The sequence below is a fragment of the Mauremys mutica genome, chromosome 7, assembly GCF_020497125.1.
Source record: "Mauremys mutica isolate MM-2020 ecotype Southern chromosome 7, ASM2049712v1, whole genome shotgun sequence".
Lineage (NCBI taxonomy): Eukaryota > Metazoa > Chordata > Testudines > Geoemydidae > Mauremys > Mauremys mutica.
In genome coordinates this window covers 104,403,942-104,464,889 of record NC_059078.1, presented here as the reverse complement: position 1 = coordinate 104,464,889, position 60,948 = coordinate 104,403,942, and the positions used below count along the sequence as shown (strand labels likewise).

Genomic DNA, 60,948 nt, shown 5'->3' with positions numbered 1-60,948 from the left:
CTAAGGAAATACACCTATTTTTTCTTCTGCTGCATTTTACCATCATCCGATTATCTAATACAAAACCTTTTATCTTTCTTGTATTTTCAGATAGTCCACTGGTTGGCAGGGCGGGGACGGAGGGGCGAGCATTTACCTTACTGAGTCACAGATATAAAGCCATTAGCAGTCATTCAGCAGGAAAGCACTTTGGAGACTGTAAATTTTCTTTTTCTAGGCAATTAACTCCCTATTGTTTCTGTTACCTAGGTAAATCAAAGACCAGAAGAGGCAGTCTGGGATCCTAAGCATACCATGAAAAGGTGGTGCTTAGGACAGCAGAATGACTGTCTACCCCAAAAGTGGCAGCAGTGACCGCTGCCTCCTCTCAAGAGCAGAAGGAATCTCATCTCCCTCCTCTCACAAAGGCAGGGGTGGCAGCAGAGGGTATGTATGCAGTATATCCTCAGTACTAACTCCAGCAGGGTGTTTGGGTGGGTGGGCTACCCCCCTTATTCCTTTCACAAAGGCCTTTGTTGGGGTAATGTTGGCAGCTTTAACTTCAGATGAATGGGGCTGTTCACACCTTTCAGGCAGTCTCTCCAGACTCAGACGGAGATCACTGTACTGATCATATTCAAGGCAGGTTTTCAAGCTTTTCCTTACAGCCATGATAGCTAGAAATTTAGGGATATTCCCCCCTCTTCTTTTCAAAAGCAATCAAGTGACACCAGTAGCCAGGGCCCTTGGGTGCCTATGCTTTAATCCAGCCTTGGAAAATGAGGAAAAGCTCTTGTGAAACTGAAGGACACTAGATTTCTCCTTAAACTGCTCAAATCAGCCTACATGAAAGGATCCCCAGTTCCCTCTCCCTTTCTTAATATTGTGGTGATCAGTGAACAACTATTTGTGTTTGAAATTAATTTCCACAGCTGTCTTTGTTCTTATTTCAGCCTTGCATATGAGAGCCGCAAGTCAGAAACTTTGATAGAATAGTTCTGCAGGGAAGAAGGTTGGAAGGATAAATAATGAAATGCATAGGAACAATCAGGTTATTTAAATATAATTTGAGGATGTTTCCTGTTTATGAGGTAATAACTGTAGACTGTGCCAAAGTCAGAGGAATTAACTATTCCAGGAGATGGTTAGTAGGTAAATAGGGAGCAGCTTCAAATTTATTATTATATGAAACAATAGTGAAATGAAAGCTCTTGTGAAACTGAAGGACACTAGATTTCTCCTTAAACTGCTCAAACCAGCCTACATCAAAGGGATCCCCAGTTCTCACATTATAAGAAAAAAAGTTGTTTGTTAGACTGTTTGAAAGGTAGTTTAAAAAATAAAGTTAAAGGCCAATAATTTAAAAAAATTGATGCCTTCATGATCTTAAATTCATAGTTAGGCACTCTATGTAAGTAGCCTAGCTTTCAACAGCTGGTAGTTGTTGTTGAGGTCATTGGGAACTGCTGGTTGCTCAGCACTTTTGAAAAGGAGAGGATTAAAAGAGCAGAGGCTGCTGGGTGATAAACATGGTTTGGGATGGTGTTCCAAGGGATTGAGAGAGAGAAAAACAGAGGTGGGAGTGAGGGAAGAAAATTAATTTGACATGTGAATGTCAAATTACCAAGACCATTGGCTTGTCAGAACATAGCTTTGGACATCAGGCCAAGATTTTCAAAAATAAGAGCCTTAAATTAGGTTTGTAAATCTATCCTGGCTTAGGTTCCTAAATCAGTGGGCTGACTTTTCAGAAGTGCTAAGCATTTGAAATCTCTCAGGGAAGTCAATTGGGACCTTCCAGCTGCTCAGCACTTTTAAAAATCAGCCCACTGAGCTAGCCTGTCTTTTGGCACCTGTTTTTGAAAATCTTGGTGTCAGAGTTCAAAAGTATGCTCTAACAGAACTTGTTCTTATAACATTTTCCATACTCAAAATGCTTTAAGTTGCCTTAGTGTTCAATCAAACCTAATCCTGTAACCCTAAGTATTCATGCAAGTACTCCCACCTAAATTAATGGCACTCCATGTGAGAATGGATTGCAAGATCAGGCACATAATTAATTTAGAAACCACAATGCTTGTGTTTCAGTTACTGTCTATGTAAGTGTGATGTGTAGTCTGAGTGGCAGGTGTAGCCTTTTTTGTTTGTTTGTTTGTTTCAAGGAAGAAAATATTGTCTGTGGTACTACCTCACCCTCGTCACAAAAGGTATTGTGATCTTCAACCTCGATGTAGCCAGACATAAGAGACAGGTCAATGTGAACCTGTTACATGTGATCTAAAAGTATTGCATCCTAACCACCCACTAGGGTTTCAGGATTTGGTATGAGCTGAAACTCTGCTGAAGTATCCTCTGAGACTACTTTTTCCTATCCCGTTTCAGGAAGTCATAGGAGTTGGTGGTTTTTGCATTATAGAATATGATAGCTCTCATTTCGGGGAAAAAATCCATAGTAGTAGCTTTTTTAATTTAAAAAAAGGCCCAGTGCTTTTTTTTTTTTTTGGCCTGGTTTCATTGATTTTGATTTTGGACACTGTGCCACAAGGGGGTTGATTGATACCTGTCATATGAGAAATCGTGGGTAGAAAATATGATTATTGTACCAGAATTACTTTAAAATATAACTGACATTTTTAGCAATTATTCTTAACTTGTTTATTTGACTATATTGTTTTTTCCTAGATAAGTATATGAGTAACACCAGATAGAGCTTTCTGTGCCATGGAAAGATATGAGATTGTTGCTTTGAACTGCTGGAGTGAATATTTCTTTCATTAGATAGGAGAACTGTAGACTTTTTTTTCATAATGTTGTTGTCCTTGACATAAGGGATGACTTTAGTGAGAGAAGGATAATGATATAACTGCTTCTTCCACAAACCGTTATATAAAGGAAGAAGTACATTGTTGGACTTCCTATGCATAAGAACGATCTATAATTCTAAATACAAAGATTAAAATGATTATTACTTTACAGTCACAGATTTTATTTTCAAATACAGCAAAATCTTTCTTTTTAAATTTTCTTATGATGCACATCTGCATGTACTATCTTCTCTTTTTTGGTAACAGAAATCCAATTTTAGAAAAAGATTGAGTTTAGTGGTCTTCATACTAGACAATTTGATAGCTGTATTTTAGATCATTGTATAAAATACACACTTATTCCGAATATGGCCCCAAAGTGGAAATACTTTTAAGAACACAGCATGTTTTTAGTCTTTTTGGAATGTGTGTACATGCATCTGGCGGTGGGTGGAATTGTCTCTGCCCCACCAGTGTTTGTGGTTTGGCCCGAAACCCAGAAACAATGAAAAGGTAGTTTAATGTAGCAGTCGTAGCATTTGTAAATATTCTTCTTCGCAAATCTATTCAACATCTTTTTTTTGCCTGGTGCTTCTTTTAATAGGCTGACTATTATTCTGTGTTATCTGAAGTGTATAAACTATGTATCTTCCAAATAGTACATTATCGTATTTAGGGAATTGAGAACTTCTCTTTAAAAATCAGTGGGGTAGCCGTGTTAGTCTGTATCCACAAAAACAGCGAGGAGTCCGGTGGCATCTTAAAGACTAACTAATTTATTTGGGCATAAGCTTTTGTGGGTAAAAAACCCACTTCTTCAGATGCATGGAGTGAAAATTACAGATGCAGGCATTATTATATTGACACATGAAGAGAAGGGAGTTACCTTACAAGGTAAACCAGTTGACAAAGCCAATTCAATCAGATTGGATATGGTCCACTCCCAATAATTGATGAGGAGGTGTCAATACCAAGAGAGGGAAAGTTGCTTTTGTAGTGAGCCAGCCACTCCTAGTCCCTATTCAAGCCCCAAAAGAATAGGACCTGCTTCAACATTACTTTCACATACATACCTTCTGCAAGGAACCACATTCAAAAGCACTAGATTATAACTTCAGTATGAAATCAACCATTTTTATCTTTAATTATTTTTAATGAATTTTAGATTGCACGTGAACAATGGACACCCAGTGCTGACTGAATGAATACAGGATACTGACAAAATGCAAAAATAAAAAATATTTCAAGCAAATTACATAAATTACATGAAAGCTTTCTCTCTTGATTAGCATTCTGGACACAAACTGCCTCGCAGATACATGAGGAAAACTACACAACATATAAAGCCTCTGGAGTAAGTGATTGTAAACAACTGACAAATCTCACTAAGGCTGTACCGATATAGCTGTGCTGCTGCAGCCCATGTGGCGAAGATAGTCTATGCCGACGGGAGACAGCTGTCCTGTTGGCATGAAAAAACCCACCCCTGCGAACGGCATAAGCTATGCCGGCGGGAGAAGCTCTTCCACCAACATAGTGCTGTGCACACTAGTGCTTATGTCGGTGTAACTTATGTCGCTCAGGGGTGGAATATTCACACCCATAGGCGCCAACTTCCCCTCCGCCCGGCCCTGCCCCTGCCCCGCCTCTTCCTGCCTCTTCACCGCCCTCTCCCCATCCCGATTCCACCCCTTCCCCAAAGTCCACGCCCCACCCTGCCTTTTCCCACCCCAGCTCCACCCCTTCCCCCCCATTCCATTCCCTTCCCCTAAGTTCCCGTCTCTGCCCTGCCTCTTCTCCTCCTCCTCCCCTGAGCACGCTGCATCCCCGCTCCTCCCTCTCCCTCCCGGAAAGTCCTAAGCACTGCCAAACAGCTGTTAGCCCCGGAGCACCCATGGAGTCGGTGCCTATGTTCACACTCCATGAGTGACATAAGTTACATCAACATTGGCGGTAGTGTAGACCTAGCTCAAGAAACAGTTTCTGACAGACTAAGGCCCCAAACCTGCAAAGACTTATTATGCACGTGTTTAACTTTATGCCCTGTGAACAGTCCCAATGACTTCAGTGGAATCACTCTCGTTACATAAAGGTTTTGCAGGATTGCAGCCTAAATGATTAATCCCTGTTTCTTCTGCTCACATTATAAACAAAAAATGCAGCAGCATATATACTAGTATGTGCAGACACACACACAAACAAACCACATTAGAAGAAAGTTAGCATTGAAAAGTCAAGCACTGAAAATGTAGGAAATGCCAAAATTAAGGTTTTCCGTCCATATATCCATTTTTAAAACCAACTATTGCTCATCACCAGGTTCTCATAATATAGTATATCGGATCAGAGGTGCACGGCAGTATTACTAAGTACTTTCAATAAATGTAAAGGTCAGCATGACTTCAATATGCTGGTCCGAGCTTGTCAATGAATGTAATAACATTCTAACTGGGTCAATCAATCAAAAATTGTTAAGAAGGGAGTAAAGCTAAGTTGTTGACACAACTCCTACAGAGTGCTATTGCAGCACCGTACTTCTATTTGCTTTTTTGGAATTGGGGTGGTAAATCCTGAGTAGTGTCATTTCATAACATTTACTTTACCTTCCCATTAAAACCACAATTACTCATGATTCTGTTATCAGTGATCTGAAATTTATTTTCTTTTACTAGTAACGAAAAATATTGCCCTGTACATTGCAACATTAGAAACAGCTACAGGGGAGCTTGTAGTTTTATAAATAAAATAAGCACAAAGCTAATATCTGACAATTCTTACTTCTGATCAAATTAAAGATGACTGTAAGCCATATACAAACTATATATTGTAAGTACCTTAATGCATCTTGATTTGTTATTTCTAGAATCTTGGCTGAAACCCCTCTTTACTGGAGAGTTTGGGTTATGCTTTAGAGGCTACCTTTTAGTCTGATAGTTAGAGGGTTAGCCTGGGACTTGGGAGATCTAGGTTCAAGTGTCTCCACCATAGATTTCCTGATTGGGCAAGTCACTTAATTTCTTTGTGCCTCAGTTCTCCATCTGTCAAATGGGATAATAGCACTTCCTGACCTCACAGGAGTGTTGTGACAATAAATATATTAAAGATTGTGAAGTGCTCAGATATTACAGTTATGGGGAGCATATAAATACCTTATAGACAGATTAGACACATGGTACAATGATTATTTATTATTTTGATGGTATTTAGTGTGTATGCATGTTGCCAGCCCATTCTTAGAATATGCTCTTCATGACTAGAACTTAATTTATGGAGGGCTAGCTGAACTCTCTTTAGCATTAAACAGGTTCTTGCTATAAATTATCCCAGTGAGTGTGTACCCATTCAATTGTACTAACTGCTCTTGTACTCTGTGGAGCTGTTTTCTTTGAATGTTTCAGTCTAACTGTGTGTCAGCTTATCAACTCAATAGGACTCAGTAGGAATAGTGAAAAATCTCTTGTTGAACCACAGTCGTCCTTTCATCATCAGACATTCCTTGAACTTTCTTCATCTCTGCAGAATGTGATGCCTTTATATAGCTTTAGTGATATAGCTAAATAGAGGCAAGTGATAAAGGAGAAAATGCCATGAGTGGAAGCTGTCAGAAGCAAACGAGGCAGGGTGTGCTCCAGAAGATATCACTTGGACGTACTGTATGATTTTGAAGCCTGTGGCACAGAAGAGCATTATGTTAAGTAGACAAAGAGGGTCAACTTTTCATGTGCAACAGATGAACTGCTCTAAACATATATCACTGTCCTCTGTAACATTTTTGTTTCTGGTGTCTGTTTTGGAATGAGGTGACAAAAAACTAAATGGAAGTATTAAAGATGAGGATGTAAAATTGATTTATATTATAGTATTTGTATTTTCCATATTACTCTCTCTCTCCCTTCAGGCAGTCTATTTTGACCATTGCTGTACCTTGAGGAGCTGCACAGTATTAATTGAACTGCCCACAATCATTCTTAAATATTTTTTTCTTATATGGTTACAAGAAAATTCAGAATCCATCAGTGTTTACAGGTAGTTTTAAATTGTTCTTTCTCAGATGTGCTAGCTTGAATTTCTCTATGATGAATTTCTCTGCTAGCATTAGTTCCTTCTGAGTTTCCACACAGCTTTCCCTAGTCTTGACTGACCTAAATAATTTTGTCAGGAAGTGTTGCCACCTCACTATTCACCACTTCTTTCAGGTTGTTAATGAATGTATTGAAAAACACCAGACCTAAGACTTATCCCTGGGGCACTCCTCTATTAACCTTTTTTTCACACTGAGAATTGGCCATTTATTTCTACTATGTTTTCTATCTCTTAACTTGTTTTTAATCCAAGACAGGACTTTACCTTTCACCCTGTGGTTACCTAGTTTCCTTAACAGCTTCTAGTGAGGAGCTTTATCAAAAGTCTTTTGAGAGTCTGAATGGATCATAGTCACTCGTTCTTCTTGAGCTACTGTTTTGTTAACTCTTTGGAAGAACTCTAACAGATGAGAGAAGGCCAGTTTGCCATCACTATGGTTCATGAGTATTATTTGAAGCTTTTGCATTGTGGAAATGCTGGGAAGTTACTACATAGAGGATGCTTTCAAAGGGGAGGAACTCTCTGTGCCCAGGTGGGCAGAACCAGACCTGCCTCGCCCCTCTCACCAGAAGTGGATAGGTGGGACAAGAAGTATAAAAGGTGGGGCCTCTAACTCAGTTGGGGCAGAGACAGCAAAGGAGACAGATGCATCCTGCTTACTCCAGGCTGCTGACCCTGCTGCCAAGTCCAGAGATGCCCAGCTCACTGGGGAATGTGTGTCTGCAGGGGAGCTGCCCAGACTGCCACCTGCCCCAGGGAGATGGAGGACACCCCATGGACCCAAGGGGAAGGTAGGAAGTGGCCCAGGGATATCTGACTCCAGTCTGGCTGTAGTGCTGCCTGAAGCATGGCCAGTGTACTGTGGGCAGATTCCCCGTTGACCTAGTGGCAGAATGCTCTGCCACTGTTAGGGTCTTGGGCTGGGATGCGATGGAGTTGGGTGGGTCAGCATCCCCCTGCCACCTCACCCTAGGGTGGCAGCCTCCTCAGCTGAGGTCCAAGAGATCTGCATTTGTTTGCCATCCACCCAAGTGAGGACAATAGACCTCATAGCTGATAGACTGCTGGGTTTGCTCTGCCCCTGCCGAAGGGCCAGGCCTACAGACTCCTTGGTGTCCCTGCTCCTGCCAAAGGGCCAGAGCCTGTAGACTATTTGGGGCTCAGCTCTGTTAGACTGGTTAGGACGCTAGCAACTGGTCTGCCAAGTCTCCCTGATATTAGGCAGCAGTCTCAACGACATAGTAAGGCAGAGTGGCCTCCCTCCAACCCCGAAGGGGAGGGATGACCATGACACCACTATGGCTTCTTTGAGGTATTTTGCCTGAATGAGTGCTGTATACTCCTGAAAAGTTTAGCTCCTTGTTCATTCTGAATTTCTATATTCTGGAAATCCTTAAATATAATCAAAATTATCTTATATTTTAATTCTTATTTGTATTGTGGTAACACCTACGAGCCCCACTCATAGACCAGGACTCCACTGTGCTAGGTACAGACATAAAACAGAGTCCCCACCCCAAAGAGTGGTGTCCATTTTGCTATTTCACTAGACTCACAAATAAGAGTCTAGTATTAGGGCATGTGGGTTAAAAATAACACTTAAAATTCCATCCAGCAGCCAGTTGGTAACTAGTGTATATCCCAGGGGCCCATTGTTGAGTGCTCATGGTACAAAACCCCACTTAATGAGAAATCAGCTGGATTCTGTACTCACTTAGGTTCCAAATGGTTTCCATATGTAGCTTCATTGTAGAGTGCACTGTAGTAATATAATCATAAGATGACAAAGGCATTGCAAGAAAATTTTTGCATCTGAGCCTTTAGCTGACACCTCTTCAATAGTTTCCATTGGATAATTGTTTTATGGATTAAATGAAATCAAATGGATCGGTGCATATCCATATTTTATTTTATTGGACTTTTTCAATTATAACCATAGAATTTCAATTAACCCAGTCTATAGGTTCCTCCGCACTTTCCTTTTATTTTCAGCTTTTCTCTATTAAAAAGTTTGTTTTCTTTCATTTGGTCTGTTAGGACAGGTTAAGGTTTGTACCTCATTAAGGTTTGTGGGTCATACACTTTCTTTTAAAAAGGAGACGTGTCGTTCCCCAATTTCACAAATCTGAGCTTTATGTCAATCACATGCATCAACCGGTTCACATTTCCCTTGATTACAAATAAAACCCAAGTCTCTCATTGTAAAGGCGTTACTGTATGGTGATAGGGGTGGCAAGAGCAGATGAGGATGATCCTGGCAGCATAGTAGGGTAAGCCCAAGAAGGGTGAGTAGGGGAGAAAAGCAGAAGCAAGGAGTATCTATACAAATGACCCTTGCTAGTAGACTTCCATAGGGTATGGAGAATCAATGCCTGGCAGCTCCATAAGGACTGGAGGAGAACGGAGGGCAGACCACACATGGGAATTTAAATATGGGAAACAAAATTATATACAAGGGTATAATGAACAGGGGCGGCTCCAGGCACTAGCACGCCAAGCGCGTGCCTGGGGCGGCAAGCCAAGGGGGGTGCTCTGCCGGTCGCCGCGAGGGCGGCAGGCAGGCTGCCTTGGCTGGCATGCCTGCGGAGGGTCCGCTGGTCCCGCGGCTTCGGCGGACCTCCCGCAGGCATGCTGCCAAATCCGCGGGACTGGGGACCTCCTGCAGGCTTGCCGCCCAAGGCAACCGTGCTTGGGACGGCAAAATACCTAGAGCCACCCCGATAATGAAACTCCTGAAGTTACTTTAATTACAGTGCGGTTGACCAAACACCTGCTAAAATCATTACAGATTACAAACCAATGTGTCAATGCTTCCAATTGCACATTTCAAATACAGTATCTTCATTTGTAGTATTATTTTATTATTACAATTTCTTTGAGATCTTTGTCACTTAGAAACTCAAAACAATTGTCACATGTCTGAAAAGGTTTATGCCTTTCATTTTTGCCTAATGAAAGATACCCAAAAAGTCTTTTGATTCTATAAATAAAGGGGTCATTAGCACAGACTAATGTTTTAAGGGTCCAGTTGTCTTGGAAGCTTCTATGCTATTCAGCAGGGAATGTAGTTTAGAAAATGACAACACTTCTAGAATGTTTCCCTAGAGACTTCTGGCAGATAGAAAAAATGGCATTGGGGGTAAGGTGGTGGAGGCAGCGCACGGTGGTCTGTGATGCATACAAAGCACACTTGTTATCTCTGGAAAAGTAATCTTAAAGAACTGTAGAGGCTTACTGTGCATTCAGTGACAACAGAGTGGAAATATCTGCATTCTGAAGTACTCATCTAAAAATAAAAGCCTGAATATCAATGCCTCAGTTCAGCAGTGCTGTTTTCCAAGTCAGACCTTTCTAGACAGATTATGGTGTGAGAATGAACTACATAATGTATTTTCATCGGTCCCCATTTAGCATAGTGTTTCCAAGGTAGCAGTACCAAGGAAACCTTTAACATTCATGCACAGAGGATGTATTTTTTTATTATTATTATTATTTTCAGCTTGAAAGGGAAAAAGGACTAAGAGGCTATTCTAGGCCTGTAATGGTTAATAAGTCTAAGATGTGGCACCTCAAGCATTTCATATCTGCTTTATTTTCAGCTGCTTACAATTATTATGAACTATTGAAGGGAGGTTTGCAAAGAATGTGTGAAATTTTAAAATAGCCCTTAATCAGTAAACTCCAGTCTCTTCTTGGCTGTGAATACATTATTATGAGCTGTGCAGCGTGCACAGTTGGAAAAACATATGGGGGAAAGAAAATAACCAAACAGAGGCAGTGCGGAGAAATACCTTTGCATTTCTCATTATTAAGCCACTTTATCTTGTAACACAGAAATAAAACACAATAGATCTTAAAATGTGAGGAAAGAAAACCAAAGAAGAGTAATGTACAGTGTAAGCATAAGAAAATGACTGCTGCTTGCTGCCTTTATTCCCTTTCTATTTCTTCTGAAGCACTCATGTTATTCTGTCTGCCCAATGTGTATTTAACGAGACAATTTGGTTAGCATAGAGCCCAGGGACTATGGTGAGCTTATTTTTGTTTTCAGCATAACAATAGTCTTGGTGCCATATACTTCCCTCTTTTCACACAGTGCAAAGGGGAATTGAGCCCCCCCCAAACTCAGGGATGAGATTCGAGAGGGCAGCTCTGAGCAGAGCGATGCAGTGTTTTACTATGTAACCAACTTTTTCCTCATGGGCGGTGGGTGGGGGTGTTGTGTCCCAGTGCTCACAGTGAGAAAGCAGAAAGGAGAGTTTTTGTCCAGGGAGGATAGGCAGCAGAGGAAGTGAAGAGACTGTGGGAGCAATTGGGTTCTATGCTGTTTCTATCCCACCCAGTGATTCACTAAGCACAGGGGGAATTGACAGGTAGCCAGTTATGCCAGCTGTTTGGCTGCCAGAGAGGCTGGCAGAGTCTGGTCCCAGGTGTTTTTCCTGAACAGCTACAGTTAAATTAGTAAAAATTAATGGAGGAGTATTGCTTAGTAGGAGGCTGACCAGGGTGACATAAATCATGGGTTTTATTCAAAATCCATAAAGCTCATTATTTATGCTATGGAAGTCATATCCATGACACACAAACAGCCTTGATAGTTACACATGACATACTCAGTTATGCTTCCATTACTAAATTCCTTGCATTAACAAAAATATGACATTATTAGCAGCAAATAGAGCAAAAACTCACCTACTGACAATAGGAATACTAGACAGACCTTTGCTATATTGCTTGTGTTAATCTTGTGTACATTTTCATTTGGGATTTCAATATATTGGATTGATGCATCAAAGGTGGCAGTTAAGTTCCTTCACTCAATGTTGCCCAATAACATCTGCTTGCACTGAAAAGTATAGATCCTGATATTGCATATGAACCCCTGTGGGTGGAATCCTGTGCCCATGTGGGGCCCTGCTTAAGTTTGGTGCAGGCATGAAGGTTTATCTTTGTGGATCCAACAACAGGATCAGGGCCATATGGAGGCATTTCCAAGATAAAGCACAGAAACAGATGTGTATCTTAAAATATTTTTAACTTCCTTTTAATTGTACAGCAAATCAAAAAATCTATGTACAGCATTGTATCTATTCATCCAGTAAGTACATATATGGTCAAATCTCAATCCACTAACCTCTCCTTGCAAAGAACTTCCACTGAAGACAACAGGAGTTCTGTGCATGAAGAGTTTACAAGACTAGGGCCATAATAGCTGAGATTGTGTCTATTTGGATAGAGGCTGTAATTGCTTTGGTAATGTGCACACATGCTCAGACAAGCAAAAATAACCTCCAGTGCATTGCATTATAAGAGTTCCCTCCACTTCCATTTAGGCATTATCGTAATTAATGAAATATGATTTTGGTCTGAAGTTGTCTCTTCTGGCAGTATTCAACAGGAAATCATTCTTGCTTGTGGCAGAAGTTTTGTCCTCCCACTACCCCCATCCCCGCTCCCCCCCCCCGACCCTGTTGGGGGAAAGCTTATGAAAATCTGAAGTTGAACAATTGATGCTCCTAGGGACAAATTATGTTACATATAATGGAGCTTTCCACTTCTGAGGAAAGCACAGTACTTCAGAAAATAGGGTACACAGTAAATACTGCACTGACAGAAAGTTAAGTGACATCCATTTCAGGTCTCAGTATTTTCTACAGTGTCAGAATCTTTATGCTTATCTACCATCTGGCTGCTGATGAATGATCTCAGGAAACAGGATTCCTCAACATAAGTTACTCTGAGTTTTGATGGATGAGGAGTGGAGGCTTTGGCTCCTTTATCCACATAACATTTTTTAAAAAAATGTTATTTAGAATTTTGAGATTTTGGAAACCCAAGGATTCCAATATTTGCTTTGGAAAGAATTTGTGAAACCTCAATCTTTCCATGACTCAGTTTGTTATTCTTGAGAACCTCTGCCCAATAACTTTTTATACTCCATACTCTATTTTCGTCTGCTGGTTTTAAAGGATATGCTACTATTTTTAACTGTTCCCCCTAGATTAGCGACTTGTGACTCTATTCTATACACTGTGCAGCAGACACCACTTTTCTAGCCCTCCTTGTGATACTGCGGATGTAAGCTGGAATAGCTTCAGGGCTGCTCTGATTTGTGGCGACTTTAATGGACCCCTTGGGAGGGTTAACATTTGCAAGGATCACCAGAGCCATTTCAGTCCAACGTACCCTCTGTGCTAGAGAGGACCAAGAGTGAGTCTCATAGATCTGGCTACATCTGTTTTTTTGCCAGCTTGGGATTCCTTTATGGAAAAGGAATTCCGACCTATCCCTTTAGGACAATGTTATGTTCTCTTTGCAGTGCCAGAGTAATGTAAAGGGAACTTGGGGAGGGTAGGCTTTGGCCCTTAATTTATAACCAAACTTCAATAGTGGATGAAGCCAATTATATATTTTACTGAAAGAGTGAATTGTTGATTAAAAAACATCAGTGGAATGTAATGCTAGAAGGGACCATTATGATCATCTCGTCTGACTTCCTGTGTGACACAGGCAATGGTATTTCACTCAGCATCAAGCATGTAACCTTCTGGTTGGGCTACAGCACATCATATAGAAAGACATCCAATCTCGACTTAAAGATTTCAAGTGATGGCAAATCAGTCTCATCTGTAGGCAAGCTGTTCCAATGGTTAATTACTCTGTGTTAAGCATTTGCACTTTTTTTCTAGTCTGAATTTCTTTAGCTTCAGATTCCAGTCATTTTAACATTAGATTGGGAAAGAGAGGGTGACCAGACAGCAAGTGTGAAAAATCGGGACGAGGGTAGGGAGTAATAGGAACCTATATAAGAAAAAGACCCCAAAATCGGGACTGTCCCTATAAAATCGGGACATCTGGTCACCCTAAAGAAGAGGTTGTTTTGTTGAACACACTGCCTGTCATGTTGTTGTGCAGGCCAATGGTGACTGTGAAGTGGGAAGGAAAGAGAAGAAATCCTCTTCTTCTCACTGCTTCCTCTTTAGGTGTGGCTGGGAGAGGTTATTGCTACATTTCCCTCCCCCCCCCCCCGCCATTGTCTCTTTGTTCTTTTAGCTTTTCCCTTTGAGATCCTATGAAGGGAGTGAGGGGAAAAGCACTTGAGAGGATGACACATTCCCTCAAAAATAGTATTGCGTTAAAAGGAAAAACATCAGTTACATTTAGGGTGACCAGACAGCAAATGTGCAAAATCAGGACGGGTGTGTGTGTGTGAGGGTAATAGGAGCCTATATAAGAAAAAGACCCAAAAATTGAGACTGTCCTTATAAAAACAGACAAAATGCTAAAAGTACAGCTAAATCACTGACATGGCTACCTAGCAGCCAAGGGAGCAGAGGAGAGTTTAAAATTCTCTCTCCCTGTATCCTTTAAGGTGGGGAAGCTGAATGACAAAAATCTTGCATTGTAGCAGGGTTAGCAACTTGTCTATATGAGCACAGAAAAATCTGCTTGTCCTGCCTGCATGGGGAGGCTGAGATCCAGAAAGCAAATCAATTTTTAACACTTTTGAAATCTCTGACTTTAATAAGTGCAGCTGTGTACAATATCCTGTCCTCATGCCTCTCATCAGTAGAGCTACAATGATGCTGTTCACCACCTGAGTGTTGTTGCTGATTTTCCTATGGTCATATCCATGTTTTCATATTGAATGTTAAGGCAGCCGGCAGAGGCTTTTCCACAAAAGCATGCATCTGTATCCCCTGTTCTTCCTGGGACACTAAGGGCCTTATTATCCTCCAAGTGTGAATAGCCTAGACAGCCTCTTACTCATATCTCAACAGTAAGGGTATGATTCTGTCACAGAGATCACAGATTGCGAGACTTTCCAGGATCTCTGTGACTTCTGCAGTGACAGGGATGGAGCAGCCCCAGTGCTGAAGCAGTGTGTGTGGGGGAGGCGTCTAGGTCAGCCCCTGCTTCAGGAACAGTGGCAGGGCTGGAGCAGCAGCCAGTGCCAGAACAGCGGTCCTTGGGACTGCTGGAGCAGTGTCCCATGGCCAACCCTGAGGCCAAAGCAGTGGCCCACAATGACCCCTCCAGTAGCGCTCCCACCGTTAGTCCTTCCCCCTGCAGGGTATTTTTAGTAAAAGTCAGGGACAGGTCACAAACAAATTTTTGTTTATTGCCCTCAACCTGTCCCTGACTTTTACTAAAAATACCCATGACAGAATGTTAACCTTACTCATCAGGAATGGGGTAGGGTAGCATGGCTCACCTCCTTGCAGATCTTAGTGTTTCTGTCTCCTAAGCACTGGGTCTACATAGAAGGCAACAGGTATCTGAGTAGATATCTTTTGTCTCCATTCTGTTGCCTGGTTGCAGTGAGACATAAAGGAAGACAAATCCCTGGCTAGACATATGGTCTAAGCAGACAGACTAGGCAAGAATTTACTAGGGGCCTGATCCAATTCCCATTAAAGGCAAAAATGTGCATAAGTGTTTGCAGTATCAGAGCTGTTATTTTCTTACTGCTAACAAATGAACATTTATGGCTCAATTGTTCAATTCCTGCTCCTGCTCCACCATGAATAAAGCTTTCACAATTAGCCTGTTAAAAATATATACAAAAGCATATGTACAGAAAGCCTACCCAGTCAGATCAATGGCAGTATTTATATTGAATAATATTTTACCTATCTTGCTTTGAGTAGTTTCTGTTTATAAAAGAGAAAACTGATTGAAAGGGAATTTGTTACTGATGCCTGCTCTGATAAGGCTAACTTTTCTGAACATGCAATAATTTTATAAGCTTTTTAAAATACATGACATGGCAAATTTTAGACAGCAATAGGCAAGTCACTGTCTATATAAAAAAAGTATGCACAACAGAGTTTTCCAAAATAAGACTAATGAAAAGTCCTAAATCAGCAAAGTGAAGAGCAACTATCCAATTACTTTTTATTTTTGATATGTGTTTCTACTCACTGGGTAAGACAACCAAACCAAACCAAAAGGAAAATTATTTATGATTGATACAAAGATAAAAATCATATGGGTCTTACTTCCATGATCATTTATACAAGAAATAACCAGCAGGAATCATGACCTGACTTGTTGCTTAATATATTTTGATCTTCAGCTCTTCCTTTGAATGTAGAGAGATCACTGAAACAGCTTCTATATAATCTTGTATGAGTTTGTCAGAAGATCATGCTACAGAACTCTAAGGAGCTTACTAAATTAGATTTTAGCAGCCAGCTTAACACACCACGTTTTGGTGTTAAAGACCAAAACATTGCCCAGACTTAAAAAAACAACAAAAACAAAAAATTGTAAAATTGTCAAAATGTCGCGCTAAACAAAATGAAGAACCAAAGAATATAAATTACCAGAGACCTAAGTAAATATCAGATTTAATGTTCATAGTGCATGAACTTACAATTTACAATTTTATACATTTAAACAATTGTACTATCCAGCAACTCAGTCATTTTTTTTTAATATTTTGAACTTTAAATATATTCAAGAAAACACTGAACAAAAATGATTCTGGTTAGAAAATATGCTTCCTAGATCTTACCCTTTGAGTTTCTATATCTCTCAAGTGCATTAGTAAGGAATGGATAGTATTCATAGAATCAAAGAATATCAGGGTTGGAAGGGACCTCAGGAGGTCATCCAGTCCAACCCCCTGCTCAAAGCAGGACCAATCCCCAACTAAATCATCCCAGCCAGGGCTTTGTCAAGCCTGACCTTAAAAACCTCTAAGGAAGGAGATTCCACCACCTCTCTAGGTAACCCATTCCAGTGCCTCACCACTCTCCTAGTGAAAAAGTTTTTCCTAATATCCAACCTAAACCTCCCCCACTGCAACTTGAGAACATTACTCTTGTTCTGTCATCTGCTACCACTGAGAACAGTCTAGATCCATCCTCTTTGGAACCTCCTTTCAGGTAGTTGAAAGCAGCTATCAAATCCCCCCTCATTCTTCTCTTCTGCAGACTAAACAATCCCAGTTCCCTCAGCCTCTCCTCATAAGTCATGTGCTCCAGCCCCCTAATCATATTTGTTGCCCTCCGCTGGACTCTTTCCAGTTTCTCACATCCTTCTTGTAGTGTGGGGCCCAAAACTAGACACACTACTCCAGATGAGGCCTCACCAATGTTGAATAGAGGGGAATGATCACGTCCCTCGATCTGCTGGCAGTGCCCATACTTATACAGCCCAAAATGCCATTAGCCTTCTTGGCAACAAGGGCTCACTGTTGACTCATATCTGTAGCAGTGCATGGGATTCTTCCGTCCTAAGTGCAGGACTCTGCACTTGTCTTTGTTGAACCTCATTAGATTTCTTTTGGCCCAATCCTCTAATTTGTCTAGGTTCCTCTGTATGCTATCCCTACCGTCCAGTATATCTACCACTCCTCCCAGTTTAGTGTCATCTGCAAACTTGCTGAGCATGGAGTCCACGCCATCCTCCAGATCATTAATGAAGATATTGACCCCGGACCTCCTCTTAATACCAGCTGCCAACTTGACATGGAGCCATTGATTACTACCCGTTGAGCCCGACGATCTAACCAGCTTTCTATCCACCTTATAGTCCATTCATCCAGCCCATACTTCTTTTTCTTTATTGTATGCCTGAAAACCAGCCCTTTATTTCTTAAGCTCCTATTGATTGTTCCTCATTTGAAGTCATAATATTGTTGTGACATCATAATTTCCATAGCAGCAATCTATGTTATGACTTTGCAGGGAGACTAAATCATGGTCAGCAAGGATTCTATTGCCGTACAAAGATTCATTATTTCTCTAAATAGAATATATCTCAAAATTTATACTATTATTTAAATTACAATTGTGTCTACAGCCCTAGTCATGGACCAGGACCCGGCTGTGTACAAACACAGAACAAAAAGACAGTCCCTGCCCCAAAGGGTTTACAATTTAACAATGAGACATCAATGAGTTTTAAAGGTTATCAGATCTCCTACTCTCTTCATTACTTCCATTGAAATGAAAACAGATTACATTTGATTTTAGTAATTCAAGTAATTATGTTTATTTGAGCAGAATGATGACACGCTATTTTCTATTATTGGGTATCTCATCACTTTAAACCATAACAATAAGTGAGGGCTCTAAGACCTGCCTACCACAAAAATGTCACACCCTCTTTAATATACGTAGCACTTATTTCCTATGGGATCTCTTGACTGAGGTGCTTCTGTGGTGAGCAGACTTCCCTGAGTGGGAGGATAGGAAAGCCCTATTGGCTGAAGACCAGTGGGTTCTCATGATGTTTATTTGAGGTTAACACACAGTGCCATCTGAGATACTATAATATTTATGTAGACCTAGGATAGGAGAGAACTGGTGTGGTAAGTATTACTAAGTGATGACTTAATGACAATCACTGCAAGCCAGAAGTCCACTGCAGTTGTCAGCCTAGGTTCTCCACCTGGAGGTGGTGTGCATGAATCTGCGACATTTTAAGGAGTCGCTGCATTTAGCCAGGAAGAAATTAGAAGGAATGGTGAGTAGCAGAGTGGCTGCTACTTAGACATATAAAATGCCTGTAAAATATGCAGGCAAATTAATTCAGAGAAAATAAGAACTAACCTGAACCATTACCAAGTACTGGAATTAAATACAACTGCACTTTTTTTGGTGAGGTTTCCTAGTCTGGGCCAAAAATTATATATCGACTTCTGTATTTCATACAGGCTCATTTGATTTAGGGGGTCCCAGGGGAAAAAACAAAGTGCTGGACTCCTCTGATGGGGAATTTGTAACCGGATAGAATCTCCTTCTGCACTAATTGCTGCTTTTTTGTTCTCTGTTTTTGCTCCTGCACATTTTTGTTTGGTAGCCAAAGTCTTGTACCTCCTGTATGTTGGGAACTTTCAGTGCATCCAAAGAAATTCTATTCCTAGTTCATGTCCCTTTATTGGGTAAGATTTCTGCAGAAATATTTATCTTAAATAATGAACTCTAAAATGATAGCATTCTCAAAGTCCTGTTGAAGAGACATGACAAAATGAGAAGTTTAAAAAAGCATTGCATAAAATGGTCAGTAACATTATATCAGGCTAACATGTATTTTATCATTGTTTCTGAAAATGTTTATACTATTTTTTTTACAGAATATTTGCCTTGAAAAAGCTAGATAGCCTCAGACTAGAATTCCAATTTGAATGTGCATGATTTTCACAGAGTGAATTATATTAGTTCAGCACATCTGACTCAGTTTTTCACAGATGATGTGCTTGCAGAGATCTTCTGTGGCCTGAAGGAACAGCAGAATTAGTTTTAAGGACTTTTCCCTCCATCAGAACACTTACTCCAGATAGCAGCAAAGCTACAGATTCATTAGAACTGTTTTTCTTTTTATTTCTTTTTCTATGAATGTACCCTCTCCCTGCCCCCCTGTACTCGCTGGTCATCCTGTGAGGACTGTGGGACCACAATGATTGCTGCAGGTAATGAGACCACCAGGCTGGAGGGTTCCCTTCTCATTGCCAAGAGGTTACTTGGCTAAAATGGGACTCTAGTAAGAAATTGCACCTGTAGTTTGCAGTTGTATGAGCCCTAGTGAGAATTCTAATCAATTCTAATTTCTGGTAGGCCATCCAAAATGTCACCCACAGGGGGAGAGGGATAGCTCAGTGGTTTGAGCATTGGCCTGCTAAACCTAGGGTTCTGAGTTCAATCCTTGAGGGGGCCATTTAGGGAACTGGGGTCAGAATCTGTCTGGGGATTGGTCTTGCTTTGAGCAGGGGGTTGGACTAGATGACCTCCTGAGGTCCCTTCCAACCCTGATATTCTATGATTCTACATACTGCTATATCATTCTGCATCTCTGGAGAATATGGGTGATCAAAAGTCTCCTCAGTAAGGTGCCAGACACCACAAAAGACTTCCTTGATGTACATTTTGCAATAGGTGTAAACTTCTAGTATCTGTGGGGTACCTTGTCTTTACTCATCATTAGTATGAATGATTTATATTCTGTCATTAACTTGATATTATCCAGAGCCAGAAAACATCTTGTGAAAATCTTAAATGTACTCATCAAACTTTCTCTATTTGGGTATACCTAGCTTTGGAGCCTGATGCAGAGCGACACTTTTAGTGAAATATTTTGGACAAAACATTTTTTTTTCCAGAAAAATTCAGATTAGACTTGACTGAAACATTTTACAAATTTGTGTCAGATTCTCTGAATTATTTTATTTGAGCCCCAATCCCCCCAAGAAAGAACCCTAAGCTTTAAAAACATGTTCAAAATTAAATGTTTTGATTTGAAATCACTTTTATTTCAATTTCTCTTCAGTTGTATTGATAAAAGGTTAAATCCTCCCCAAATGAAATGAAATGTTTTTCAAATTTTTCTATTGAGCCACTGAAATATCAGTTATTTGCATAGCTCTGGTCTGAAGGCCATCTGAAGGAACAATGCTATGTGCTTTCAGACATCTCTGTGGAACTAAGGCCATAGCTCAGGGGTGTGCAAATGTTTTGGCCTGAGGGCCACATTTGGGCATGAAAACTGTATGGCGGGCCATGAATGCTCACAAAATTAGGGGTTGGGGTGCAGGAGGGGTGAGGTCTCCAGCTGGGGGTGAGGGCTCTGGGATGGGGCTGAGGATGAGGGTTTGGGGATGCAGGAGGATGCTCTGGGCTGGGATCAAGGGTTTGGAGGGCAGGAGGGGGATCAGGGCTGGGGGTTGGGGCATGGGAGGGGGTCAGGGGTGCAGGTTCCATGTGGTGCATACCTCAATCAGCTCCTGAAAGCAGCAGCATGTCCCCTGTCCAGCTCCTACATAAAGGGGTAGTCGGGTGGTGCTGTGCACTGCCCCATCCGCAAGCACCACCCCTGCAGCTCCCATTGGCCATGGTTCCAGGCCAATGGAAGCTGTAGGGGTAGTGTGCAGAACCCCCTGGCTGCCCCTATGCGTAGGAGCCGGAGAAAAACATGCTGCTGCTTCCGGGACCTGCGCAGAGCCACGGCATGTGCAGAGTGGGGCAAGCCCCTGACCCTGCTTCCCTGTTGAAGTGCCAGAGCAGGTCAGGCCCCGGACCCTGCTCCCCGGTGGGAGCTCGAGGGCCAGATTAAAATGTCTGAGGGGCCGGATGTGGCGCCCAGGCTGTAGTTTGCCCACCCTTGCCATAGCTGCTGCTAGCATGTGCTAAAAGAGCCATAGGCTTGGAAGCATCACAAAATGCCACTACTGGAGAGGCAGTCAATAGATTCTTTAGATCCTCAAAAGCATACTCTCATGTATTTTTAAAACAGTCTCTCTTAAGAACTTCAAAAAGCAGTTTGTTATAATTACAGGTAAGATATTAATTTGCTCCAAGATTTTATAGTACTCAATACATGCAATAGTTCTGATATAGGAATGTAAGAATATATGATTTGCAAGATTGGATCATATCCCTGGTCTATGTAGTTCAGTATCCTGGCCATAGGATCTGTATGAACACTTCCTCTGGTGTTCTATGCATTTCTCTGGTCGTCTATGCATAGTCTTTTTTAAAAGAACATCAATTCATATATTATATTTCTTTTTAGAAAGAAATGCTCATCAAACTTTTAAAGAAAGATATGGTAATTATTTTCAACGTTTTCTCGGTAAAGCCGTATGATTTATGAGTATTTTCAGCTTTCCTTCCCAATGCGTGAATTGATGACTTTGGGCTGCACTTGAATGCTCTTTGTGTTAAGATTCTTTAGAATGTGGTAAGGTGCTCCTTCCACTTAGGAAATCCCATAGACTTAGCAAACAATGCTTTTCAGATGATTGACCTTCGCCATTTTCTTTTCCTCTTATTTATGTTGTCTCAAAATGGGTCAGCTTCTGACATGTCATGTGACAATAGCAAAGAGCTTCAGAAATGGTTGTTTCCTTCTAACACCGAGCAAGGAACTTCTAGTAAAACAGTATTCTCCCTAAAGGGGGCCTACTTTCTGCTGCTGCACGGTACCTTCTCCATATAAGCAAAAAGAACAGGAGTACTTGTGGCACCTTAAATTTATTTGAGCATAAGCTTTTGTGGGCTACAGCCCACTTCATCGGATGCATAGACTGGAACCAGTAGACTGTTCTTTTTGCGGATACAGACTAACACGGCAGCTACTCTGAAATCCATATAAGCAGTTCTGCTTGTGCCTGGCTTCCTATTAGTCTTAAAGAAACAGTGCACGTATTTTTACATTGAAGTTCCTCTTCAGGTATAAAAAAAGCACCAGTTCCTAAATCAAATAACTTTAAAAAATGGGCCAGAATTGAATACTGCCATCCTAGGCCTCAGGCCCAGGATTCTATGTTTAGGGAAAAGAAAGAAGCACATTTGTAGCAAATGCTTTTTTTTAAAGTCAGTTTGGAAGCCACTGAAAGGTTTGTATTGTTAGAAGTAGTTCCAGCAGAGATAAATTACTGGGTGTTCAAGTGAGAGTCAAAGGCACAAGATGAATGTAATTTATTACTTATTTTGCAGTTTGTCATATGGGTATCACCACCACATATGTAACACGAGGTAATGTCCACATTACTGAACAATCAATTTTTTTCCAAGTTAATAATTAAATTATAAGAAGACACAAAAGCATCTGAATAACATTCTGGGATTTTTTTGTTTCATTTTTATTCTGGCAAGTGAAACACTGTCAAACTGAAATACCTTGATTTAAAACAAAAAGAATACAAACAATAATCATTCCTAGCTCAAGACTTTGTGTCAGAGTTTGGTCCACTGAGAATTTTTATGGATAAGTTATAAACCTCTCAAAACTGTGTTTATAGTAGCACTCAAAGACCCTGGACTGTAGGAGCTCAAATGTGCCAAAATCTCTTAGTCTGCCACAGCAGACAAATATTTCACGTTCTTTGTTCAAATGTTCAGGTGTTATATATTGAAGCCAATTACTTTTGAGACAGTAGAGTGCTGCAAACAGATAACTGAGACATGGTGCTCATTAATAATTTAAACCAGGGACGGAACTTACAAGACTATCAATTAAAACTGAATCCTACTAAACTCTGGCACAAAATCAATAGAGTCAACAAAAATAAAAAGCAGTCTGGGAAATGGTGCCTTTGATGTTGCCTTTGAGGGAATTGTGTGTAAGCACAGACCTGCTCTTGAATCTGACAAAGATCAGCATGCTGCACGTGAAGGGTGACAGACAGTTCTGAATGTGTAAACAAGCTCAATATTTTATCAGTGAGCAGATAGCATATTATATAGTCATGGCATTCTAGGTAGTCACTACATAATGCTGGTTACCAAAATCTATATTATTATTGTATATGTTGTTTTATAGGGCTGTGTGCTTATCACAAGTCTTCCCATTCTTCGCAGGACTCAAAAAAATAGCTAGATTTCTTGCAGAATATTTTTCCTGACTTTAGAGAGTACTGCTCCCCACTACACAATTTCCTCCATTTCACTGTTAAAAATCAATTCTGCATGGTCTGTAAAGATCTCCTTTTCTCACAGTTTCAGCATGTATAGTACTTAGCCAGGGCAGTTCCACTGAGGCACTGTGAATGGGAAATACTGTCTTTCAGTAAATGGAGGATGGAGACAGGATGAAGAGGAATGGGTTGGTTGCTTTGGAGGTCAGAATAAAGGAGGATAATGGGTTTGCTGGAAAACGCTCATTTATCGCAAATGGGCCAGGTCAGCATTCATTGTCTCCAGCTCTTGCAAGAAGCCCAATGTCTGGCCCATGGTGTTCAGATTATAGATGAGAACATAAAGGAAGAGAGAAGACCCTGCAGGTTAATCATATCCCCTGTTAAATACTGAAACCAACAGGAATATGTCTATACTGCATCTGGGGCAAACCTCCTAAACCAGATCCACAGACTTTTGCTAGCAGGCTCACGCTAGCACTCTAAAAATAGCAGTGCAGATGGTGCTTTAATGCCAGGTTTCAGAGCCCAAGATCCAGCCCCAGCTGCAATGTCTACCCAGTTATTTTAGCACCTTACCACGTGGTCCCAGGCTAGGAGGCTCACTCCCAGATGCAGTGTAGACATATCCCAAAACAGTTGTAAAGAATTAGAATAGTTAAAATAAAATAATTTTAAATACATGTTGAATGTGGTACTCTATGGCAATGCTCTAGCATAACTCTGCTCAGACTGGATCTAGGTTATAATCCATTTTAACAGTGTGAAATATAAAAACTGACGTTCAGTTAATCCTAATGCCACAGCCTGTGCAGTCAGTTTAGTAAAAGTCTTTGATTTTTATCCAGAAGCTCATATATTTAATCCTTTTTTTGTCTCTTCATACATGCAATTTTGGACATTTGAGATAGCATGTGTGTGGATCACTGGGATCTTCTTAAGCCTCTGATGCTCATTAAAAGCCCAGTCCTGTACCAGTGAAATCAATGAGATAGGAGGCCCTTAACTTCACTGGAAGCAGGATCATTCTGGAAAATATTCCAGGAGATCTACTTGTAAAAACCTAAGGACTCCTAAGGGGGGAGGGATAGCTCAGTGGTTTGAGCATTGGCCTGCTAAACCCAGGGTTGTGAGTTCAATCCTTGAGGGGGCCACTTAGGGATCTGGGGCAAAAATTGGTCCTGCTAGTGAAGGCAGGGGGCTGGACTCAATGACCTTTCAAGGTCCCTTCCAGTTCTAGGAGATTGGTATATCTCCAATTATTACCTTTTTATTACTTCATAGGAAAGTAATTTCCTAACTCAGCAATTCTTTTGTGGGCTCACCGCCCCGTCCTCATGGAGAAATCTGGGGCTTCCAACTCCTTAACCCACATATCCCCCCTGATGCAGGGGAGTGCCTCTTGCTCAACTAAGCCCAGCCCCATTATCCAGGAGCTCAGGTCTACTACAGTTTCCTGAATAAGCCTCCTAGAGAAGAGCTGCAGAGCACAGAGGAGAAAGCTGCACCAATTAATACAGCCAACGTTTTAGAGGAAGAATTCAGAGGAGCTTACCCAGCTCTCCTGCTTTGCCCCCAGTCCTCTCCCTACAACTACACAGAGCCCCAGTGGAGGGGTATTCACTGGAGTTTGAGCACACAATGCAGAGGCAGAACACCCTTTCATGAATACATGTGAATGGAAGCATGGGAATCCTCCATCTTGAGCAGTGAGAGGGGGAAAATCTCCTACTTACAAGGAGCATACTGAATTAGGGTCACCACCTTTTCATTTCAGGTGTTGTGGAGGAAAATATGCAACAGATCCCATTTGCGATGCTCAGAGTATGGATATGTATCCTCTGTGCTCTTTGAAAATTTTATTAAAGAACTATAATTCTGGGGTTTGTGTTTCTCCCATTATTTTGAACCATGAACAACATTCACACAGGCAATCTTCATATCAATAAAACAATTATAGCAATTAGCTCAGTATTTGCAAAATACCTTAAACTGTTGTAAACATATTAATAATTAATCAGCATCTGCATCATGTAGTGTACTCTCCCTTAATGTGGAAAAGGTTATTAAAGTACACTAGTGAGAGTTTGTAAAATTCCATGCAAGTTTTGAAAATACTTTTAGAAGGTCTGTTAAGCAATAATATTTTGTGTCTACCACATGATCTATTACATCTACTACATGATCTACAAATGAAAACATAAAGATAATTCATTTGTATACTGTCTCCATTTTTAATATGACGCTTGTCATATCTGTGCATTATTTTTATTATTTATGTGGACTTCAAGCCTGCAAGCAGTTATGCATGTTTTATCATATGAACAACCCTATAGAAGGTATTGGGACTTCTCACATGTATAATTGTTTGCAGTGTCTTAGTGCCTGAAAGTGTGATAGATGTTTCATAGTTACATAGTCGGAAGGATATCTGCCCCAAAGAGCTAAAACCCTGATCCTACAAACACATACGCATATACATAACTTAAAGCAGATGTTCTCAACCTTTTTCTTTTTGTGACCCCCCCCACCCCAACATGCTATAAAAATTCCACACCCCTGTGCTACAACAACTATTTTTCTGCATATAAAAGCCAGGGCTAGGATTAGGGGGTAGCAAGCAAGGCAATTGCCCAGGCCCCATGCAGAAAAATCCCATGCACTGCTACAGGCTGGGGACTGACTGGCTAAGCATTGGTTCTGCAGAAAAGGACCTGGGGATTACAGTGGATGAGACGCTGGATATGAGTCCACACTGTGCCTTTGTTGTCAAAAAGACTAATGACATATTGGGCTGCATTAGTAGGAGCATTGCCAGCAGATCAAGGGAAGTGATTATTCCCTTCTATTCGGCACCGGTGAGGCCACATCTGGAGTATTGTGTCCAGTTTTGGGCCCCTCACTACAGAAAGAATGTGGACAAATTGGAGAGAGTCCAGTGGAGGGCAACAAAAATGTTTAGGGAGCTGGGCACATGACTTATGAGGAGAGGCTGAGGGAACTGGGCTTATTTAGTCTGCAGAAGAGAAGAGTGAGGGGGGAATTTGATAGCAGCCTTCAACTACCTGAAGGGGGGTTCCAAAGAGAATGGAGGTAGGCTGTTCTCAGTGGTGGTAAATGACAGAACAAGAGCAATAGTCTCAAGTTGCAGTGGGGGAGGTCTAGGTTGGATATTAGGAAAAACTATTTCACTGGGAGGGTGGTGAAGCACTGGAATGGGTTACCTAGGGAGGTCGTGGAATCTCCATCCTTAGAGGTTTTTAAGGCCTGGCTGACTGAGATGATTTAGGTGAGGTTGGTCCTGCTTTGAGAAGGGAGTTGGACTCCTGAGGTCTTTTCCAACCCTAATCTTATATGATTTGATGTACATAAATGTTTTCAAGATTGGGAACCAAAAGAACCAAACCAAATTTATGGCACTTGGTTGGGGATGGAGTGTGTTTTGTTACTTCTAGGATTTAGTTGTAATTTAGCACACATTTTATTCTCTTTGTTTTACGTTTATTTATGTACATTTTTTATCAATGTACAATGTAAATTATGTAAACGGTGCCCCTTACTGCTCTGTTGTTTACATGAAAACCTGGCGTCTTATCCCTTGGGTGTAGGAGCTCTGCTTATGGTTGGTTGGTTGGCTGGCATGTTGACTGTTAGCTCCATGCATTTTGTTGTCTTTTAACATAGTTTTCTTTTTTTGTTGGCTTTGGCTTTTATAACATTTATTTACAGTGAAAGTCTCCTGTGTAATTCTGTCTTGTCTATTGATAGAACCCAGACCTGTCATTTCTCACTAAATGAAATATTCTTGAACTTGTTCCCTTATTAGCACCCAGGATCCATCTTTTCCATAGTCCGAAGGCTGCTTTGCAGGTTCTCCTATGGGAAAAGGCCTTCCATCCTGGCTGCCAGCCTCTGCTGTGTCCCAGAAGCTCCCCAGCAGGATGAGGAAAGGTGAAATGCTGAGTCATTCCAGAGGTGGTGTGAAAATCATTGCCTTGCCAAACTTCAGATACCCTGAGTCTCAGTGGTGTGCATGCATGCAGAGGAAGGACTGCATTATTGTTACCTCACATAGTTACCAACCCCTGGGCTGAAGCCACATTTATTGCCATACTGTCATATCATTTTTGCATCTCAACGTAAAATGTTTCTTACATGTTTTTGTATTCAAAATTCTGATTTAATGGCACAGAATCTCCCTTTCTTTCAGTGTCAGATTTTAGCTGACATAAATGTAGCTAGAATGACTGTTTCTTGTCTTTTTATATGAGATTTGTGTAAGGTGGTAACACTAGAGTCTGAACCCTTCTGTATCCACAGAACTGGCAGCATAGAGCAGACTGCCTAATGCTGCCCTGCTCTAAATGCCTCAAACCTGACATGGAGGAAGCACCTATGTGAGCAAGAGAGTTATTCAAGGTAGCTCAGGTTCCATGCTAATTCAGTCTTTTCCCTCTCTTCTGATATGGTGAACAAGGATGTTGTAACAGGCATAAATCCATTACTAGTCAGTTACTTTCCTGGTTAAAGGTATGAATGAGTGATCCAATATTTCTGAAGGTTCTTGTGGTATCAAGCTTAATAACTTTTGGGGATACTTCTTCTTTAAATAGCTGGACTTGCTTCAACAGACCAGGGGAGAGAATGTTTGCCGCAGTGCTATCTGATACTTTTACAACACAGATTTGTTCAGGGACGTGCTTACTGGACTGCAGTGTTTCTGAGCAGGCTTAATTCTCGGAAGAAGGGTGCTACATTGCATCTTGTTTGAGATAGTCAGGAGCTGGTTACATGGGGGATCTAAATTATTAGGCACATATAAAGGAAGCAACTTATTTTTTAAGAAACATTGTAGCTTCATTATTTGATACTAAGTTTTCTATTGGCTTCAGCTAAAGCTTGAACTTTGAAATTGGTCTCATTAGTAGCTTGAGTATTTAAGACCCAGCTTTTCTTTAACACACTTTGTTTATAGCCTCAATTATGTATGCAATACACTAAAACCACATAATTCTGATAATTGTGTTGACCAGAGCAAATGTTTTCAGGCCTAGTAAGTTTTTCTAGGCATTGGTCCAGGCCAATGACCAAGAAAGGAATCCAAATATATTTCTGAATGCCAGCAAAAGCACTCACTCCTACTCCCTTCCATCATTCCCCTGCATCATAAAGCCACAACTCCTCACAATAGTAGCCACCTGTACCCAGTATGACCAACCAGAAGTAAGATGGACATCTGCTTGCTATGGGATGGAAGAAGAGGCTGATGATGGTAGAATGTTTGCTCTGAGAAGATAAGTGTTTCTACTATAAAAAGCACATTCATCTGCTATGGCCTGTGCTCATACCTACCAGAGGAGCCTGACTGGTATCCTTCCATCCCACCCCTCTGCCTACCAATATTTAATCAAGTTTAAACTACAGAATAATCTGCTCATTAAACAATTGTGGTTTTGAAATACACAAGTAATCAAATCAAATCAGGTATTCTGACATGCATTTAGAGATGAAACAGTATTATGCAAAGATACAATATCACTAGGTTAATAACGATCAACTGACTAATGTAGAACATTTCATTCAAGCCCAAAGGAAAATAGGCTGAAGTGATTGACCTGGATGCAAATATATAGAAATGCACAAGACAAAATTTACAAAGTGTGAGTGCACAAAAGGCTCCTTGTCTGTGCACCAAAACTTAATGCTACTTAGGGCTTGGCTACACTTGAGAGTTACAGCGCTGGTGGTGGCTTTACAGCGCTGTAACTTACTCCTCGTCCACACTGGCAAGGCATATACAGCGCTGTATCTCCCTGGCTACAGCGCTGGCTGTACTCCACCTCGGCCTGGGGAATAACAACTATAGCGCTGCTCTTGCAGCGCTGGGGTGCCAGTGTAAACAGTGATTAATCTTACTACGCTGTAACTGACCTCCAGAACCTTCCCATAATGCTTTTTAAGTAAAGATAACACTCTTTGTTTTGTTATGAACTCAGGGCTCCCAGAGCTGCTTATCTAAAAAACAAACACAGCTACTGTTTGCTCGAGCAGAGGCAGGCAGAGGGATCTCTTTGGAATGTTTGCTTGAGGAGAGAAGCAGCCCGGGGAGGGGGGGCCATTTTGGAGCAGCTGCTTATTTGGTCTGAAGGCTATTTGCATTTAGTGAATGAGAGAGGGGTGGGGGAAGAGGTTGAAACTTTTAAAATGATTGAAGGTTGGTGTTGTGTATCTTCGAGTCCTTAGAACTTGCAAGGCAGGGAGCTGACACAGTGTCAGCTCCAAAAATCCACTCTCTCTTTTGTCTCCCCCACGCTCCCTGTCACACTCCACCCCACCCCCCTCTTTTGAAAAGCACGTTGCTGCCACTTGAATGCTGGGATAGCTGCCCATAATGCACCACTCCCAACACTGCTGCAAATGTGGCCACACTGCAGCGCTGGTAGCTGTCAGTGTGGCCACACTGCAGCGCTTTCCCTACACAGCTGTACGAAGACAGCTTTAACTCCCAGCGCTGTACAGCTGCAAGTGTAGCCAAACCCCTAGATGAGAAAGTTGTTAGGCAACTTGTAGAAAAACTCACAGGAAGAGATAATGCTTCTGTGTATGTTCATGTTGGCATATATGTAAAAGTAGCATTCAGCTAATATTGATAATATAAATAAACACTCAGTGCCATATTGAAATAATGCCGAACACCAGATTTTAGCCCTGAAGAGAGGCTTTTGTTATACATATCTGGTACTTTCTGAAAATCAGGCCCTGATTCCACTGAAGTTAATGGGAAAAGCCATCTCCTGTTGACATCGCATTATTATTCTCCAAATAGCAAACCCTGCCTCTGGAATTAGACTTTTTTCCTACCAAAATGTTCTGTCTCCCGGTTTTTAGGAACTCCATGAATGTGGCATTTTTGGTTATTGGCTTGCTACAGGGCTAAATTAATTTTCATACAAGAATAGAAAATTTTGGCCCCAAAGGTGAATGGAAAGTTATGAATGTGTGAAACCTTAATTATAGTGCAGCTTTGTGTTGTGATGGAAATGTAATAGCTCAAGCACAAACCCTACATACTAGAGCAGGTAGGAGGGTTACAACTGCATTTCGCGGCAACTTGCAAAGTTTTGAAATTTGTGTTTGTTCCATTTTGTAAGGTTAAGGCCAGAAGGGACCACTACATTATCTCTTCTGACCTCCTTTATATTGCAGGCCACAGACACCACCAGCACCTGTATATTAAACCCAATAACCAAAATGGGACCAAAGTATTACAGACCGCAGGACACTAGACTACAGTACAGACCCATTTACGCATGGATGTTGGGAGTCAAGCCATCATGACCGTGTATTTATGGACCGCGGGTTAAGAGGGCCATGCTGAAATATCACAAGATATCCATATATACATGTATAATGACCTAGGATTACATATGTATTCACAGCATCCCAAATACTGCAGGCCTATGTGTTAACGGCGCTTTGCAAGAATATAAATTCAAATGTGTAATCTAATAAAAACATTATTATTACTACACAGGGGTGAAAATAACTCAGGACACTTACCGTTGTGGGGTGGGTGTGGCTCTGGCCCCCAGAAGGGGCGGGGCCTCGGGTGGAAGGGATGGGGCTAGTGATCAGCATCCCCCAGCCAGCCCTTCCAGGCTGCATGGTCCGTGCTGCCTGGGGTTCCCATGGTGATTTAAAGGGCCTGGGGCAGCTGCTTTCTTTGCGGCAGCCGAGGGGGGGTGTGTGACGGGGCAGAGCAGCCCCGCACTGGTACAGCAGGGGTTAACCCTTCTTTACTAGCAGAGGAAGCCACGCCCAGGAAGTTCTGCTGGGCATGCTCCAACTGGCAGACCAGTATAAAAGCCTGCAGGCCTGCTCAGTCTGGGCTGGCCACTGGGGGAGAAGGACGTAGACCGTCAGCCTCTGCAGAGGGAGAGCCCAGGAGCTCGGACCGGGGCGCCAGCCGAACTGGGGCCGACCCGGAGCCCCCGGGGAGGGACGCCAGCAGCGACGGACCTACGGGAGAGCCGCTCCCACAACGCAGACGTCCGGCCAGGCAGGGTAGGAAGTGACCCAGGGGCATTGTAGAGACTGACAGCCTTAAAGCTGCAGTACCGCTCGGCGTGTTGCGGGCGGATCCCCGCCGAGCGGGAGGCAAGGAGAACTTGCCACAAACAGGGCCCTGGGTCGGGGCTCGGTGGAGAGGGAGGGCCCGAGTCCCCCTACCCCACCCCGTAATACCCCACCCCGAAGGGGGTATTTATGGACTTAGGCCGCGCTACCCCACCCCGAAGGGGGTGTGTAGGGACTCAGGCCGCTAGGCCGTGCTACCCCACTCCGAAGGGGGGGGTTTATGGACTCCGGCCGCTAGGCCGCGCTACCCCGCCCCGAAGGGGGCGCTTGTGGACTCCGGCCGCTAGGCCGCGCTACCCCGCCCCGAAGGGGGGGGTTTATGGACTCCGGCCGCTAGGCCGCGCTACCCCGCCCCGAAGGGGGGGGTTTATGGACTCCGGCCGCTAGGCCGCGCTACCCCGCCCCGAAGGGGGCGCTTGTGGACTCCGGCCGCTAGGCCGAGCTACTCCACCCCGGAGGGGGTGTCCATAGACTCTAGCCGCTAGGCCGTAATACGCCGGCTACCAGGGGCAGACCGAAGGACAAGCGAGTGGTGCAGCGCTAGGCCCCAACCCGCCCCTGCCACGAGGGGGCGCTGGGGCACCTGGCCCATCACAGGGGGCAAAAGGGGTAGGGACCTTAAAGCGCTGCAGAGTACTTTGCTGCGGCAGCACTTTAACGTTGCTGTGCCCCCTCCTCCCCGTCAGCGGCCCAGTGCTACTGCCGACGGCGGGGGCGGTGGGAAGAGGCAACAACCTTAAAGATCGTGTACAGTTCTTATAGTATTTAACTTTACATTAAGAGCATAAACAGCCTAAATAATGTCACTGTAATATTGATTGACCAAATGATGTGAAATTTGTATCATTAAGTTCTATTAAAAATAATAAAATACACCGATGAGGGCTACAGTATAAGGATGGAGACCAAGTATGTGTACAGAATATAGATATTGTGACTGGAAGTAAACAGAAAGCTGAGCTGCCACGTAAATGACTGCAACTATATAAAAATAAACGTAACTTCAATAAGTAAAGGAGAGTGGCAAGCGTGTCCTCTGGAAAAAAACATCAGTTAAGAATACAATCCTAAACTAGGACAAAAATGAGAGAGAGAAGATAAATATTTGCCTGAAGTGTAAAATGGGAATGTGACCAGAATGTAAAGTGAATACTGAGGTTTCAACAGGGGCTGCATGCGTTGTTTGTGGATTTCCTCTGTAGATTCTTATTTTCAAAGCTGCTAAAGACCATCCATACTGTTTTTAGCAAGACTTGGCAGCTATATGTTTTTTTTTCAAATACAGTAACCAAAGTGGATTGAGGTGATCTACTTGACAGACAATGTTTTTTTTATTTTTTTAATTCCTCTGAATTTTGCCTTTACTATTTCCTTTGATCAATAAGACCCTGGTTCTGCCAGTTTCTCTGTGTGGTTGGCCATATGCCCACATTGAAATCAGTGGGTCTCCATATAGATCTGAGGGGTCTGACCATGCCTTGTATCTTAAAGGATCCTTTTCTTCTCAAAGTGGAAAAACTTCATTTTTTGTGGACTCAGTAGTGACCGTGCTTTCCAGCTCATGGGAGATGAATCTAGAGGAGGTGCCAAGCTCAACTCAGTGTGCAAATTTGTTTAAAATAGACATTTAAAAAATCAAGAGGCAAAAGAAAAGGTACACAAGCCCTAAATGTGTAAGGGCCTAATAGTTCCCACCAGATTCACATGTGGATCTCTCAACCCATCTAGCATGTTCCTGGGAATGCTCTCCTTGGCATCTACATGCAGGAAGAGTTGCAAACCCTGGGGGTGTATTATCTTTTGCCCACAATTACATTGTCTTTTAAGGGTGGGATCTTGTAGCAGCCAACTCTACAAGATTCCTTTGTAGTATAACTCCACTGAGAGTCAGAGGATGGGTAGGGAACTCAAGAGCCAGTGTAGACACACTAGCCGGTGTGGATGGCTCTGTTTGGTCAGTGGATTCCCAAGTTCCATTGGTTTAAGGAGAAGACCTTCTTATTACTTCAATGAGGGAGCAATAGACTTTCTCCCCCTGGCTCCACCTCCAGCCTATTAATGGGAAGAGTTCAGAAGAAACTCCGTAAGGAGAACCTTGCTGCTGCTTTTCTGTATGACCAAACTGGAGGGGTTCAGTAAATTGCCAGAAGCAGTGTCTCTCTTTTTCACCTATTTAACACAGTCAGATGCAATCAATCAGCATCAAAGAGCAAAGCAAAGCTTATCTACAAGTGTGTGAGTGCTGACCGTAGTTCTAGATGAGTAAGTTTTTAGGGTCTCTTTATTATTATGACATGTCAGATATGTAGTGGAAATTCTGCGCTCTGGGGTATGGAGGGCATTTTGCTTTTAGCTTTTGCTTTTAGCTTTTGATTTGCAGCCTTTCAATGGTACATTGTTATACTGCATGGTGGAAGAAGGAGAGAAGTAAAGACTTGGAAAAAGTTATGAAGTTCAGAAATAGGGAAGGGAGGAAAACAAAGGAGCAAAGGAAAGTTCCTAGGAGAAAAAAAATCTAGAGCTCTGTCATAAAGAAATGAGGCAGGGTAGATATCAGAATTCTAAATAAAAGAGGGACTGCATGGTGGTTAGCAACTATGTATTAAAAGGAGCCGAGATTATGGTGAGGTGAGCACGCTTGTTTTTAGAAGTAAATTTTATGGGCTCTTTTGGAGTAAAATATTACTGTAGAAACAGGAAAACAGCAGCCAGAGCTTGGTGATTTGATTTAGATGTGTTTCAAGGCATGGTGAGAAGTCACTTTGGATGTTCTGAATATCACATCTATTTCTGTAAGAAATGTCACACATAACAAAGTTTCATTGCTTGCTGAATGTGAGTGGAAAGGGAGAAATTTCCTTTCAACAAAGTCTGTGTAATCCTCTTTTATATAGAACTTAGGGTCTCTAATCTCTCTAATAATGGGCCTTTTTCTGTTGTCCTTCTAGTAAGTGTTAGGTCTGACCAGGCGTACAGATGTATACAGTACTAGTCCCTGCTTACATAAGTACTACAGAGGACATGTTACTAATTATTAGACTCTCTCCTCCTCCTCGGTCATTTCTTTTCCACATTCACTGTATTTTCTCCTTCATACATTCTTTCTTCTCTTCATCTCTTCTCTGCTCCCTATTCTGTTTGCCCCCCCCGCCATTCCATTTTGTTCTTGATGACATTTTATTAACATTTGTTAGCTGGTCACCAATACAGACAGAGTTTTAAAAGAGCAAAGCAAGGGGAGGAGAAAGAAATCCCATTGCTTCTTGGTTTTAGTTCCCTTTTTCAGCTGGCTCTGCATTCTTTGGTGTCTGAAGTGGTCTCAGAATTATGGGAAACCAGGAGACCCACCTATGAGGTATCATATGTCATTGCATCTGTATTGTATACTAACGTGTAGTAAGCTTGTGTCATCACCATAGACAATTGCAATAACATTCTAATTTAGCCATGGGTATCTAATATTCAACTTGCTGCTGTCTTAATATACGTTACACTTCTGGAAAATGGTTTAATTGTATAGCTATCTCAGAGTATTTTGGTGCAGGGTTAGTATTATAGTCAGTGTATAACAGGTTTTGCCACAGTCGTGATTAGCTAGCTGCCTGAAAAAGCCCTACCTACCTTAGCACTGTGATATCCTAGATGCACTCTGATGCACATTAAAGCAAGATTTTTAAAAGCCGCATAGATAAAAAGCCAATACTTTCACATCAATTTTTTACTTCTCTAAGGACCTGGAATACTTCCCTTCATACAGTTGCTAAATTGCTTGTATAATTTACTACTTGTCTCTTCAACAAGATCACTCTGTACTGATAGTCAACACAATGAAGCACATAGAAATATGACTCTTCCAAAGTCACATTCCATAGATACTGAAGACCATGGTGAAATGGGGTAAAAGATCCCCTTCCTTTTTTATAATTAAAATGAGTTATTCTTCATTCACAGGATTAAAGGTAGAGTGCCAAAAATCAGACCAGCTAAATGCTTTGGGAGGTGTGTAATGCTTTGGTAGATTATCTGTGAACATCCATTTCTGCAGTGCTTTCTAAACCAGGGCTGTATGGCTTCTTTGGAAAAGTCTCAAAAGGGTTATTTTTATTTTTTTTCCCCCAGTAAATGCAGTTCTTCATACATTTGGATGAGTTTCCTACTTGCTTACTGGCAAATGCCCCAGGTTACTGTTCGCAAAATATAAATGGAGATTATTGGGCTGCTAAGAGGGGGATCAGGGCATTTTCACATATGCTGTCATTCTAATCTATCAAACATTATTCACATATTTCTCATGAGCCGCCCTAAATAGCATTGAATTTATATCTTCAGAAAAGGAATCCATCCTGTTAAAATGCTTCTGCCAGTGCTACTCAGTAGAACGATTTCTAGGACAGGATTAAGGCATCATCCATACCTCTCAGTAGGTGTTGCCCTAACTCTTTTCTCCCTTTTGCTATATATTACTGAACTATATCTGACCACAGTCTCTTAGTTTTTCTGATGCTTTATTGGATATAGATGTGTAATACATACCCACCTTCAGAACATATTGTGCGATGCCTCGGGCATATAAAATGACTTAAAGATGTTAGAACCTTCCAAATTGCTTTAGGCTCTTCAAGACTATTGAGTTGTCTTTTAACATCTTCTCTTTCCCATTTCTTAAAGTGTGTAAACATGTGAATGGCTGCTAATACCTAGAGTCCTCAGATGCCTTGACTCTAATCAGTCTGATTATAGATATGGTATGGGACAGAAATTGCACCACTGGCATTGGCTGCTGATCTCCTCCTAGCAATAGCCAGGGAAAGATGATGTGTCTCTGCTGATACATTTCACTGCCCTTGGTTTCATTGTGCTCAGGAGGGATGTTGACATGTTTGTGGTTCATAGCTGGGTTATATGGAGTCACCTTTCAGTGACTGCTTATTTTTATATTATAAAATTATGTGCTGAGTATCTCAGAGTTCCATTTTGTCTGTCTTCTTATGCAATGTATATAAGAGGACAGCTTGTAATTGACATTTATTACAGTTGAACCCATAGGTCCCAATGAAAATCACAGCCTTGTTGAACAAACAGAGGTAGATGCAATTCCTGCTGTGATGATCGTACTGTTTAAGGATTAGTAAGGTGATGTGGTGTGGTGCTTTCAATATGCTGTTGTTGCATAGCTCAGTGTCTCAGTAATATTGATCCTACCAGTGCAGTGGCATGAATAACTAAGTTTTGGGGTCTGTCTCTATGGCCTATTCTAATGGGGGGGGCAGGATGATTTGGGGGAATCTCCATGAAGAATTCCTTGTGGCTATTTTCTCCCCCAAAATCCTTCCCGTGGCTTTTAATGCAGGAGTGCTGCCTTAACTCAATGATTTTGCAGTTCTTACTCGGGCTATGTCTAGATTTAAACTTCTGTAGTGGTGTGGCTGTATTGCTTCGAGTGTAGACACTCACTACACTCCCCCCAGCACTTGTGTTAATCCACCTCCACAGTGGGTGGTAGCTAGGTCAATGGAAGAATTTTTATGTTGACCTAGTGCTGTCTACATCAGGGGTTAGGTTGGTTTAACTACATTTCTCAAGGGTGTGGATATTTGAGCAACAGAACTGGGTAGACCTAACTCTTTAGTGAAGACCTTGTCTAAGATGAATGAAACTTATTCATGTGAGTGAGCCTACTCAAGTAAGAGTTACAGGAGAGGATGTTTGTAAACCTGAAATCAGTAGATTTTTTTTTATTCCCAACATTATGCACTCTCTACATTGTTAGTGTAAATCTTTGGCCAAGTATTCAATTTGTTGATATTTTATCCTAATTTGATCAAACAGATTTATTGAAGGGGCATGTGTAGTGTTAATTTTTAATTTGTTCCATAGTTTATATTAGTAAAAACAGAACAAAAACATGCCAATCTTTTTATAAAACTATGGAATGCAGTAGTGTCAGGAATAAATTGAACTGAGGTAATATTATGTGTAATGTGCTGAAGCAGGAGAAAAACAAATGCAAAAGAAAGATACACAGCAGGAAGAGCGAGAGATCATCAGCACACTGAGGATAAAGGAGTTAGAAAGGTATTTTGGTTCATTTCAAGTTATGGTAATGCACTAAATAGCACGTTCATTAAATTAGATTGATTTGTCCACAACCAGTAACTTCTCAACAATGCTTACTCTCCCATTACCTCTCTTTTAAAAGTTATAGTTATTCAGAATGAGCAATCATTTCTGTACACAATTTAAATAACTTTTCATCATTTCATACAATCCTATCTATTGAACAATTTATTTAAAATATATTTTTCCTTGACTCTGTAGCCTTTTATTCCCTGTTGTTCCTTTCTTACCTCTTGGGCTGCTCATTTATCTTACTGCCTGAAATGCCCTGTGGCTTGACTGCCACTGCAGGCATCTTTCCAGTGCAGTCTAGATAATGCTGTGCTAGATAAATGCAGTCTAGATAAAGTGTACTTCATTTCCTTCAGATGCTTCTCTGTTTTAATATATGTCTGTGATGGGGTATATGTAGCCCAGTGGTCCCCTGCTGGAGGCCTCAGGGTCCTGCCAGACCTGTCCCAGGAAAGGAGCAGTGAACCTCAATCCTCCAAGCAATCTAGAGAGACTGTGCAGGAAGCAGCCAATCAGGAGGAGGATGAAAAGAGCTAGCCAATCGGAAAGGCTGCATGGAGCAACCAAACAGGGCCCAGAAGGGCCATATAAAAAGGAGCAAGAGGAGTGTGAATGGTGCTCCTGGCTAGCCAAAGGGAACTGCAGCACCACAGACAGCTCAGTGCTGGCAGGGATTGGGGGAGTGAGAAAGAGCTCCTGCCTGGCTGCCGGGCCTGACCACAGAAGAGCCCTGAGCTAAGGGTGAGGCATCGGTGAAGGTTGAAGCTGTGGAGAATTGGCTCAGAAAACTAAGGCAGTTTAGCTAAAGAGACACGATGGCATGTGGCTGCTATTCTTTGGGTCCCTGGGCTGGGACCTGGAGTAGTTGGTGGGCCTGGGTCCTTCCCAGGCCACTAGGGAAGTGGACTACAATTGGACAGTGATAAACCCCCAGAAGGGGATCTGAACTGCTTAGTGGCCCAGTTGGAGAGGTGGTGCCAGAAGAGCCCTGAGAAAGTGAAACCATTGCCTCCAGGGAGGAAGTCATGGATGTACCTCCCAATACCAGGGCCAGGACTGTTTAAAGACTGCAGTCTTCAAGCAATGCAACAGAAGTTCAAATTGCCACCACCTTATAATTTTACAAACAAACCCAATGTTTTTTGGAACCTTGTCTTTGCAGAGGTGACATCCTAAAAGGTATGTATACCTTTGCTTTACCAGAGAATGTTAGGCATTAAAGGTTGGAAAACAAATGAAGCCATCCCGTCCATGTGGTGAATTCTCAACTGATTCAAACTTCACTGACTTCAGTGGATCTATGAGAATTTGTTAAAGATCTGCCATATCTCTTTTCTAGGGGAGGATGGATTATACACCTCTACCTCGATATAACACTGTCCTTGAGAGCCAAAAAATCTTACCATGGTATAGGTGAAACTGTGTTATATCAAACTTGCTTTGATCCATCGGAGTGCGCAGACCCGCCCCCCGGAGCACTGCTTTACCATGTTATATCCAAATTCATGTTATATCAAGTCGCGTTATATTGAGGTAGAGGTGTATATGGTTTGCTGCACTAAGTTGTTGTTTTTACCAGGCAGGATTCTGTAATAGATGATGCTATGTTGTTAAACTATTCCTCTCCGTCTGATAACTGTGAGAATGGCCAGCTTTGCTTCAGGACTAGTCAGGCATGTTCTCTCTGCTTCCTTCCTGGGTCAAGTCACTCCCTCCCGCCTCTTTTGAGGTGTCATTATTTTAAAGCCTTTAGAGTCAGTGATGGCTCCCCAGTGTAGCCTGATTTGGGGTGGGTTAGTAGGGTCAGTGGAATTTATCCACTTGATTTAGTTTTATTTGGTAATTAATATTCTAATTAATTAGTAATGTTAGTAATAATTAATAGATATTAATAATATGGGTATGGTTTGCCAATATGTGTGATCAGAAGATAAGAGTTCGTCCTAAATCAGGCTTCACAGAATTTATACAAGGAGATTGGGGTATATGACAGGAACTTACACTGAGACAAAATTAGTCAATCAAGACCTTTTATTTAAAATCAATGAAACAATAAGTAAATGTAAAATGTTAAAAGCAGTTTGAGATTACAAAGTTACAAATATCACAATTCTATAAGAAATATACTTATGACAAATTTACTTTGTGCAATAGACACTTGGGTGTGGTTTCACACTTATTTTAAAAGGAAATAATAAAAAGACTGGGTATAAGTCTATAAACTAGATGCTTTCAAAAGATAAAGCAGACATTAGATTTCTTTATACTTACAGCTGTGAAAAGAAATAATACCACGACTTATCAGTAGTTGACAGCCTTCAAAGGGGAGACAGGGTGAGACGATGGAAGATAGCTGGATGTATCGCCTACCATATGGTGTATCAACACCCTTCTTATAGGGCTTATTTGGAAATCCTATGCCCAAATTTGTCTTTCCCCCATGGAAAGGTTAGGGTACCATCCTCATAGGCCAACATAGATATGCGTATGAATGACAGATATGTACGCAGTTTGTGGTGTACTTGTTAAATTTGTGGGCAGAAATCCCCACTTTCCACCTTTACTAGGTGAAAGGTCTTCAGACATTCAAAGGTCCCCAGACATTTACGTAGGTTTGTATTCTATTATTACTTTTCTGAGTAAGGGTCCTAAAGGTTACTTTCAGTGTCACGCAGGAAATTGGCCAGGGTGTCTGGCCTAGATGTCTATAGACATTTTATATTTCTATTGCAAATAATTCTATAATCTGTGAAAGCCTATGCACTTTTATCAAAAAGACATTTTATACAGACCAACAGATTAATCCTCAGGGCTACACCAGACACAGTTAATCTATTCATTAGCTCTCTCTCCAAATTGAAATAGTCCCAGAATGAATCACACGACACAGATGTAAGCTACATCTCTTAATGCATTACTGGAAGACACTCAGATGCTATGGTGATAAGAACCTGGATAGAACAGAATAATAAATTACTGATTTCAAAGACATATCGGTACCTGACTATTTAGAGGAAGTTCGGTGAGAAAATATCTACACTGCCACTCTTTCCTTTCTTCTGCTATGTCTACACTATGAACTAGAGGTGTAATTCCCTGCTCAGGTACACATACTTGCACTAGTTCTCATCAGCCTAGCATGAGTACAAATAGCAGTGCAGCTGTGGTAGCATAGGTAGTTGTAGCGAAAGCACAGCTTACCTGCACCAAGTACATACCCCCTGGTTTCGCCATGTCTCCACTGCTGTTATCCAAGCTACCATGGTTACACTGGTATTTATATTCACACAAGCTTGATGAGAGCTAGTGCGAGTATTTGTACATGAGCAGGGGAATCACACCCTTAGTTCATAGTGTAGATATAACCTTACTGTAAATTACTTCATTAAAGTTAGCAATGGCTGACTTACTTTTTCTTTACTATTCCAATGTTGACTTTCCCACTTAAAATAATTTTAAATTACCAAAGATATTATAAATAATGGCTCTCTCTGCTCTTAGGCTATTTTTATGAAGTGCTGCTTAATATTAGCAAGTCTTAGGAAAGTGAATAATAAGACAATTAGTTAAGCACTTTTTTAGTTTATTACTGCTCCTCGTAGAGTGCTTACATATGCAAGTAAAGCTGTAAGAATAATAGAAAATACTATAAACGGGGACGCAATGATTTGCTGCTCATGCTCTGAAATGAGGTTATTAGCATTTGTTTCACTTATGTTGTGGAAGTATATTTTTGAGACATTCAGCACACCACTTGGTATTAGTTAACTGCTTCATGTAAGAGGGTCACTCTACCCTTCCCATCTTAGGTGCATCACTGTGCCTCTTTGGTAATTATACACCACAAAATAATAGCGTCAAGTGAAAATCTTCCCTTCTGAGAGGCTGGTTTTATTAACATACAACATTTCACCCTTGTATCAGGGCTCCCCAAGTCCATCTGGCCCTTCCCCAGTGCTTCACATTGGTGCCTCCAGAGGCACACAGGACCTTTGGCTGCTGCTGTACTGCAGACAGCTGTCATTCTATTAGACTCTATAGGCCACCCCTTCCCGGTCCCTGTTTCCCCCCCGACTGAGCCTAAAGTACCGCTTTATACTGTCCCCTCATGTAGTCAGGTGCCCCTTAATCACATGACCTTTCTTTAGTTCCTGTGTGTTGACTGCTCATGCTGGGGCCCCCTCCTGGGGCAAAAGGCCGACTCCTTCCCCTCCATCCCAGGAAAGATGGAAGCTATGCTGCGGTAAGGGATATGTTGGGATAGGAAAGGTTTTTTTTTTTCTGGTTCTTTATATCACTTTAAGATTGTTATGATACCCTTTTTAAAATCTGTTTTTTTTAAATCAACAGTGTGCACAGGGTATTAGCTAAAACTTAATATCTGTAAAGACCAGAGTTCTCAGGTCTTGCTCCAAAGTCCACTGAAGTCAATGGAAAGCCTCACTTTGACTTTAGTGGGCTTTTGATGTGGCCCTATCTGGTGTTTAATTCATATCCACAGGTTTAAGTGTGTTGTTCACATGCCACTCTTTCCTCATCCCGGAGCTAGAAATCTACATAAGAAACTGTCACTTTTGCTAAAGTAGTGACACTAATAGTTAATTGGGTATTTACTAATGTGTAGTGAGATTTTCTACCCTTCTAATATGTACCAGGGAAAACATAGCTTGATTCCAGCACCTGCATATTTTAAATACAACATTCTCATATCTGATTAGGTATTTTAAAATTCTCCAGCTGGCACAGAAAACCCCCCAGCTATTCAGAAAACCCAAAACAAATGACCATCAGCAAAACACAGCATCAAAACATCTCCAACACTTCAAAGAGCTAAGGAGAGGTGATATCAAATGTTAAATATCTAGGTGTTCATATTTTAAAAATGAGTTTCTATCTATCTATCTATCTATCTATCTAAAGTAATGTCGATCAAAGAGATCTTTGCAGTTCTAGATTCCTTACATCCATTTGCAATTTCACCTTGAATATATTCAATATTGAAATGAAGCACGTAAAAATATCCAATCAAGCACTCTGAGTGTTCAGTCAAGCATTCTAAATATTCAGTCAGCATGTGTTTTTCTTTAGACTGAAAAGTAAAAACTTAGCTATTGATTTTCTGTTTCTGGTTAACATATTAGAGTACAGTTCATTTTAACCATACAGTGTGCCCTTTGAGATACGTTTGTACATAATTTTGAAATGCTTTCCTTACGGTCAAGTACTGTATTTTATATTAATGTTTCTGTTGTTTACCTAGACTGTAATGGTACGGTTGCTGGAGAATGGAAGCATCAGTTTCAAGATGGATAGGAGTTTTCTGCTTATTGATGCTGCACCAGTCTTGCTGTGTTAAAAATGTAATTTCATTCTTTCTGTTTTGGAAGGTTTTGATGTAGATTAAGAAAATAAATTATAGTCTCTTTCTTTCTTTGAAGGCTGCAATAACAACTACTGAGATTAGCTACTAAAGAACTCCAATGTACAGTAACCGTACCTGTCCTTCTGCAGTGTTGTAAGAACTGTTACAGTAGAGATAGTGGAGTATTAAATATGGAGAATACTAAAACAATCTATTTTCATACAGGTAAAATCTATCCACTCATTATGTTCCTGGGTATTATGTAGGTCATTTGACCTTTCAATCTGAAAGAAATTGAGTTGAGAACATGTCTGGATTGTTGTTATAGAGTGATTTTTGGAAAAAAAATCTTAATTTTCTAAGTGATCATGTTTATGAATTTTATTTATATAACAGAAGTTTAAAAGGAGCTAGCCTTAAGTGTTAGGCACATCAGACATAATTAAAAGTACAGTTTGCCTTCTCATTATTTTACTTCCATTTGATGAAAGGGCAGAGTCTGTGCTGCATCTCCTGTGATTCACAGAAAGAGCCAAGTGGAGGAAGGGTGGGTGGGTGGGAGAGGTGCTTTTAAGCCAGCTTTGCACTGTTCAGATTCTTGGCTTCTGCAGGGAACCCCCAGTGTAAGTTACAGCAGATCCAGCCCATTGTGCTTATAGTGTAGACACTCATGGCTTCATGAGACTATGGCCTAGAGTTCAGAATGCTAGGGGGAAATTCTTGGTAGGTAAGGGAGCTACTAGGTCTCTATTTTTGTAATGGAGTAGGCAGGAGAACTATGGGAGGGAATGAGATCAGACCTAGCTCTAGCCTTTCCTCCTTCTCTATTTTTCCTTGGTACTCTGTGTTAGGTTTCAGGGAAGAGTGTTTGTCTAAGGAACAATCTACCTGAAGAGATTAGACTGGATAGAGTCTGATATTAGAGCACAGTGCACACCCCACTTACTTAATGAAACTTTCCACTGTAGCCAAGGTGTCAAAGAAACACACAGCCCCCACAAGCAGAGCTTCCTAGAACCCCGGAAGAATCCTCTACAGTCTCCACTTGGACACACAATCCTAATTCTTCTCTTTGGTGTGTGCCAGACTGAGAGCTAGGCAAATAAAATAGAGAGGCGAGATTCATTTTTAATTGTAGGGGGCCCTCTCTTGGCAGACTTTGAAAAGGTGAGTATAATTTCCTGCATTTCAGAATTTGGGGACAAAACATTTAGAAATAAACTAGTAAAAATAATTTATGTATTTAGAATTGTAAAATAAACAATAAATGGCAAATTATGCTCTGTTAAAAACACTGCCAATCTGCATATAAAATCCTGGGCAGAAAATGCTCTCACGTGTTTACCATTTGAGCCAAACCAAACCAAACCAAACCTACATCTGGTGTCATCTCTCTCTGTGTATATAAAAGCAGATTATCTTCCTTCTCCATACATGCATTAAAAAAATATTAGACTCCTAATCAGGACCCTTAAACACTCTTCCTCGTCTAGAAAAATGAACATACACAGAAAGCTTTTATACAGCATTTATAATATGTGCTCTAGTTCAGCCAGAAGTTGTTGCCTCAATGCAGGAGTTGCTTGGTGAGGTTCTATAGCCTGTGTTGTGTAGGAGTTCAGTCTAGATAATCTATGAACAATTAATAAAAGTTTGAAATGGATTCTCTCCCTTACATTTTGTTTGCTTTCCTTAATCCCCACTCAAAACCTTCTTGTCTCAACTTTCTTTCCTTCTCTTTCTTTTTCCCCTCTGTCTTTTTCCAACAGATATTTTTCTCTCCTTCCCCTCTATCTCCTCCAATTTTTTTCCTTCTCAGATGCTACCCCTCCATCTAGGTCACTCATTCCTGCCCTTGCCTTCTCCCAGCTGTCTGTCTTCACCTCTTCTATGTTTTAATATCTAATTCCATGGTCCTTCTTTTCCTGTTTACTCCTCTCTGTCCTTTTCACTGCATGTTCCTTTCTGTTCTTCAGGTCCTGTCTTCCTGCTTCCCTTCCTGCCACATATTCGCTTCCCTCTCGCAAAGCTCCTCTAGCTTTTCTCTCTTTTTGCCTCTATCCTTTTGGGGCTACCTTATATATCTTAATGCTGTCAAAGCCTGGGGGGGGCATGGTAGGGGGCTGCAGAAAGAGTGGAGGAGGAAGAACCTGCAGTGGCAACCAAAGAACATCAGGGAACATGATGAAATTGAATGGAATTATGTCTTGTCCCTTTAAAAATGAAAATGGCACCTGAACTCTTTGTGGAGAAAAAATGTTTTTTTTTTTAATAAATAAAGAGATGGGCAACTAGAGTAACCAGTGTAGCATGGTGAGTAGGGCTCCTGCAGGAAAGCAGGCTCATGGCCAGCTAGTAGCATAGCTATTTATGTAGCAAGAGAGAGAGAGAGAGGAGGTGGGGGCAGGAAATAGAGGAGAGAGCCAGGACTGTGGGCTGTAGTGTGGTCAAATGTGGCAACTCGTGGCAGTGGGATTGAAGGAGTGTGAGGCTGGTCACTTGCCCAGTAAATATAGTGCGCTCTGGAGAAAGTCCAAATTCACAATCTCTGCATTGACCCCAGGAATATTGCAGGTGCAGATAATGGAAGACAACGGTGATGCTTTCACTTGCTGCTGCTTGTGGCCTATGCCATCCTACCTCAGCCCCCCGAAGCGAAACTGAAGTACCAACAATTTGCTGTCAATACAGGTAGCAGCCCTCCTAATAAGGGCTGCCACTAGTTAACAGGCACTGCATCTCCATCTGAGGGTGGTCTCTAACCCCATCCCAGCAATCCAGATTCTAAGGCCAGCACTTCTGAATCCTGCCTGCCTGCACGTCTCGTTAAAGTCCAGATGTCACTATAAGTCTTATCACATCATTGTACTTCTGAGAAGCTCATGTATAAATAAAGCATTAGGTCTGTACTTCGTTAGGTATTCTTGTTATCCATGTAACCTATACAGGTTGCATGACACGTTGGTGGGGGAGGAGCTGGAAAAGACAGTAAGGATAGTGTGCATATGGATGACGTTGCTTTTTTCTGGTTTGCATTCTGTATTGACACCATACTGTCTTTTATATAGTCATTTCCCTCAAATTATCCATGTAGAATGACATTGTGATGCCAAACTTTTGACTTGTGTTTCCTGCAGCTGTCTTGGCTCCCATGTTGGAAGCAGTTTGAATTTTTCTGATAGCTCGATGTTGGCAGATTTTAAAGTTTTCTTTTCCTAGTAGGACAAAAATAAAACAGTAGTGAGCTCATGAGCCAGTGTTCAGATCTCTGTCAAACAGATTGTTTGGGTTACAGCTGCAGCAAACTTTGTCTGTAATCACTTATTCTTTTTTCATTTAGCAGAATCCTTCCTTGCATGTTGTCCTTCAATATCATACTAATCTTTATGAATTAAATATTGCTGTTTTGACAGTTTGTCATTTTTAATTTGAGTAGTAAATACAGTACTTATATTCATTAAATTTACTTTTTCCAATTAAAGGTTGAAACGGCTTTGCAATTTCAGTCCCAGTGTTGGTGAACCATGGTGCATGTAAATTTACTTTTCTTTCTGTATGCTACACAATTACTGTATGCAGAGATGTTGACATAAATTATTATTTGGAGACTGCACATATCAGTAGAATGGCAAATTCAGGAATTACCTTGTTGTTAGGGTAAATTGTTTGATTTGTTTTCTATGCTGAAGTCCAGTGGCTAGTACTTCTCAATGTGTACCATACAGTTATTGACATAAGTCACAAAAGCTGATAGGACAATCCCCAGCATCTTCCAATGCAATTACTTAAAATCAAAATAGCTTGGCATTCACAGATGTTAAAATGAGTAACAGATGTTATACTCTGTGGGATGTATTGTGAGAATATTATTTCTCCTTGTTTGTCCCTTAGAAACTATCTTCCATTATTCAAATATGTTTTTTTCAACTTTTTTGGGGGTGCAGTTGGAGAGTGGGAGAGAGCTATATAGCACGTACTCGAGGCACTAACTTCCATGATTGCTTCTGATGTGGAGCTGACAAAAATATTAGCTTTAAAAGAAGGAGGCATTGGTATCTGTCATTGGTGGGGTAGGTAGCATGAACTAAACTGACCTGGCAGTTGATTGGCAAACCTGAGGGTTTGGGAAATAAATCACAGAAAATTGTTTTATCAAGTCACGTATCCAGATTAAATTCCTGAGTCTGCATAGCTGGGTGGACACTTCTTGAGGAAAAAGCTTTTTCATGAGATTTCTGGCTCTTGTACATTAGGTGATTGCTGGAAAGACTGTGAGAACTGACTTTCCCACAATATTTTGACACTTCCATTTAGCACCTTTTTTAGAATCTTAAAGAGACACACCTGTGGGCAGTCCTTTATATTTTTCTCCACCAATTCACCCATTCCTAAAAAACAATTTGCCAGAATTTGTAAGTATTTTGAACAAAGCTCTCCATGTTTGCAACCATTTTTGAAACCTGTTGTTGCTCATTGGGTTGATAATGAAGGCAGCTTCTGACTCTGAGCTTCCAAACTGCCATACTCATGATTCAAGCCCATGAGCCTGTGCCATTTCAACATGATGATCACAATGTAATCACTAAAGACCCCTGACAGGTTTCTGGATTTGATTGTGTGAGGGGAGCCCCACCTCTGGGCACAGCAAGGGAGAAGGGAGAAATATAGATTGAACTGCCAATATAGGTACTTTGAAATGCTTTTAATTGTAGCTGAAATGTATAACAGTGCCCAGAAGTATCATTATAGTTAATTAAGGGTCTGTTAGTACTTTATTTCTAATGTGAGGCTTTTATTTTTTTCTGGGGTTGTTAACTTGATAATGAAAACTTGCTCTAGGCAAAAACTTGGCACACAAGGTCACAGCTTGCAAGTAAATTTGAAATTAAGTAAAACAACAAACATTAGCATATTGTTTTTGCTATTTTTGAGACATATAGAGAGAATGTTTTAGCCTTTTTAGTTATACAGAACTAATTAAAAATCAGTGGCTATAGTGCTGGTGAGATGTGCTGTATTGATCATTTTGGAGATTTGAGTGTAGTTTGAGGGCATAAACACAAAGACCCATGCCTTACACAGCAACCAGAGAACCTCTTATCTTTATTAAGCTTCCTGGAGCAATACATCCTGGTCCTCTCTGGTAAATGGGAAGGTCCAGGAACTCTAGAACCACTCTAAAGGAGTCCTCTCATTTTTATGGGACATGCACGGCCTGAGTAATGGCAGTGCAAGCTTCCTGTGTGTTGACGACTCTGCATGCTCTGGTGCATGGCTTCCCAAATCCTGAAACCCCTTTGCAGTGAAATTGCACTTGTTCCACTGTGTCTAGTGACATTTAGTCCTGGGGAATGGGAAGCAGAATTTTCCCCTAGTACCACTGTGAAGATGTTATTCGAGAAGCAGTTTCCTAATTTATGCTGGGGTTTCCAAGGTGCTTAAGGGACTCGGGGACCCAATTTCTATTGATTTTCAGTAGAACTTGGGCAACTTTCTTAGGCTATTTTGAAAATCTCAGCCTATTAGTTCAGTTTATTATATAAAATACTATATATAGTATTTTACTTCCTATTTGTTGGGTTTACAACATAATGTAATTAATCAATAAGTAATTTATTTTTGAAAAAATCAGCTGATCATTAAAATAATGATCATCCTCCTTAAACCATCAGCTTCACAATTTAGCAACCCACCAACAATGACCCAGAGTAGGGAGGACTCCAAGCCGAAATGTTTGCATCTAGATTTGAACTTCCACAAAGTCCAGGGATTTTTTTTTAAATTTTATATAAATATTTTTAGTTAGTGCGGGCACCTTGCCTGCATGCCTGTAAAGCAGCATGTTTAGTAATTTAGTTATTATGCTGAATTAGTACAGGAAATATAAGGCCCTCACAAAGAATGAAGGCACTATGCTGTGTTATGTAGCCTATAGATTACTTGTGATGGGCTAAATCACCACCATAACGAGGTCTATGATAGAGCACCCAGTGACTTCAAAAGGGAATAGGACTAAGCACTATATTTTTATGAAATCAGACAGTGTAAACTAGCATATTTGCATTTGTTAACAGATACATAGTAAGTTCCAAGTCAGTACAGTTGCGTTCTTATGTAAATAATGTCCACGTAATATCGCTGTGTACTTAATGTGTCGTAGAACCTCATCTTGCACAAAGATGAAGCAATGTAATTCTAAATGTAATAAGTGTGTAACATATGATCAACACAATTGTTAGCCAGATCAGCAAGATGAAGTATACTGTGCAATCAGTAAAGTCAAATCTACTGAGCTAGTAAAATTACTGTAGCTGCCAGACATTTTTGCCTTAAAATGGTATCTGGAGATATATGTACACTGAACAAAGGGAATTTAAAGCGTTGAACAATGGCGACTCAGGCAAGCTGACTTATGGAGAGTACAATCTTAACCAGAACCACTAGAGGATAAATTGTAATGGAGCTGACCCAAAGTAAAGTTTAAAATCCAGGCAAAGTACTATTATTCTTGGAGTCTGAGAGTTGCACAATGGCGAGATGTCCCTGGGGGATTCATGTTGCTAAAGAAACCTGAACCTAAAACGTGTAATGTAATTTTGATGAGAAGAGAAGGGAGCCCAGAAGGAACGCTCTGGAAAGGGTGACATTTTTAGTTAGCCCAGCTGATGTTGCTGCTAAATAATAGCTGTATAAACTGTAAAATAAATGTGAAGTTGACACTGAAATTCTATGGAAAGGTTATTTCCTATGTGAAAAGATCATCTGAGGTGCGCATGGCACACTAGAGTAACTTGGTTTTAAAGGCAAGGGGGCTAATGCTGAGAGACGCTAAACATCTGCTGAGCACCTGCCACTGAAGACAATTGGTTCCTCAGAGCCTTTCAGGATTTAGCACAAAGTTTTTGGGAGGAAAAATAACTCCATTTTAGTTGCAGCAGTATATCAATGCCCTGTAAATGGAGTTCCCAATTTTTCCTTTCATGTTTTTAAGTATAATTACCTTCTTTATTCTCCTTGGGAAGATTATACCTTATATTTTTTGCCAACTACCTATTCCGTGGAGGAATCCTGTAATGCAGTGGGGTGGTGACAATGGTCCCATCAGCGATGAGGTGGAAAATCTGCCTCTGAAGAAAGGGTAAGTCACCTTTGGTACAGGATAGCACAGCTCTTCACAGTCCCCATCCTGGCATGAGCTGGTAGAGCCCTTGTGTCTGTGCTAAGTCCAACTGAGTCTTTGTAGAGGTGCAGGGACTGCCAGTACATGGCTCACTTCAAGGTTGGGACCCATGTTTTCTATACTATATTATGTTGTTGTGCATTGGATGAAATGTCATTGAAGCTGGTGGGTGAAACAGCCCCTTTTGTTTAAGAAGGTTGTAAGAAATAGTTAAACTCCTTTATAGCAGCCCCCATCTAATCCAAAGGCACGTGTGAGTCTGCCCAGGAATTAGAAGTATGTGGAAAAGGGCTTCATTGGGTATTGTTTTATATGTATGTGTTTCCCTGGGTATTGGTGTGTGTATATATGTGTGTAAGAAGGAGAGGGAGGCAGAAGCATACAGACTAGTCACAGAAGTACAGACAGGAGCAGACTTAGAATGGGAGAAGACACACACAGTCTGGACAAGCTGGGCAAAAGAGGCTTTAGTTTCTTTTCTTACAGAGCTATCTCCTGTGTTTTGGTTCCTCCTGTGTTCAAGAACACAGGACTTTTGTAAATAAACAGGATTGCAACAAAAGTACCTGATCAAATCATCCATTTCTCTTCCTAAGTGGAACAGCCTGCAAGACCCTAAATTTTTGGCTAGATGCACAAGTTGAAAGTGGTATTATTATGTTATACTCTAGCCTATATATAAAGAAGAAAATGTTCTAAACCCTCTTATTTGTCTCCATCTCCATCTATTCTCTCATGGCTCAATATTGTACATTAGAGAAGAAACCTGCTTTTTTGCAGGGAGATAGACGAGGTGACCTAATAGATATTTGCTATGATTTCCCGATCACTTACTTTCCCACCATAAATTCCTCTGCTCCCACCATCAGCTCCTTTGTTCCATTTGCCATGAGTACACCAAGTAAGGCAGAGGCTGGGAAGAAAGTGCTCTAAACATACTGCTCTGTATCTATCTGTGTAGATATCAGGTTATGCCAAATTAATCTGAACATCTATTTTGATCACCCCAATGTGTCTAATTTGGGGGAGGACCCTGTGAGGCTGGACTCAACAGGAAGTACCACCCAGCAGGACCTGAGTGGCAGCTCCTCAAAGCCCACTGATTGGTTGGCACCAGTACTTAAGCCATGATGGGAAGCTATCTGAGCAACAGCACAGACTGTCTGCCTGTCTCTGTCCCTGTGTGTATGCCTGACTCTTGCCCTTTGGCCTGTCTTAGACTCTGATCTCATGGTAACCTGACCCTACCTGCCTCTTGACACCTGGCTCTTGGTTGGCCCTCTGGTCTGTCTTGGACTCTTGCCTTCCAGCACCCCAGCTGGCCTCACTCCTGTTCTGACTACCCACATCATGGTTGTGACAGGCAGAGGTTTTTGGTGTAACTTTGGATGTGTGGTATGCTCTATACCTACCTCTGATGTTTGAATCTGATCCACTCAGTGTAGCTTTGCTGTATGCCAAATAAAGATACCTCAGTGGTGAAATCTGGAGTTGAACTGAGATTTTTGGATCCCAGAGACCTGGATGAAGTGTTTCCCAGAACTGGACAAGGTGTTCTGGATAAGCTGAGTAGAAAAGGTCTCGGAGGGAATCCTGACAGCTAGTGGGTTTTTAACATACTACTGTTTCAAACAGCACTACATAAAAGTGCACCGGGGAACTTTTAGTTCACACCAGCAGGGTCTATATAGACCAATTAATGTGCAGTATGTTAGTGAGCTTTAGACATCTGACCCTGGTAAGTATGCATTGCTATTCTGTGAAGACAAGCCCTTAAATGGCATAGTAGCCAATATAACATATTGCTTCCCATGCAATTTAGTCACCCTAGATTCTAATCAAGTGCACATGAAGTCAGTAGAAAGACTTCATGAGTTTTAGATTGAGTCCATAGTAAGGATATAGGGAAAACTGGCATGTGTATCTGTGAAAAGCAATTGTCTGGAATTATATATGTTTCACTTCTCCTTGGTGTTTAGTTATTTTAGTAGAGTCATTTTCATGACAATGGCTAATTAAAATCGGGAGGAGAAGAGAGCAAAAAAATCAGAAAATTTTTTATACTCTCAGCAAAAGAAAATAAAAGACCGATTTGCAAAAGTTACTGATTTGATGTAATGGCTTGACATACTGTGGCTATTGCTTTTTTTTCTCACTAGAGTTCCTTGAGCAGAGTTTGGGACAGAGGGGTCCCATTTTTATTTTATTTTAATTTTTTATGAGTTTGTAGCAGCAAAGACCCAACTCCATAGTGCTATGTCAAAGATATGGCCTGGTTGTCTTCTGACTATTTGATTATGTTTGCATTTGATTATATTATTTTTGTGCTAGAGTCTAGGGGTTTCAGTCATAGACCAGGCCCCCATTGTGCTAGGCTCTGTATAAACACACAACAAAAAAAATACCTTGTTCCTGCCCCAAGGAGCTACAATCCAAGTATAAGACAAGAGACAGCAGCTGGATGCAACAGACAGACAGGGAGAGAGAGTGATAATCACAAGTAGGGTTTGGAATTAACTAATAAGATTAGTAGGGAAACTTTACACATACAGCATGTTGGTATTACTGTTTCAACCAATCTGATTGCAGACTTCAGGCAACAGCTCATAATTTGCACCATGCAAATCAATATTATCTCTGACCAAAAAAACCCGAAACCAACTAGTCATCAATTTCTACCTGCAATGTGTGTGGATTGTTGATTCCTGAAGTCTAAAGCTACTATTTTCCTGCACTTCTCAAGCCAAATTTTTGCTTGAGAAATAATTTAAGGGGGGTATAAACTTAATCTGATGCATGGAAAAGCTTGCATTGAACTCCCAGCATTCAATATACTATAGAATGTAGCCTCTGGCATGAGCTATGTAGGAGAGAAATATTGTATAATTTTTCTCTACAATGTTAATTATAATTAAGATTATGTGCAATCTAAGACACCAAGGAAAAGAATCTGCTGGAAAAGTGACAACTACAGATTTTATAAACAAGAGTTTTAATTTGGCTGAGGACAATAGATTATTTTGCTTATGCATTATCCTACAGATTTCCTAAAGAGGAAAAACATTTTACATTGGCTAGTTGGATTTCTTTTTTAGTATTATAGTTTTAGCTTTCAGTGTAAATCAATGGCGTACAAAGAAAAGGTGAAGAACTCACTGAAACAATAGGAATAAATTCTAGAGCAACATGTTTTAACCTGCTCTCAATTGAAAATCAGCTTGTGCGAAAGATCAAAGAGACTGTCATTGTCTTCATATAAAAGACAGTTTCCTGAGTTTTTATGTTGTTTTTGCTCTGCTTGCCACTTTGATAATTGATGGTTTCCTTATATAACATGGAAAATGTTTTTCATCAGAATTCTCAGTAAGGAATCAAAGCACTTACTATATCTTATTACCTGTAGTTTTAGGGTTTGTGCAATGTTAATTAATGTGCACATTAAGGCTATCTGATAAGACAGCAGGTGCTATTTTGTTTGTCAAAAGACTTCTCACTGGGCAGGGAATTTAAAATGAATACTCACATTAAGTGATTTAATTGTAGTTTATTTGATCAGTAAAAATTAGATGAGCTTTCCCTGCTATCAAGAATTTTAAGCTGAGCCAATATGGGGAGCTATTCCCGTGGAAGCAAAAATTAATACTAAAAGCATCTATTTAAATTATAAAGTCTTTGGACCATGTTATGTCATCTGGTTTAAGCATAGAACAGAGATGCCTAGCCCCACCCTGGCCATAGACTACTACATATTCACAGTCCCAGTCTCGCTGGTGTTAGGCAAAGAGTGGTGGGAATAGATCCCAGCCAGTTTCTCACCTTGAGGCCGCTCCTTGAAGATGACTGAAGCTGTCAGTGACCAGCATGGCCTGGAGTGAAGGTGGTGGCTCCTCTGCAGTCTTCATCCCCTGGGATCTCCCCCAAATCAAGCTCCCAGAACCCTGGTCCACCATCTCCTCATGCTGCCTCTTCTATTTTGTCTGCTTTCAGACCCACTCTGGAGGAAGAGATGGTAGTTTGGTGAGGACATACATGTGCCATATGCAATACGAAGGGGGGGACTGCCAGACACCTTTTGTAGGGACCACTGCTACTTGGCAGGTAACCTGGGCCCCCTCCTTAGGAAAATTTGGGTTGCTCCCCTAGCATAGAGGATATACAAAACAGCAGAAAAACGTGCTGAAATACCTCAGATATTCTCAGAGTAGAGAGATTTATTCGAATGTGGTGTCATCCCTCCCACTAACCTCTGACTTTGTAATCTCTGCACATTTGTGGCTCCATAGTTTGTGTTGGGGGCAAAAGTCATGGCTGAGCATGGAGAGTGACTCTCCACTGAGTCTTCTTCAGCCCCATGGGGATTTCCCTGCATAAGATAACGTTGGAGTCAATGTGAGTTGCAGGTGCTCAGATCTCTGAGAACCAGACCACCCAAATAGATGCCTAAATATGGATTTAGGTGCCTTACTTGAGGCATTCTAATTTGAAAATGTTGGGCAGTGAATATATTGAGAACTAAGTAAAAATATTTTTAAAAGTCAGTTACTTTTGTCATTTAACTTGCCCTACTTGGTTTATCTGTACTGTGTTCGGAGTCATATTATTAAGAAAGTGGATAAGAAGCTCATTAGTTATAAGAGCTTATGAAAAATAGAACTTGTATAACAGCTGTCATCTGTAGATGTTAAAGCACTTTATAAAAGAGGGCAAACATTATTATCATGCCCATTTGAAAGATTGAGAAACTGAGGTATGGTGTGGTTATATGGTTTGTTCACAGGTGCCCGGTAAGTCAGTGGCAGAACTGGCACTGGAACTCCGGCATTCTGTAAGCTTGACATGATCTTAGTTACACTGGTATAAAATGGAGTAACTCCTTTTACTTCAGTGGAGTTACTCTGGACTTATCCTGTTGTAAGCTTGATCAGAATCTAGTCCTAGAAAACACTATTGTAACTTCTAGATTTTTTTAATGGTCTAAAGTGTGTGTGTAATTATAAATAAATAAATCATGATGACTACTACTAATGAATATGGAGATATACCTATTTCATAGAACTGGAAGGGACCCTGAAAGGTCATGGAGTCCAGCCCCCTGCCTTCACTAGCAGAACCAAGTGCCGATTTTGCCCCAGAGTCCTAGGTGGCCCCCTCAAGGATTGATCTTACAACCTTGGGTTTAGCAGGCTAATGCTCAAACCACTGAGCTCTCTCCTCTCACCCTTCCTAGTAATAGTTATAGTAAGAGTAAGAGTAAGCTTTATTTTATAAATAGTATAAGCTTATTAGTTATTTATAGTAAACATTCATAAATTCTAAGGTATGAATGAAATTTATATTTTTAGAAATAAATTTTCTTAGAAGCATCAGAGTAAAACCAAAGGGCCAGTAAAGAATAAATTATTTCCATAGAGAATCTGCTTATTCTCAGGTTTTTTTTTTATCAGTTGTATCAGCAGCTACAAACTTTTATTTGGTTTTTTGAACTAGAGAAGCAAGAGATGTTCATTATTTAAAAATACAAACACATATCCTGATCCTGGAATGTAGTTTTTGTGATCAGCTCCCTACATTCATGCAGTGCCTATTGACTTCATTGAGACTCAATGTGCGTGCAAGGGCCATCTGCGTGGATCTGGTCATAGAACTGGAGCCACACACAATGGTGCAGACATGGCATTTTTTGGTTGGTATGGGAGAGGCAAAATTCAATGATTTCATTGTTTGCATCTGTTACTTATTGCTAAAGAAAATAATTAAGGCTATAAATGATAAAAATCTATATTTTATACCAGTAATGTATTTTTGAGTTTTGAGCATGTTTTTGTCACACATTTGTTGGAAGTAAGCCAGGATGTGTCATAATCTTACTAGTCATACACAGAAAACAGTGTGCTTCTGTATGGTAAATTTTAGTGGAACTGTAATACCCAACACTTTAGAGGTACAAGAGGTATCTCTTTGGACGTGATATTGTGTGATTACTGATAATTTCCAGTGTGGAAATATGTACCTTATAGCACCATCTCTTAGGTGTGGAGAATCTCATAATAGATTCCTGGCAAGACTAAAGTGAAGTAAATCCACATAATTATTAATTATATACAAATCCTGTCCATTCTTCCACAAGTACCAAGACCCCTAAGCACTTGGGCTCTGTTGGAGTTATACTACTATGAGTCCATGTAGGTATCAATACCTGCAGAGCCAGGCTCTACTGGGGCTTCTTTCATGCTGCCACAGAGTAGAGGATTAGGGTGAGAGTAGAGGTGTCTGTGACAATTCAGAATCCTACTTATTGATTTCTATAAATTTACCCTGGCCCATGCATGTTGACATACTAGAACTTGGTACGATGAATAGGATTTGTCCCCTTTATTTCTCTTTCAAGAAAAATAAACATATTTACACAAACTTATTTCTGTGCACCAGCTTGAGTGCACTTCTTTGAAGAGATTGCTTTCTCTCACTTTGATGGTAATTGTAGGTGAACAAAACTGGTTATATGGGAAGTGGAGAGATGCAGGAGGACATGAAAGATGAAAAACAGCTTCGGCTTATGCAATACATGAGGTTCTTGGTGTTCTCCATAGTGAGGGCATTCACAGCCTCCTAACCAATGTTGTTGTCTCCTCCCACAAGCTAATTTTGTATGAATACCTCCCTTATGTAAGTGGCAGTTCTGTCCTTTGGTTCCTTGCTCAAGAGGAACTTGTAATAAACTGTCCTTTACAATATACATCCTACTCTCAAATGCTCTTAGAGCATGAAGAAAGAAGGACACTTCTTTCAATAAACTACACAGACAGAAACCAACAATCACATCAGAAGGCATTGGCAGAGATCAGTTTAAGGACATTGTCTCTTTTAATATCTTCATCTTCCAGAGGAGATGAATACTGCTTTAGTGCCTTCAGAACTTGTGCTCCAAATTGACTTAGCTTCTTCCAACTTTTCTCGAGAGTTGTACTGCCTTCCTTGCCTCAAGATTTGACACCTTCAGTCTAGATACAGGGACTTAGGCTACTCAATCTGCTCAAATTTGATTTCAGAGGCATAGCTCAAAACTTGCAGCTCTGGGGGAGGGAGGGAGAGGGGCTAAAAGAGGCTTTAAGCAACCTTTGTGCCTTCACAATCCAGGGCTGCTGCTGTAATTTATATATACCCGGGAGCCTGTCTAAGTTATGGCAGCCTTCCTGGGGTGCCCTATGGGCTATAGAGAGACAAGGAGGATTAGGTAATATCTTTTATTGAGTATCAGAGGGGTAGCTGTGTTAGTCTGGTTCTGTAGAAGCAGCAAAGAATCCTGTGGCACCTTATAGACTAACAGATGTTTTGCAGCATGAGCTTTCGTGGGTGAATACCCACTTCTTCTTGCATCCGAAGAAGTGGGTATTCACCCACGAAAGCTCATGCTGCAAAACGTCTGTTAGTCTATAAGGTGCCACAGGATTCTTTGCTGCTTCTATCTTTTATTGGACCAACTTCTGTTGGTGAGAGAGACAAGTTTTTGAGCTTACACAGAGCTCTTCTAGCATTGCCAGGGATCTCTACAGTGCTGCAGGCCCGCCTGTCACACCCCATCAGATCCCTTAATCAATGGCTTGCAAAGGAGATCGCCAAAAGAAGCCTTCTGGCTGTCTTGCATAATCCCTCCGCGGGGAAGCTTTCCCCAGCAGAAGCAGGGGTTTTATGGCCTCTTTTTGCTGCTCTGGGCCTCTTGTTTGTTTGGGATTTTTTCTTTTTGTATAGCAGTACACAATATCCCGGTATCATTAATTACTTTTGGGGAGAGAAGTGATGGTGAAATGCCTTTTCATTTATAGTTTCACGTTCACTCTATCTTCAGTTATTGAAAAGGCAAAGTAGATAATGAATTCTTTAGTGCAAGTGAAGGGTGGAGTTGTGGAAATGTGAAAACCCTGAAATCTCATACAAAATCACAGCTACATGTGTTCAGGAGTACTCAACATTTAATATAGAAAAACCCCAATATTTATCAGAATTTCTGTTGAGCTGATCCAAGAATCAACTTATCCTTTGTCACACCTATATAGTGTCTTTCATACAAAGATTTCAAAGCAATTCTTATCTTCAGTTCATAGGTTGGAAGAAAGTCACAGAGAAATGGAGGGTCTGATTTTCAAGGATGTTGAACAGCTGTAGCCCCTTTGACTTTAGTTGGCATCATGGATACTCAGCATATCAGGAAATCAGGCACTAAATGATTTGTGCAAAATCACACAGGGTATGTCTACATTTCCAACTGGGAATGGAATTTCCAGCTCAAGAAAACATACCCGCACTAGCTCTGATCCAACTATCATGTTAAAAATAGAGTGTAACCACTGTCTCATTAGCAGTGCAAGTGGTTAACTGCCTCAGTACATACCTAGCTTGTCAGCTGGGTATGTACTTGGGGTGACCCTGTCACTCATGCTATGGCTATACTCTATTTTTAGCTCACTAGCTTGATCCAAGCGACTGCGAATAGGTCTTCTTGAGCTGGGAATTACACCCTGAGGTTGAAGTGCACACAAACCCATTATCTGTTAGTAGCAAAACAAAAATTAGAAGGCAGGGCTGCTAACTCTTAGTTCCTGGTGGTAACCATGTGCTGTTAACCTCAGATAAAGCAATCTAATTCACTGCAATGGATTAAGGATAAATTGGACACAAACCTAGTAGTCCCACAATTTATTCTTGGGATCCTCAAGGTTAGAATGAATAGCTCTGTCAAAAAGGCTCACTACAGATCTTCTGGAAAGTATGCTGAATTCATGTAAGTACTGGGAATATGCATCTCAGCTGAGGCAAAATATCTCTATATAGTTCTAAAGAAACCTTGATAAATCTCTCAAAGTCTTCAGTATCCCACACTTTTTTAGGAGAGTGTAACCTTTGTGTGTGTATGTGTGTGTGTTTATCACAAACTATTACAAGAGAGAGTCTATCATAATGAGGAAGTGGAAATGGAATTTCCCGGTCACTCTAATTATATGTAAACAGTTTTATGATTTATAACAAGTATGAAAGGAAAGCACAAATAGCATGCAGTAATCTGACATAAAAACCAAAGGAAGATCAAACAGTCTGAAGTTGAATTCCTCCAGAAGAATAGCACGTTAGAAAGTAGTTAAAAAGTTAGATTGGTTTTTTCAGCATATCTCAACAAAAATAATAGAGCTGTGAACTCAATAACAGCTGAGCTTGTGCCTGGCAAAAATATTGTCTTGTTCTTTGACTATTTTAGAGAATTTAAATCTGCATAGATGGGAACAAACAAGGAATTTCCTCTTCTAATGGAAAACTGCCCATACATTTTCGGGTTACAAATAAACCAGTCAGAAAATCTGTTCTTCTGCCAAGTCACTTTCACACACAAAGTTAACATTTGGGAAAGGTTTACATTATTGAAATAATACACAATACAAGTATGGCATAAACTGTTGAGTCATTAAATATTGATTAGGTTTGGTGACCTTCCACAAAGTAAATAGCCTAGTTATTTTATTAAATGTCTCTCTTGTAAAACACTGATCATGCTCTCTTCCCTATTGTGCTTTCTGTCCAGGGGCAATAATATGAAAGCAATGAAACACACAATCAAGTGCACAGTATAAAATTGCCTGTATGACTGAAACAAAGTCCGGTGTTCATAAACCTACCCACCCAGTACAAATAGAAATGTTTCTAATATTTATAGCTTTACAAATATAAATGCAACCAGGTCTACACTAAAACTCCAAATCTAAAACAGATGCTGTTACTTTAAAAAACACACACAGAGTTCAAATCTCTTATTACAAGAAACCTTTCCTGATCTCATTTTGTTTTTGCTTTTTCCTGGAAACCAAATTAACCATGGAGGGAAATATCTATTTCATTTTATACAGAGATTCATGAGAAAGTGCAAGATGTACAGATAATAGGGTATGCTACCAAAACACAGGGTGTGATTTTGTAACGTAGGAGTTCTGGGACTGTACAGGGTGATTTAATATGATATTTATCTCCTTTAGAGATGATGTTGATATAACCCTCAAAGATTCAGGCCTCAATTATGCTGTTACTACCCCACCTGCTGAAGGACAACATTTTTATTTTTGCTTACCTTGTCCATAAAGTATACACTGACCTAGAAACCAGATATATCTAGTTTCTTTCCTTATATGTGGATAAATACAATACAGTTCCAACAGTGAAAGGCCAATATATGGTCCATTTTTGCTACATTTAATACAATCCCTTTAATGAAATTATTAAATTCATTGGTGTAGGATAAATTAATGGTAAAGCAAGAGTAGCTAGAAGATTACTGGAAAATCCTATTGTCTTTAAGTTTTGATTAACACTCTACCAGTTTATATACATCTAGACCAAATGGCTTGTTTAGCTGGGTCATAACTAATATATTTAAGGAGGTGTAGATATAAAACTACAGTACCTTGAACTTGGAGATACACTATGGATTCGTCTTGCTCAGTGGATGATGTTGGCTGCTTGTGAACATAGGATTTGCCATACTGGATCAGACCCATGGTCCATCTAGACCAGTATCCTCTCTCTGTCACTTGCCTGATGCTTCAAAAGAAGGTGCAAGAGACCTAGAAGTAGGCTATTATGGAATAACCTGTCCAATGGTTTTTTTCCCCCCGTCAGATAATTGTCAGGAGATATTCCAAAGCTTGAGGGTTTATATCCTTTACAAAGTTTTGAGGTGGTGTTATTCTTTTTATTTTTCTCCTATCTAATGTAACTATGGCTGTTCCTAATATCCATATGCCTAATCCTCTCTTCTCTCAGAATGGATTATGTTTCATTCACGTTGTAAATTTTGTGGCCTTTAAAAGACATAGGGTCCAATTCTGCTTCCTCCATAGGGGTTTACTTGCATAACTGTCCATTATTT

General features: G+C 40.8%; 1 long non-coding RNA gene across 1 annotated transcript; it reads left to right on the top strand.

The window, feature by feature from the left end:
* The first annotated feature begins 202 nt into the window (after positions 1 to 202).
* LOC123374977 lies at positions 203 to 30,642 on the top strand. The gene is made up of 4 exons (XR_006581275.1): positions 203 to 426; positions 27,059 to 27,183; positions 27,553 to 27,651; positions 30,439 to 30,642. It is a non-coding gene; the product is annotated as an uncharacterized LOC123374977 (long non-coding RNA).
* Positions 30,643 to 60,948: the final 30,306 nt, after the last annotated feature.